Here is a 72089-nt window from a genome sequence, read left to right as displayed (position 1 = left end):
ACAGAGATGATTAATTTGAGTTTTACAATACGAGCTAGTTCAATAGTACAAGAAATTCGTTTCGAATTTTCAACTGTACTTAATAGTTTTAATATTAAAACTACCAAGAGTATCTCCAAAATGATCAGAATAACTGTTTGGACTGTTGAAATTTATATAGATAGAGACTGGTAAGGTGGCAGATGTCGAGGGTCACACCCACATGCGAAAGAGAACTTAGGGAAAAGGGCGAAGCGCATCATACGGACCGGCCTCTATGCAAATATCTACTGCAAGTTGTCGGGGCCGGTGGTAGAAGGCGATCAAAATTTTTGCGGCCACTTGTGGGGGAGTTCCACCACAGGTCACGAACATAAAAGCAGATTATTAGCGACGCTATTTATACCGTAAGATGCCGGAATCAAACTGACACAATAATTAATAAATGACCATGGGAAGGTCTCGAGAATATCATTTACTTAAAGAGTTGCCTGACGTTTAAAATGCAATGGAGGTGAGCGGTCTCTTGGATCAACAGTTAAATCTTAAGGTAAAGAGGAGGTCCGTCCTGTTCGAACCAGAGCCGATCAACAAGGCTGTCGGCGGAGTGCTCTGATCAAGGGAGGGAACAGGATACTTTGAGTGCCTACGTATGATAATGACAACACAAACCAATCGCAAAGATCATAGCACGAGTTCAACGAGATTATAGTGGAACCTTGATTTACGAATGTCCCACAGGTAATTGCGAACACTTGGGGCAGTGGCGGCTCAAAAGGGGGTCACTAGTTAACGTAAAGCCCACGACAACAAAGAGATTAATTAGCACACGAAAATAATAGACAACTAGGACTCATGCAAAGAGATAAATATTTGTAGCGGGACGACAATTTAAAAATTAGGCACTTATTACACAACAATGAATTAAGTTAAAGCTCATACAATATAAACAAGATTATTAACACAATTAATGGACCTCAAATATGTAAGTTCACACCACAGGGTCAGGCTTGGCTATGCTCAATTAATCAAAATAAATATTCGTTCCATTTGAGACTTAGATAATTTAGCCTAGTAACAATTTAATCGATAAAACAATAAAATGGAAGAGATAGTTATCGCTAACAACCTTAGTTGCAGAATCACTTTATAAAAACACAAACATTGAAATCGGATATTGGGTGCACAGAAGTAGACGTGATTCTGAGTCGATGCGAGGAATCGAGATGCACAATTAGGATCACCAAAAACAATTTAAATCCACTCACCTCGCAATTAAACACCTACGGAGACTGAAGAGTTCCAAGTGACCTCTTGAGATGTCATCGAGTCGAGTAGAGTTCAGTTGAGGTTGGCGTGGCAAAGGAGTTGTTCTCTGTAACCAAGAACTCCCAGAATATGTCTGTATTGGTCCGAGCGGTAAACCAACAAGATGCTATCACTTCCCACGGAGAGAGAGGTCCTTTCTCCAATCGGAATTCCCACGGGCGAATGCCGAGATGGAACTGAAGTCGCAGAGCACACAAGATGGTAATGATCCACTCAACTTTTCGAACAAGATAGGAAATACTCAATTTTTGGCAGACGTGACTGGCGTAGTGATTCACGTAGGAACAAGATTACAAGAGAGATGTTCGTAATAATAGACTTCGACTAACGGCTTCTTCGGAGGTTCGTTTATGATAGAACGTTAGAGTAGGTGAGGTAGTAATTTGGGAACTTTAGTCAGGCGTTATAAATGACTGGAACGCCAAATTAGAAGTAGTATGAGTTGTATTGAATGTTGCTTGTGTACAGCACAGATGAGTTGATAAGCAATAAGGTTGTTATACAACAGAGGTAAGTTAGATGACGCCTACGTCTAGTGAAATGCGTGAAATTTGAAGGGTCAGAATATGACCAATGTTAAAAGAGAAATAAAGGCAGTTAAATAAAGAGATAGAAATGTGACTGCCTGCATGTAGTAGTAGCGAACTTGCTACAATCAAAGTTCAGCACGATATCAAAGTTCTTAATGTATTGCACACACACTAAACGAAGATAGAGATGGTCCTTGGTAGGAGAACGGCTATGACGGAGTTCTCCACACAGTGTAATAACACTAGTTAGTACACTCACTTAATAATAAGCGCGAGGTGCGACCAATGCCGGAGAACAGATAACAAAGTTCTTAGAGTAAGAGCGAGTGCGAAAAGTAGTTGCTCACTCTAGTCGCGCTTGACCTCGAGCTCCCATACAATAAGTATGTGTTGGAGCGAAGAGTAGCTGACTCTGCAATCTCGCGCTAAGTCGACGGAGAGGTGCCCCCAAAGGGACGTCGAACTGCAAGACGTCGTCACGACGAAAACACAGTAATTTTCCCCCAGAAAAAAGGCTTGCAGAGCTGTTTTGTATTCAGGAAGTTTTTCCACACGTTACGCACGTGGGCGTAGTATACTGACAAGGTACATTTTTCGACGTGTCCCCTCGGGGTTCGTGTAAAATTGATTCAAATGCAAAGTTCTCCACGGCCCAATGTGTATTGTACTAATTTTAGTGGCCCATACGGGTAATTTGCATATTTATTGGCCTTCATATATCCGGAATTTAGTCAACCACTACCATAAAGCTCGGTCACAAAATTGAGTTTAGTTTCTTCAGGTATAATTGGACATCAATGCGGATATATGCAAAACAAATTAGATCAAGTACTGCTTCCCTGATACGTGTTACCAATCCCGGACACCATCTTGGATCCGCCATATTGGATTCAACTATCGTTTTTTTTTTAATGGGAATAGGTGCATGTGATAGAGCAAATTAATATAAAATTTTCTCGGAAATTCATTGATGTAGTTAATTTTAACGTAGCTTGTACCGTTTGCATGGTATTGCATGTAAATATCGGACACTTTACGAATGTTGAACCAAATAGAAAATTTTGCAGTTCCCCATGTATATATGTAATATTTTAAAAGATTTATTGTTGACGAAATATTCCCTGAATGTAAATGCATACATACACAGACATAAATACGAAAATGGTAGGTCTTCAACCAAATCTGGTCGTATCTGCATTTACATTAGGCATTTTGACCGTAATATGGTATAACATGAAAGAAATAACAATCACTCACAGAAATGTAATAAGATTATACCACCGATGTTGTTTATACCTACAGTCAGTGGCGTATTTATGATTTTGTTTCGGGGGCTTTGCTAACTTTATTTCTGGAAATGTGAAAATTCTGCAATATATTTAATTTACTTTAAGATAGTAAATAAAATTTTGTAGGGCGGCTTAAGCCCGGAAGCCCCCTCTTAAATACGCCACTGCCTACATTTTTTTTTCAGTTAGAAATTGTTTTGATTTGTCAATATCGTTGCCGTAACTGATATTATCCTAAAATCTCTATTCACGAAGTGTCTGGACGGATTTAATATGCAATATCTTCCAAACGGTAAAGACTACGGTGAAACTAACTACACCAATGGGTTTCAAAAAAATGTACATGAATTTGATATATCACTTGCACCTATTCCCATTTGAAAAACCGAAACTTAAATCCAATATGGCAGGCGGGGTGAGTAACATGTGTCAGAGAACCCGTACTTAGTCCATTTTCTTTTGCATATACCCACATTCTTGTCCATTTACATCTAACGAAACTAAAAGCAACTTGTGTCCAAACGTTATAGTAGTGTCTGAATTCCGGATATATGATGGCCCATAAATATGCAAATTACCCGTATGGGCCATATAAGTACAATACACATTGGGCAGCTGATAACTTTGGATTTAAATCAATTTTACACGAATCCCGAGGGGACACTTCGCAAATGTACGTAAGAGGGTGTCTTTCGAAAGGAGAGGACACTCGTGTGCAACAAAATTAGTCATTGTGTTTAGATTGGATGCTGATTTTCTAAACTGCTGTTTAGGGTGTTAACTGGAATAGTCACACATGCGCGTTATTATAAACAGTATAAGGCTTTAGCGTCATCTTGTACATAAAATTCAAATTAAAAGTTAAAGATTAATTTGATAACACAAAGAAAATCAGGCGTTATCAGGATGTTATAAGTTTCATAATAGTTTCATAGTGATACCAAAAATACAAGTGTTCACTAAGCCCTTATTTTATACAGTGTCAAAATAGATATATTTAGTATTTTTGAGTTGTCAATTCGGCACCAAAAAGTTAGTTATATGTCTAGCACATTTTTGAGAACATCTGGGTTTAAACAGAGAACAATGAAAGTATTCAGAAAATAACATCAGACTCTCAGATAAGACACAAGGAATGGGTATTCCCTTGCACATGCAGCGACTCGAAGGTTATAGGTTACCAATTCAGATCTGTTTCTCAAGATGCAAAGAGGGGGGGGGGGAGATATGAGTTTCCTCTTACGAGACAAACAGCTAACTTTAAATATTCGTCTGGCTGAGTTACTCCACAGAAAGAACAAAAATATAAAGGAAGAAATTTAATACTGAATAAGACCTGGATTAATTGGATGACAATAAAGTAATTAAAAGGTTTTTAAATACTAATTATGAATTAATGACAATGAGGAAAGAAAAAAAGACCCACCAAAGGGTGCTACGCGTCGGTACGCTACGAAGTATAAGGTTAAAATTTCACTTATCTTCGACCGATGATTCAAGCTATAGGTCTAGATTTGGACAATCAGTTATTTCTTGGAGAGCTTCATTTTTACTTTTATTATTATTATTATTATTATTATTATTATTAAACTTTGACTTTTTGAGGGGGGCCGCGGTGGCTCTGTGGTAGAGCGTTCACCTCTGGTACGTAGGGTCCCGTTTTCGATCCCAGCCCTTTCCCGGCGGGAGCTCATGTGGTTCGGATTCCACGTTAATCAGTAGGTCCACGTCTCATATAGCCTCGCTGCTGAACGGGACGCTAAATTAAAATCAACTCAACTCGATCCCAGCCCGTGACAAGTGGACTTTGTGGTGGACAAACACCGTGTGCGTGGGTTTTTTCAGGGTTCTCTCGTTTCCTCCCACTTTCTTCATTCCACTATTTCATCCATTATTCAATCATCACCGTTTCCTTTGGCCTAAGCGGCGTGACGTGAGACGTTAAACTCAACGATTTCATTTAGAATGGAGGGTTACGAGAGATGACAACTATTCTTAGATGACTAACCAGTTTCCAAAACCTACTTCTCGCTAGTTCTTACCTTCTTTGCAATACGTATTGAATCCGCAAGTTGTAATGTACTTCTATCATTTCCGATTTCGGATGGTAACTAAAGGTATTTTTGGGATGTTTAATTAATTGCAAAAAAAAAAAAAAAAAAAAACCCTTACCTCTGTTACAGTTTTTACTCTATAGTGATCAACGTTAGAACCAGACGTGGTTGATTTCTGCCATTTTCAGTTTGAATAGAAGGTTAAGAGTGAATGTGAGAACTTTTAGAAAATTAAATCGATTCTTTAAAAAAACACCATCTTTTTTTTATAGTTTTAGATCTATGTAGATCAATACTGAGATTGGAAGTTGTAGTAAAATTATATCACTTCCGATTTTAATACATTGTTAAAGATGGAGTTGAAAGGTCTTCTTGGTACGCTGGATCAATTGCAAGAAACCATGTCTCGCTATATGTTACTGTCTTTCATAAGCGTAACTTGGCCAATATGGTTGGGGGAATAAAACATTCGTGCACACACACACACACATACACACACACACACACACACACACACACACACACACACATATATATATATATATATATATATATATATATCCCAACCTTTGTCGATCCACTGCTGGATGAAGGTCTCTTCAATTCTTTTTCACACGTATCTATTTTCGGCAATTCGTTTCCACGTTACTCCACATTGCTTCGTGATTTCGTCACACCATATTGTATTACAACGTTTTCTGGATCTTTTCGTTCCCTTATGATCCATCACAAATTTCCACTTGAGCAGGTAGTTTTCGACCTTAAATTGTCAGTTTTTGAAACCAATCACATAATTGCTTCTAATTTTTTAACCAAATATTTAGCACCGTAGTAGTTTTGAGAAATCCTCTCTGATTTTGGATCACCATTGTATGGAGTGTGGGAATGATATAAATACAACTCAGGTAGATATCCAGCCTGACTTTATGTCAGTTTTTGCAGCTGAGACCTAAAAGTAAACCTTTGCCTCTGTGCTAAAAATTGTTTTAGTCAATAGCATGAACGCCTTTCCCTAGAATTATTTGGCGGAACACAATGATGCAGAACGAAAAGTTCTAGATTAGTTCTAGTATTGTGCTTTAATAGGATATTAATCTGCTTAAAATATGACGATAATAAACTGAAAACACTACAAATTTGGAGCGAGACAAGTACAGCACAGGAACTGAATTCGGACACCACACTGATTTACTGGAACGCAGAACTGGTGCGTTCCGGCCCATTTTAAGCCCCGCTTAGCTAATCTTTCCCTGACCTTTGCCTAATCCCTCATATTGACCTGAGCCTTAAATGTTGTTGAGGGATTACCTGGAACAACCTATCAGCACAATATCCACGTATTCGTGTTGTCTTAATAGTGTTGTCACAGCTCCAGTACGCGAGCGGAACGTACTTTGTAATTTCAACTTCAGGATTAACAGTATGCGAGCGGTCACACGTGAATAAACAACAAACATATTATGTCTATCTTAAACTTTAGCTCCAGACAGATCCGGGGGTGCAAGTACACTTTGAATAATAGAGACGAATTTAATATCTATGTTTATTTATAAAATGAAGTTCAAAAGAAAAAGTAAAGTTACAGTTGAAGTCCGTCGCTTAATTTGGAGTTACAATTGCCGAAAAAGAGATTGACCGACGGACTCCCGAGCTACACAGTACGGCGTGTGTCTACGAAGTTACAACAGTTTTTGGAGACACATCACCTTTATAGTAAATACTAAAAACGTGACAAGTTTCTGCAACTTACGTCAGATCTTATGACTATTTTGTACTTTGGTCACCAATGTTAACTTTCCATATACACCCTTTTGTGCACCCAACACTATAGCTGCGTGCGCACATAGACTCTAAGTATTTTCCCTTTTCGTACACATTTTTGTTATATTAAAAAAAATTGCCACATTGATATCCAGTGCTTAAGTCCTCATCACGTGTAAGGCCTGGTGACCATTTCTTAACAAACATCTCCAAAAATCTTTTTCATATCCTGTTCTGAATTACCCCTTTGACTTTGTCTCACCCTTGAAGTCTCTCCTATGATATTCAATGTTAACAGGAATTTTCCATTGAGATTTAAGAACACACAAACACACATATTGAACAGAAGAAATAAACGAAACATACATATATATACAATATAAACAATTGGTAACTTCTCAATTAAGAAGGGGAGATCGGCCGTCCTTTTAACATCCCATAGCATAATTAAATATGACTAACCAACAACAACAATCACATAATATTCAACTTTAAAAAAAAAAGAAAAATATAATAATAAGATGTACGGCTGTGACATCTCCCTCCCCCCTTAATTGAGGAAATTTGTTATCTGTACAAATTTCCGTAGACAATATCGTTTTATTCAGGTTTACTCTTTCTTTCATATTTGATAATTTACCTTTTCAGTTTGAAATGGTGCAACATTAATGTTTGAAGCATCTCACTCAGTTATAAGCAGTACTTAACTTTCCACATATGCACTGATATGCCTTAGCTCATTATGGAACTAAATTCACTTATTATGAATGATTTCATACATATATATCTATGGCAATAATCTACAATTTTTCAAACAAGACGTCATGGAGGCAAGAATAATACAATAAAATGAATCAAAATACTCCTAGCCACCAGTAAGTCACCAAAAGTGGAATAATTACACCTGCGTATAATATGTTACACTATTCATCAGTTTAATTTTTCTGTTTGTTACATTTTGGGAACTAGTAAGCTTTACGTCTAAAGCCGGATTACTATATTATGAATATATTTGTCTTTCAGTTATATTAGTATGGAATATTTGGAAACCTTTTGCACAGTAATCATTTCGTAAACTATACGATCCACATCTAATTTCAATATTCCGGTACTAACTACAATCACATAGTACTGTTCATACGCTGTATGAACTACGATTCCTTTTACGACTTTAGAAGTAACATATGACAGTTCATTATATTTCAGAGTAAACAAAATACACTCAGTTAATCGCATTGTGTTACAACTTGGTGGATTGTCAAATTCTTTTGTAATTTAGCTTCGCAATCTGATGTAAACGTGTGACTATAAAAGAAAGATTCAATTTACAATCAAACCGATAATAAGTTGTAGAAACACATTATTGATATTACTTTTAGCCAGCTCAGCAGAAGGTTGCCTTAATTGATTTCAAAACCTCGTATTACTTTGAAGGTAGAATAAACAAAGCAGTTAACGATAGTATAATTATATACAAGAAGCTACTACCTCAAAATGCAATATCTTTAACATTAAAAAATCCGTAATCATATCTGAAGGCAACTGGCAACAATAATTCTACTCTAAATATACTGAAATAGAATTATTCATGGATTGTTTCAATACATCTTTAATGCTAGTTATCTGTTGTTAAATTACTTTTCTTTTACCTTTAGAACCGCTTTTAACAAACTTTGTACTTTAGAAACAATTCTCTCAAATACATTTTGATAGAAAGAATATCTTTAAGTTAGTTTCCAAATTCGATTAATCTGTAATATTCTGTTTCAATTGAAATTAAAGAAATCAGCAACCTTCTCGAAACTATTTTTGTTTCAAAATTTTTTTATTCTGAGCAACATTCGAAAATGATATTTAAGGTAAACAAGATAAGTTTACTAGAACCAATTGTTCTTTACTCAGTTTTTAACAAGCAACTTTTATGTTCCTGCTATTTATTTTACTATTGTATTATTAAATATCTCCTTTATCTAGGATACCAAACAATACCTTATTCACATCTCCATTCAAACTGAACAGTTTTTCTCACTGCAAGTCTGTCGATACTACTGGAATTACCTCATTTTGGCAAATTCCACTTATCCATTTTGCCAACGTAATTACTTACTTGCCAAATAAGTTAATGATTTGTTTAATTAACAAGGCTTATTTCACAAGAACAATAATTTCAGTTTAAGCACCATGTATTGCACCAATTCAAACACTTGATCGAGGGCAGTAAGATTTACATAGGAACATTTTGAATATTTTTCTTACAATCTTAATAAACCTCTGCAAGATTGTCCTAGTTCTGTAGTTGAATTTCCCTCTCAAAATTCCTTTTTGTAGAACACACAAAAATGGCGACTATACGAAATAGAAAGACAGTTTTCATCTACTTAAAGTACTCAAAGTCTCACTAAACCATTATTATTATATCATTTAAGCCTTTTCGTACGCGTTTCGCTGCTTGCCTTCTCGTTGATTTACGCAATTCAAATACTAAGACTGTATACGTACCACGCCAAAAGAACCTGACATTTTTTAAGTACTCCATGTACTATGGCATTAAAAACAATTAAGTTGAAACAGATAAGAATTACATGATCCTTCCATTGGACTGAACCAATGGTTTTCAAGCGTTAGAGTGTATTTCTTATATTTTGCTCCCTAAATCTTGATAAAATTTCCATACGCGCAATGCTCTTAAATAAGAATTATTTGCAATAATCCTGGAATACTTGCAACTCTCGCAAACAACCTTTCGAGTGAATATAGGAAATGGGATTGCGCATAATCACTTCATGCACAAATACGGCATATCTTATTCATTGGTACGCCAATACGCAATGTCAAGAAACTGAACTAAAAAGTCATAACTACATTCAAGAGCACCTTTACTCCCAGACAGGTTATTTCTCCATGTCTAGTAATTTAATACGTTCTAATTTTATTATGGTAATTTGTATTACAATTATTGAATCATTTGCCAAAGATTAATTTACTACATGATTTTCAAACCTCAAGCGACAGTCTTACCGTCCTCTTTAGACAAAGGAGTGACTACTACAAGAGACTACGACAAATGATTTTGCCTGTGAATAAACATGTTTCTATTGACATTGTCGGGAAGAATTCCCATTGTATTTAAGATACACATTTTTTAAAATACCTCGGTGAAGTATCGACTATAACTATTCGCACGTTTACTTATCATCAGTGTTTTTATTTCACTGACGAGAATAAGAGGATCTCTTACTGCTGCAATTTTTCTTTAGTTTGTACCAATAATTCGGGCTATCAAGAATCGTAAATAAACTTATCTAATCTTATTATGATTTGTCTCAAACTAGCGATCATGTAAGGGGTTGATGTGAAATTCATATAAAATAGCTTGTCGTTAATCTACTTCTAATCGGCCACTTTAGTACATATGTTTTAGGGGTGCATCTTATGTATTCCTTACTGTCTTTGTTTACTGGAAACCTTTTATTCCAGACACGTTTATGTATTTATTTATTTAATTATTTAATCTCCTTTAAACACTATAATGTAATCAAGCCTATTTTAAGAAAGACAATTTCAATTTTACTAATTTAGAGAGAATTTTTAATTTGATATAGTTATGTAAGATATCTACAAGTCTCTAACCAACTTGAACGCAATATCATAATAGTGCATAGCCTAGATGTATTCATTGCAAATACAACGGCGATTTTCTTTTTACTGTTATCAGTAGCTTTAATTCACTAGTTAAATACTCTGTTAAAGTAATAAATAGGGAGGTATTTATTATAATTCTCTAGTGATAATATGCCGGTTAAGTAGCATCGGTAATGCCGAACGCTGTCGCGAAACTATATTGCAAACTACAATTGCAATACATACCTTAGCAGTGCAGGCCTTAATAGAAGTCAGTTTTTGCTTTAAGGTAACAAAACTAATTGATGTTTATAGTTTAGATAAATTTTATCTTTTTTTTTCAAAGGGGCTATAATGGTACTGTACTTTTTTTTTTTAATGAGACGACCATAACTATGACACAACTCTTAATATCGTTGCGCTTGTCTCTTCTTTAGGAAAAGGGGTAGTTAGGGATCATTTTAATCAATCGGACATTAGTTTCTCTAATTTTGCTCATTCAATGTCTAAGTAGAACGCACCGTGCTATAGGTCTATAATTTATGTTATTACTATTACTTTATTTACTTTTGAGAGTCTTCCAAATTCATTAATTGAAATGAATCATTCGCATTAATACTAAATGATTTTGCTTCTAACTGCTTCTTTGTTTTACTAGAAAACCACAACTGAAATTTCCGCTAGCGTCTGCCTTGGAAGTTAATACAAACATTTCTACTGTAAAACCTTGTAAGGCATGTACCTAAAAACTGAATCAAACCGGATTCTTTGTCGGTACAACCCAAATGTTACCCTTGCAACATATTATTTTATAATATTACTTTCTCTGTGCATTAAGTAATTAGTTGTCACTGAACTTAAAGGATACAAATTCCATTTATTTTGAACATGTTTAACAATCAAAAATGAATTTAAGAAAGTAAGAACCCGCTTTGAAAACTAACCTTCACTGCAAACAAATAAATATACATATTGGTATTTATTATACCTTAAATTGAAATCTTTTATTGGTCGGTCTGAAGGCACCTTGAAGTCGAACCGCTGACTTTAAGATAATGAACTATTGTAGTCTCCCAACTGTTTAATTACTTTTTACATGTTTACTAATGGGAACCGCATAGGAACTGAAGGTTAGATTACGGTCTAAATTAGAAGATTATACTTATCGACACTTGGCACTCCAGATTCGTATTTACAAAGAAATAAAGAGTATTCGATACACTGGCGTGTAATTTAATTATATATACTGCTTTAATAATTATTGAACTTGTCTTTAAATATTGTTACTGTGAGTATGACAGCCTACATAAACGGTCTACTATTTCGCGTTCGTTTGGATGAAATCTGAACAGCTTGTCTTCTGCGCAAGCTATTAATACAATTTAACTTATCGCCTAGCAGATAGTGAAACTTCAAGTCGTTAAGTTATTACTGGCAATATTTAATTATTTTTCGCTGAGATGTGACTGTTCTAACCTAAGTATTAAGTCTAATAAGGAAGCTTATTTACTTGCTACTGTCAGATTACCTTTGCAAAACTCCAAAATCATTTTGGAGGGACATTATCTCAATCTTCTGAAGGTACTAAGGCCAAGGATTGAAGAATTACTTATTTTTTAAGTGTATCTGTAAATTAGGACAAGGACACTGATAACTATTTGCTCCAGTGACACAATTTCCCAAACTACTCATTTTTTTTAAAAAAAAAGTTTGTTTATTGTTTCTTTCTCTTTTTCTTTTTTTTTAAATACGTAAGTTAATAAATTTCCTGTGACCTATGGGCACTGACTGCCTTCTGGAAACTTGACGATAGTTTCTTTTCTCTCTCTCTCTCTCTCTTTCTTTCTTTCTTCTTCTTCTTCTTCTTTTTAAGACATATAACTCAAGGTTTGTCTACAACACGACCGTGTACGGGCGGAAGATGGGGATGTCAGAGGATATCTGTGACCTCCCCTGAACCCGAATTTTTTTTCCTAACAGTGAGAAGTAGGGATACAAACTACGAACGAAGAAGAAGGATAGAGAAATTTAAAGACACATTGGTACGTAAAAAGGAAGTGTCTCCCTAACAACTTCGAGTTTTCGAATTTACTTTCACCTATCGATACTTTTGAACGTACCCTTACTTATTGATATTTGACATAAGAGCAATCACGTTTCGAATGGTCACTACTGCATTGGCAATTCTACTGAATTCAAAAGTTATTTTTGCTAATTTTATTTTTCTTACGTGACAACAACCCAGACCACCAATGGAGATATTTATACATGCATTTTCTTCACAAGTAATGAAGCATCTATGCATTCATGTATAATGAACCTTTTTTTTTATAACAAAATGCACAAACGTTTTAACTTCTCCTTTGAGCAAACAAATTGTCTGTATGTGTTTTCAACCTTTTTCTTGGCGAGGCCGTCCAGTAATTGAGGTACTCATCTACTGTACCTACACTTTGAAACAATTTTCCGAATTATTTACTAATTTTCCTTTTACTCAAAAATAATTCGGACACTGTCTTTCTCTCCTGCATGGGATCACCAGGCCCCAAGGTGGCAGTAGCCTTTCCACCTCCTTTACTCTACTTGGCAATGGCTTCCCATTTTCAACGGAATCTGGCGCCATTTTTATCTCGAGTCTTCTTCCAGACTCCATAGTACCGGACGACACTATACCTTCGTCCCCACAGATTCCGTTTTTCCAGTGTGTCCTCCTTCCGACTCACTACTCTCGGAGACACTATCTTTGTCCCCTCTCTCTTCTCTAGGTATACCTATCTCTTAACTTACTGAGGGTTCCCTGTTCCCTCCTCCTTAGTTGTCTCTCCCCAAACAACTACCGTAATCACTTCCTACCTGGCTACATTTCATGACGAGATCGTTAAGGGGCTCTTCCCTTCGACTTACGGACCTATCTTTCCGTCTAGTCACAGAAGTGATTACCAAGGGTTTCTACCATTCGACTCGTGAACCTATTCCCGAGTCAACCTGGGATTCATCTACAGAACACAACATGCAACAACGAGCACTTACATTACTGCAACAGCAGGGAGCACTATTTACACACATCTAATGGTTAACATTGTTTGTAGGAAATGAGCATCACAAATTAATTTCTAATGTTACGAGGGCCTTGCCTTTTGCCCGTTCAAATAATGCAAACAATTTAATGTTTTACCTTTGAATTTTACTTTTCCTTGTTTCTCGTTAAATTTAGAAAAGTTATTTCCTTCATGCTCAGTTGGCAACACTTTTGCCTTTCTTCCTACTGCCAAACATAATAGCCGACAGATAGGCTGTAGTGATAAATATTTTAAACTATCTAACTTTTTTCCCCATATCTGTTGCCACACAACTAATATCTTTAACTTAGCTCGGCTCGTTATTCTAATTTTACACATTTAAAGAATTTCAATCTTACTGCTCCTCAATCGTGACTCTACCTTTTTGAACTATTACAAATTGCCCTTTCAATATTGTTCTTTAATCAGAAATAAAACGTTATTTCCCCTATATAAGGCATAAATTGTATGGATTAAAAAACACTCCCAATTTGTACACAATCTGATACAAATTTTTCCTGACCAATTTATACACAATCCGTGATACAAAATGGCTTCTATTGTTTCACCTGTACGTTAATATCCGGGAAGGTGAAATACAGTTCAATCTTACGGGGACACACACAGAGATTTCTTCCTTATAATAAATTGAAAAAGATTGTACTCACATAACTGTCCGCTGTAGAAAGATGTACTATGGTTCTCTCCGTGGCAGGGCGCTGAGATGTTAGTCCTATAAGAATTTCCTTCCACACAAGAGAACTTTGTTGGGAAAATCAGAACACTAACCACTATCCAGAATATTGCTTCGATGCACTGTGAAATAACTCACAAGGTGGGAGTTACTGTCCTGTGCTGCATGTGCCTCCTGCGTCCCATACTTTCCTCCAATTTGTAACAGTTCAGCTTCCGATGTTCAACTAATTCATTGCTATCCTCGTCTCCGTACTTGCTCGGTCCTCCGCTCGGATCTGAACCACTGGACTCCTGCATTTACGCCACAGGACTTCCATCTCGATCTTCTCAGGACTGTCGGAATACTTCACAAACATCTCACGAGTTGTTCTCTGGACTACCACAACAAGCCAGTCCATAAGTGACACCACAGACCACCCCACAAGTGGACCCCACACCTGACACCATTATTGATCTGTCGCAGCTCCAGTACGCGAGCGGAACGTACTTTGTAATTTCAACTTCAGGATTAACAGTATGCGAGCGGTCACACGTGAATAAACAACAAACATATTATGTCTATCTTAAACTTTAGCTCCAGACAGATCCGGGGGTGCAAGTACACTTTGAATAATAGAGACGAATTTAATATCTATGTTTATTTATAAAATGAAGTTCAAAAGAAAAAGTAAAGTTACAGTTGAAGTCCGTCGCTTAATTTGGAGTTACAATTGCCGAAAAAGAGATTGACCGACGGACTCCCGAGCTACACAGTACGGCGTGTGTCTACGAAGTTACAACAGTTTTTGGAGACACATCACCTTTATAGTAAATACTAAAAACGTGACAAGTTTCTGCAACTTACGTCAGATCTTATGACTATTTTGTACTTTGGTCACCAATGTTAACTTTCCATATACACCCTTTTGTGCACCCAACACTATAGCTGCGTGCGCACATAGACTCTAAGTATTTTCCCTTTTCGTACACATTTTTGTTATATTAAAAAAAATTGCCACATTGATATCCAGTGCTTAAGTCCTCATCACGTGTAAGGCCTGGTGACCATTTCTTAACAAACATCTCCAAAAATCTTTTTCATATCCTGTTCTGAATTACCCCTTTGACTTTGTCTCACCCTTGAAGTCTCTCCTATGATATTCAATGTTAACAGGAATTTTCCATTGAGATTTAAGAACACACAAACACACATATTGAACAGAAGAAATAAACGAAACATACATATATATACAATATAAACAATTGGTAACTTCTCAATTAAGAAGGGGAGATCGGCCGTCCTTTTAACATCCCATAGCATAATTAAATATGACTAACCAACAACAACAATCACATAATATTCAACTTTAAAAAAAAAAGAAAAATATAATAATAAGATGTACGGCTGTGACATCTCCCTCCCCCCTTAATTGAGGAAATTTGTTATCTGTACAAATTTCCGTAGACAATATCGTTTTATTCAGGTTTACTCTTTCTTTCATATTTGATAATTTACCTTTTCAGTTTGAAATGGTGCAACATTAATGTTTGAAGCATCTCACTCAGTTATAAGCAGTACTTAACTTTCCACATATGCACTGATATGCCTTAGCTCATTATGGAACTAAATTCACTTATTATGAATGATTTCATACATATATATCTATGGCAATAATCTACAATTTTTCAAACAAGACGTCATGGAGGCAAGAATAATACAATAAAATGAATCAAAATACTCCTAGCCACCAGTAAGTCACCAAAAGTGGAATAATTACACCTGCGTATAATATGTTACACTATTCATCAGTTTAATTTTTCTGTTTGTTACATTTTGGGAACTAGTAAGCTTTACGTCTAAAGCCGGATTACTATATTATGAATATATTTGTCTTTCAGTTATATTAGTATGGAATATTTGGAAACCTTTTGCACAGTAATCATTTCGTAAACTATACGATCCACATCTAATTTCAATATTCCGGTACTAACTACAATCACATAGTACTGTTCATACGCTGTATGAACTACGATTCCTTTTACGACTTTAGAAGTAACATATGACAGTTCATTATATTTCAGAGTAAACAAAATACACTCAGTTAATCGCATTGTGTTACAACTTGGTGGATTGTCAAATTCTTTTGTAATTTAGCTTCGCAATCTGATGTAAACGTGTGACTATAAAAGAAAGATTCAATTTACAATCAAACCGATAATAAGTTGTAGAAACACATTATTGATATTACTTTTAGCCAGCTCAGCAGAAGGTTGCCTTAATTGATTTCAAAACCTCGTATTACTTTGAAGGTAGAATAAACAAAGCAGTTAACGATAGTATAATTATATACAAGAAGCTACTACCTCAAAATGCAATATCTTTAACATTAAAAAATCCGTAATCATATCTGAAGGCAACTGGCAACAATAATTCTACTCTAAATATACTGAAATAGAATTATTCATGGATTGTTTCAATACATCTTTAATGCTAGTTATCTGTTGTTAAATTACTTTTCTTTTACCTTTAGAACCGCTTTTAACAAACTTTGTACTTTAGAAACAATTCTCTCAAATACATTTTGATAGAAAGAATATCTTTAAGTTAGTTTCCAAATTCGATTAATCTGTAATATTCTGTTTCAATTGAAATTAAAGAAATCAGCAACCTTCTCGAAACTATTTTTGTTTCAAAATTTTTTTATTCTGAGCAACATTCGAAAATGATATTTAAGGTAAACAAGATAAGTTTACTAGAACCAATTGTTCTTTACTCAGTTTTTAACAAGCAACTTTTATGTTCCTGCTATTTATTTTACTATTGTATTATTAAATATCTCCTTTATCTAGGATACCAAACAATACCTTATTCACATCTCCATTCAAACTGAACAGTTTTTCTCACTGCAAGTCTGTCGATACTACTGGAATTACCTCATTTTGGCAAATTCCACTTATCCATTTTGCCAACGTAATTACTTACTTGCCAAATAAGTTAATGATTTGTTTAATTAACAAGGCTTATTTCACAAGAACAATAATTTCAGTTTAAGCACCATGTATTGCACCAATTCAAACACTTGATCGAGGGCAGTAAGATTTACATAGGAACATTTTGAATATTTTTCTTACAATCTTAATAAACCTCTGCAAGATTGTCCTAGTTCTGTAGTTGAATTTCCCTCTTAAAATTCCTTTTTGTAGAACACACAAAAATGGCGACTATACGAAATAGAAAGACAGTTTTCATCTACTTAAAGTACTCAAAGTCTCACTAAACCATTATTATTATATCATTTAAGCCTTTTCGTACGCGTTTCGCTGCTTGCCTTCTCGTTGATTTACGCAATTCAAATACTAAGACTGTATACGTACCACGCCAAAAGAACCTGACATTTTTTAAGTACTCCATGTACTATGGCATTAAAAACAATTAAGTTGAAACAGATAAGAATTACATGATCCTTCCATTGGACTGAACCAATGGTTTTCAAGCGTTAGAGTGTATTTCTTATATTTTGCTCCCTAAATCTTGATAAAATTTCCATACGCGCAATGCTCTTAAATAAGAATTATTTGCAATAATCCTGGAATACTTGCAACTCTCGCAAACAACCTTTCGAGTGAATATAGGAAATGGGATTGCGCATAATCACTTCATGCACAAATACGGCATATCTTATTCATTGGTACGCCAATACGCAATGTCAAGAAACTGAACTAAAAAGTCATAACTACATTCAAGAGCACCTTTACTCCCAGACAGGTTATTTCTCCATGTCTAGTAATTTAATACGTTCTAATTTTATTATGGTAATTTGTATTACAATTATTGAATCATTTGCCAAAGATTAATTTACTACATGATTTTCAAACCTCAAGCGACAGTCTTACCGTCCTCTTTAGACAAAGGAGTGACTACTACAAGAGACTACGACAAATGATTTTGCCTGTGAATAAACATGTTTCTATTGACATTGTCGGGAAGAATTCCCATTGTATTTAAGATACACATTTTTTAAAATACCTCGGTGAAGTATCGACTATAATTATTCGCACGTTTACTTATCATCAGTGTTTTTATTTCACTGACGAGAATAAGAGGATCTCTTACTGCTGCAATTTTTCTTTAGTTTGTACCAATAATTCGGGCTATCAAGAATCGTAAATAAACTTATCTAATCTTATTATGATTTGTCTCAAACTAGCGATCATGTAAGGGGTTGATGTGAAATTCATATAAAATAGCTTGTCGTTAATCTACTTCTAATCGGCCACTTTAGTACATATGTTTTAGGGGTGCATCTTATGTATTCCTTACTGTCTTTGTTTACTGGAAACCTTTTATTCCAGACACGTTTATGTATTTATTTATTTAATTATTTAATCTCCTTTAAACACTATAATGTAATCAAGCCTATTTTAAGAAAGACAATTTCAATTTTACTAATTTAGAGAGAATTTTTAATTTGATATAGTTATGTAAGATATCTACAAGTCTCTAACCAACTTGAACGCAATATCATAATAGTGCATAGCCTAGATGTATTCATTGCAAATACAACGGCGATTTTCTTTTTACTGTTATCAGTAGCTTTAATTCACTAGTTAAATACTCTGTTAAAGTAATAAATAGGGATGTATTTATTATAATTCTCTAGTGATAATATGCCGGTTAAGTAGCATCGGTAATGCCGAACGCTGTCGCGAAACTATATTGCAAACTACAATTGCAATACATATCTTAGCAGTGCAGGCCTTAATAGAAGTCAGTTTTTGCTTTAAGGTAACAAAACTAATTGATGTTTATAGTTTAGATAAATTTTATCTTTTTTTTTCAAAGGGGCTATAATGGTACTGTACTTTTTTTTTTTAATGAGACGACCATAACTATGACACAACTCTTAATATCGTTGCGCTTGTCTCTTCTTTAGGAAAAGGGGTAGTTAGGGATCATTTTAATCAATCGGACATTAGTTTCTCTAATTTTGCTCATTCAATGTCTAAGTAGAACGCACCGTGCTATAGGTCTATAATTTATGTTATTACTATTACTTTATTTACTTTTGAGAGTCTTCCAAATTCATTAATTGAAATGAATCATTCGCATTAATACTAAATGATTTTGCTTCTAACTGCTTCTTTGTTTTACTAGAAAACCACAACTGAAATTTCCGCTAGCGTCTGCCTTGGAAGTTAATACAAACATTTCTACTGTAAAACCTTGTAAGGCATGTACCTAAAAACTGAATCAAACCGGATTCTTTGTCGGTACAACCCAAATGTTACCCTTGCAACATATTATTTTATAATATTACTTTCTCTGTGCATTAAGTAATTAGTTGTCACTGAACTTAAAGGATACAAATTCCATTTATTTTGAAGATGCTTAACAATCAAAAATGAATTTAAGAAAGTAAGAACCCGCTTTGAAAACTAACCTTCACTGCAAACAAATAAATATACATATTGGTATTTATTATACCTTAAATTGAAATCTTTTATTGGTCGGTCTGAAGGCACCTTGAAGTCGAACCGCTGGCTTTAAGATAATGAACTATTGTAGTCTCCCAACTGTTTAATTACTTTTTACATGTTTACTAATGGGAACCGCATAGGAACTGAAGGTTAGATTACGGTCTAAATTAGAAGATTATACTTATCGACACTTGGCACTCCAGATTCGTATTTACAAAGAAATAAAGAGTATTCGATACACTGGCGTGTAATTTAATTATATATACTGCTTTAATAATTATTGAACTTGTCTTTAAATATTGTTACTGTGAGTATGACAGCCTACATAAACGGTCTACTATTTCGCGTTCATGTTTGGATGAAATCTGAACAGCTTGTCTTCTGCGCAAGCTATTAATACAATTTAACTTATCGCCTAGCAGATAGTGAAACTTCAAGTCGTTAAGTTATTACTGGCAATATTTAATTATTTTTCGCTGAGATGTGACTGTTCTAACCTAAGTATTAAGTCTAATAAGGAAGCTTATTTACTTGCTACTGTCAGATTACCTTTGCAAAACTCCAAAATCATTTTGGAGGGACATTATCTCAATCTTCTGAAGGTACTAAGGCCAAGGGTTGAAGAATTACTTATTTTTTAAGTGTATCTGTAAATTAGGACAAGGACACTGATAACTATTTGCTCCAGTGACACAATTTCCCAAACTACTCATTTTTTTTTAAAAAAAAAGTTTGTTTATTGTTTCTTTCTCTTTTTCTTTTTTTTTAAATACGTAAGTTAATAAATTTCCTGTGACCTATGGGCACTGACTGCCTTCTGGAAACTTGACGATAGTTTCTTTTCTGTCTCTCTCTCTCTCTCTCTCTCTCTCTTTCTTTCTTTCTTCTTCTTCTTCTTCTTTTTAAGACATATAACTCAACGTTTGTCTACAACACGACCGTGTACGGGCGGAAGATGGGGATGTCAGAGGATATCTGTGACCTCCCCTGAACCCGAATTTTTTTTCCTAACAGTGAGAAGTAGGGATACAAACTACGAACGAAGAAGAAGGATAGAGAAATTTAAAGACACATTGGTACGTAAAAAGGAAGTGTCTCCCTAACAACTTCGAGTTTTCGAATTTACTTTCACCTATCGATACTTTTGAACGTACCCTTACTTATTGATATTTGACATAAGAGCAATCACGTTTCGAATGGTCACTACTGCATTGGCAATTCTACTGGATTCAAAAGTTATTTTTGCTAATTTTATTTTTCTTACGTGACAACAACCCAGACCACCAATGGAGATATTTATACATGCATTTTCTTCACAAGTAATGAAGCATCTATGTATTCATGTATAATGAACCTTTTTTTTATAACAAAATGCACAAACGTTTTAACTTCTCCTTTGAGCAAACAAATTGTCTGTATGTGTTTTCAACCTTTTTCTTGGCGAGGCCGTCCAGTAATTGAGGTACTCATCTACTGTACCTACACTTTGAAACAATTTTCCGAATTATTTACTAATTTTCCTTTTACTCAAAAATAATTCGGACACTGTCTTTCTCTCCTGCATGGGATCACCAGGCCCCAAGGTGGCAGTAGCCTTTCCACCTCCTTTACTCTACTTGGCAATGGCTTCCCATTTTCAACGGAATCTGGCGCCATTTTTATCTCGAGTCTTCTTGCAGACTCCATAGTACCGGACGACACTATACCTTCGTCCCCACAGATTCCGTTTTTCCAGTGAGCCCTCCTTCCGACTCACTACTCTCGGAGACACTATCTTTGTCCCCTCTCTCTTCTCTAGGTATACCTATCTCTTAACTTACTGAGGGTTCCCTGTTCCCTCCTCCTTAGTTGTCTCTCGCCAAACAACTACCGTAATCACTTCCTACCTGGCTACATTTCATGACGAGATCGTTAAGGGGCTCTTCCCTTCGACTTACGGACCTATCTTTCCGTCTAGTCACAGAAGTGATTACCAAGGGTTTCTACCATTCGACTCGTGAACCTATTCCCGAGTCAACCTGGGATTCATCTACAGAACACAACATGCAACAACGAGCACTTACATTACTGCAACAGCAGGGAGCACTATTTACACACATCTAATGGTTAACATTGTTTGTAGGAAATGAGCATCACAAATTAATTTCTAATGTTACGAGGGCCTTGCCTTTTGCCCGTTCAAATAATGCAAACAATTTAATGTTTTACCTTTGAATTTTACTTTTCCTTGTTTCTCGTTAAATTTAGAAAAGTTATTTCCTTCATGCTCAGTTGGCAACACTTTTGCCTTTCTTCCTACTGCCAAACATAATAGCCGACAGATAGGCTGTAGTGATAAATATTTTAAACTATCTAACTTTTTTCCCCATATCTGTTGCCACACAACTAATATCTTTAACTTAGCTCGGCTCGTTATTCTAATTTTACACATTTAAAGAATTTCAATCTTACTGCTCCTCAATCGTGACTCTACCTTTTTGAACTATTACAAATTGCCCTTTCAATATTGTTCTTTAATCAGAAATAAAACGTTATTTCCCCTATATAAGGCATAAATTGTATGGATTAAAAAACACTCCCAATTTGTACACAATCTGATACAAATTTTTCCTGACCAATTTATACACAATCCGTGATACAAAATGGCTTCTATTGTTTCACCTGTACGTTAATATCCGGGAAGGTGAAATACAGTTCAATCTTACGGGGACACACACAGAGATTTCTTCCTAATAATAAATTGAAAAAGATTGTACTCACATAACTGTCCGCTGTAGAAAGATGTACTATGGTTCTCTCCGTGGCAGGGCGCTGAGATGTTAGTCCTATAAGAATTTCCTTCCACACAAGAGAACTTTGTTGGGAAAATCAGAACACTAACCACTATCCAGAATATTGCTTCGATGCACTGTGAAATAACTCACAAGGTGGGAGTTACTGTCCTGTGCTGCATGTGCCTCCTGCGTCCCATACTTTCCTCCAATTTGTAACAGTTCAGCTTCCGATGTTCAACTAATTCATTGCTATCCTCGTCTCCGTACTTGCTCGGTCCTCCGCTCGGATCTGAACCACTGGACTCCTGCATTTACGCCACAGGACTTCCATCTCGATCTTCTCAGGACTGTCGGAATACTTCACAAACATCTCACGAGTTGTTCTCTGGACTACCACAACAAGCCAGTCCATAAGTGACACCACAGACCACCCCACAAGTGGACCCCACACCTGACACCATTATTGATCTGTCGCAGCTCCAGTACGCGAGCGGAACGTACTTTGTAATTTCAACTTCAGGATTAACAGTATGCGAGCGGTCACACGTGAATAAACAACAAACATATTATGTCTATCTTAAACTTTAGCTCCAGACAGATCCGGGGGTGCAAGTACACTTTGAATAATAGAGACGAATTTAATATCTATGTTTATTTATAAAATGAAGTTCAAAAGAAAAAGTAAAGTTACAGTTGAAGTCCGTCGCTTAATTTGGAGTTACAATTGCCGAAAAAGAGATTGACCGACGGACTCCCGAGCTACACAGTACGACGTGTGTCTACGAAGTTACAACAGTTTTTGGAGACACATCACCTTTATAGTAAATACTAAAAACGTGACAAGTTTCTGCAACTTACGTCAGATCTTATGACTATTTTGTACTTTGGTCACCAATGTTAACTTTCCATATACACCCTTTTGTGCACCCAACACTATAGCTGCGTGCGCACATAGACTCTAAGTATTTTCCCTTTTCGTACACATTTTTGTTATATTAAAAAAAATTGCCACATTGATATCCAGTGCTTAAGTCCTCATCACGTGTAAGGCCTGGTGACCATTTCTTAACAAACATCTCCAAAAATCTTTTTCATATCCTGTTCTGAATTACCCCTTTGACTTTGTCTCACCCTTGAAGTCTCTCCTATGATATTCAATGTTAACAGGAATTTTCCATTGAGATTTAAGAACACACAAACACACATATTGAACAGAAGAAATAAACGAAACATACATATATATATACAATATAAACAATTGGTAACTTCTCTATTAAGAAGGGGAGATCGGCCGTCCTTTTAACATCCCATAGCATAATTAAATATGACTAACCAACAACAACAATCACATAATATTCAACTTTAAAAAAAAAAGAAAAATATAATAATAAGATGTACGGCTGTGACATCTCCCTCCCCCCTTAATTGAGGAAATTTGTTATCTGTACAAATTTCCGTAGACAATATCGTTTTATTCAGGTTTACTCTTTCTTTCATATTTGATAATTTACCTTTTCAGTTTGAAATGGTGCAACATTAATGTTTGAAGCATCTCACTCAGTTATAAGCAGTACTTAACTTTCCACATATGCACTGATATGCCTTAGCTCATTATGGAACTAAATTCACTTATTATGAATGATTTCATACATATATATCTATGGCAATAATCTACAATTTTTCAAACAAGACGTCATGGAGGCAAGAATAATACAATAAAATGAATCAAAATACTCCTAGCCACCAGTAAGTCACCAAAAGTGGAATAATTACACCTGCGTATAATATGTTACACTATTCATCAGTTTAATTTTTCTGTTTGTTACATTTTGGGAACTAGTAAGCTTTACGTCTAAAGCCGGATTACTATATTATGAATATATTTGTCTTTCAGTTATATTAGTATGGAATATTTGGAAACCTTTTGCACAGTAATCATTTCGTAAACTATACGATCCACATCTAATTTCAATATTCCGGTACTAACTACAATCACATAGTACTGTTCATACGCTGTATGAACTACGATTCCTTTTACGACTTTAGAAGTAACATATGACAGTTCATTATATTTCAGAGTAAACAAAATACACTCAGTTAATCGCATTGTGTTACAACTTGGTGGATTGTCAAATTCTTTTGTAATTTAGCTTCGCAATCTGATGTAAACGTGTGACTATAAAAGAAAGATTCAATTTACAATCAAACCGATAATAAGTTGTAGAAACACATTATTGATATTACTTTTAGCCAGCTCAGCAGAAGGTTGCCTTAATTGATTTCAAAACCTCGTATTACTTTGAAGGTAGAATAAACAAAGCAGTTAACGATAGTATAATTATATACAAGAAGCTACTACCTCAAAATGCAATATCTTTAACATTAAAAAATCCGTAATCATATCTGAAGGCAACTGGCAACAATAATTCTACTCTAAATATACTGAAATAGAATTATTCATGGATTGTTTCAATACATCTTTAATGCTAGTTATCTGTTGTTAAATTACTTTTCTTTTACCTTTAGAACCGCTTTTAACAAACTTTGTACTTTAGAAACAATTCTCTCAAATACATTTTGATAGAAAGAATATCTTTAAGTTAGTTTCCAAATTCGATTAATCTGTAATATTCTGTTTCAATTGAAATTAAAGAAATCAGCAACCTTCTCGAAACTATTTTTGTTTCAAAATTTTTTTATTCTGAGCAACATTCGAAAATGATATTTAAGGTAAACAAGATAAGTTTACTAGAACCAATTGTTCTTTACTCAGTTTTTAACAAGCAACTTTTATGTTCCTGCTATTTATTTTACTATTGTATTATTAAATATCTCCTTTAACTAGGATACCAAACAATACCTTATTCACATCTCCATTCAAACTGAACAGTTTTTCTCACTGCAAGTCTGTCGATACTACTGGAATTACCTCATTTTGGCAAATTCCACTTATCCACTTTGCCAACGTAATTACTTACTTGCCAAATAAGTTAATGATTTGTTTAATTAACAAGGCTTATTTCACAAGAACAATAATTTCAGTTTAAGCACCATGTATTGCACCAATTCAAACACTTGATCGAGGGCAGTAAGATTTACATAGGAACATTTTGAATATTTTTCTTACAATCTTAATAAACCTCTGCAAGATTGTCCTAGTTCTGTAGTTGAATTTCCCTCTTAAAATTCCTTTTTGTAGAACACACAAAAATGGCGACTATACGAAATAGAAAGACAGTTTTCATCTACTTAAAGTACTCAAAGTCTCACTAAACCATTATTATTATATCATTTAAGCCTTTTCGTACGCGTTTCGCTGCTTGCCTTCTCGTTGATTTACGCAATTCAAATACTAAGACTGTATACGTACCACGCCAAAAGAACCTGACATTTTTTAAGTACTCCATGTACTATGGCATTAAAAACAATTAAGTTGAAACAGATAAGAATTACATGATCCTTCCATTGGACTGAACCAATGGTTTTCAAGCGTTAGAGTGTATTTCTTATATTTTGCTCCCTAAATCTTGATAAAATTTCCATACGCGCAATGCTCTTAAATAAGAATTATTTGCAATAATCCTGGAATACTTGCAACTCTCGCAAACAACCTTTCGAGTGAATATAGGAAATGGGATTGCGCATAATCACTTCATGCACAAATACGGCATATCTTATTCATTGGTACGCCAATACGCAATGTCAAGAAACTGAACTAAAAAGTCATAACTACATTCAAGAGCACCTTTACTCCCAGACAGGTTATTTCTCCATGTCTAGTAATTTAATACGTTCTAATTTTATTATGGTAATTTGTATTACAATTATTGAATCATTTGCCAAAGATTAATTTACTACATGATTTTCAAACCTCAAGCGACAGTCTTACCGTCCTCTTTAGACAAAGGAGTGACTACTACAAGAGACTACGACAAATGATTTTGCCTGTGAATAAACATGTTTCTATTGACATTGTCGGGAAGAATTCCCATTGTATTTAAGATACACATTTTTTAAAATACCTCGGTGAAGTATCGACTATAACTATTCGCACGTTTACTTATCATCAGTGTTTTTATTTCACTGACGAGAATAAGAGGATCTCTTACTGCTGCAATTTTTCTTTAGTTTGTACCAATAATTCGGGCTATCAAGAATCGTAAATAAACTTATCTAATCTTATTATGATTTGTCTCAAACTAGCGATCATGTAAGGGGTTGATGTGAAATTCATATAAAATAGCTTGTCGTTAATCTACTTCTAATCGGCCACTTTAGTACATATGTTTTAGGGGTGCATCTTATGTATTCCTTACTGTCTTTGTTTACTGGAAACCTTTTATTCCAGACACGTTTATGTATTTATTTATTTAATTATTTAATCTCCTTTAAACACTATAATGTAATCAAGCCTATTTTAAGAAAGACAATTTCAATTTTACTAATTTAGAGAGAATTTTTAATTTGATATAGTTATGTAAGATATCTACAAGTCTCTAACCAACTTGAACGCAATATCATAATAGTGCATAGCCTAGATGTATTCATTGCAAATACAACGGCGATTTTCTTTTTACTGTTATCAGTAGCTTTAATTCACTAGTTAAATACTCTGTTAAAGTAATAAATAGGGATGTATTTATTATAATTCTCTAGTGATAATATGCCGGTTAAGTAGCATCGGTAATGCCGAACGCTGTCGCGAAACTATATTGCAAACTACAATTGCAATACATATCTTAGCAGTGCAGGCCTTAATAGAAGTCAGTTTTTGCTTTAAGGTAACAAAACTAATTGATGTTTATAGTTTAGATAAATTTTATCTTTTTTTTTCAAAGGGGCTATAATGGTACTGTACTTTTTTTTTTTAATGAGACGACCATAACTATGACACAACTCTTAATATCGTTGCGCTTGTCTCTTCTTTAGGAAAAGGGGTAGTTAGGGATCATTTTAATCAATCGGACATTAGTTTCTCTAATTTTGCTCATTCAATGTCTAAGTAGAACGCACCGTGCTATAGGTCTATAATTTATGTTATTACTATTACTTTATTTACTTTTGAGAGTCTTCCAAATTCATTAATTGAAATGAATCATTCGCATTAATACTAAATGATTTTGCTTCTAACTGCTTCTTTGTTTTACTAGAAAACCACAACTGAAATTTCCGCTAGCGTCTGCCTTGGAAGTTAATACAAACATTTCTACTGTAAAACCTTCTAAGGCATGTACCTAAAAACTGAATCAAACCGGATTCTTTGTCGGTACAACCCAAATGTTACCCTTGCAACATATTATTTTATAATATTACTTTCTCTGTGCATTAAGTAATTAGTTGTCACTGAACTTAAAGGATACAAATTCCATTTATTTTGAAGATGCTTAACAATCAAAAATGAATTTAAGAAAGTAAGAACCCGCTTTGAAAACTAACCTTCACTGCAAACAAATAAATATACATATTGGTATTTATTATACCTTAAATTGAAATCTTTTATTGGTCGGTCTGAAGGCACCTTGAAGTCGAACCGCTGGCTTTAAGATAATGAACTATTGTAGTCTCCCAACTGTTTAATTACTTTTTACATGTTTACTAATGGGAACCGCATAGGAACTGAAGGTTAGATTACGGTCTAAATTAGAAGATTATACTTATCGACACTTGGCACTCCAGATTCGTATTTACAAAGAAATAAAGAGTATTCGATACACTGGCGTGTAATTTAATTATATATACTGCTTTAATAATTATTGAACTTGTCTTTAAATATTGTTACTGTGAGTATGACAGCCTACATAAACGGTCTACTATTTCGCGTTCATGTTTGGATGAAATCTGAACAGCTTGTCTTCTGCGCAAGCTATTAATACAATTTAACTTATCGCCTAGCAGATAGTGAAACTTCAAGTCGTTAAGTTATTACTGGCAATATTTAATTATTTTTCGCTGAGATGTGACTGTTCTAACCTAAGTATTAAGTCTAATAAGGAAGCTTATTTACTTGCTACTGTCAGATTACCTTTGCAAAACTCCAAAATCATTTTGGAGGGACATTATCTCAATCTTCTGAAGGTACTAAGGCCAAGGGTTGAAGAATTACTTATTTTTTAAGTGTATCTGTAAATTAGGACAAGGACACTGATAACTATTTGCTCCAGTGACACAATTTCCCAAACTACTCATTTTTTTTTAAAAAAAAGTTTGTTTATTGTTTCTTTCTCTTTTTCTTTTTTTTTAAATACGTAAGTTAATAAATTTCCTGTGACCTATGGGCACTGACTGCCTTCTGGAAACTTGACGATAGTTTCTTTTCTCTCTCTCTCTCTCTCTCTCTCTCTCTCTCTCTCTCTCTTTCTTTCTTTCTTTCTTCTTCTTCTTCTTCTTTTTAAGACATATAACTCAACGTTTGTCTACAACACGACCGTGTACGGGCGGAAGATGGGGATGTCAGAGGATATCTGTGACCTCCCCTGAACCCGAATTTTTTTTCCTAACAGTGAGAAGTAGGGATACAAACTACGAACGAAGAAGAAGGATAGAGAAATTTAAAGACACATTGGTACGTAAAAAGGAAGTGTCTCCCTAACAACTTCGAGTTTTCGAATTCACTTTCACCTATCGATACTTTTGAACGTACCCTTACTTATTGATATTTGACATAAGAGCAATCACGTTTCGAATGGTCACTACTGCATTGGCAATTCTACTGGATTCAAAAGTTATTTTTGCTAATTTTATTTTTCTTACGTGACAACAACCCAGACCACCAATGGAGATATTTATACATGCATTTTCTTCACAAGTAATGAAGCATCTATGCATTCATGTATAATGAACCTTTTTTTTTATAACAAAATGCACAAACGTTTTAACTTCTCCTTTGAGCAAACAAATTGTCTGTATGTGTTTTCAACCTTTTTCTTGGCGAGGCCGTCCAGTAATTGAGGTACTCATCTACTGTACCTACACTTTGAAACAATTTTCCGAATTATTTACTAATTTTCCTTTTACTCAAAAATAATTCGGACACTGTCTTTCTCTCCTGCATGGGATCACCAGGCCCCAAGGTGGCAGTAGCCTTTCCACCTCCTTTACTCTACTTGGCAATGGCTTCCCATTTTCAACGGAATCTGGCGCCATTTTTATCTCGAGTCTTCTTCCAGACTCCATAGTACCGGACGACACTATACCTTCGTCCCCACAGATTCCGTTTTTCCAGTGAGTCCTCCTTCCGACTCACTACTCTCGGAGACACTATCTTTGTTCCCTCTCTCTTCTCTAGGTATACCTATCTCTTAACTTACTGAGGGTTCCCTGTTCCCTCCTCCTTAGTTGTCTCTCGCCAAACAACTACCGTAATCACTTCCTACCTGGCTACATTTCATGACGAGATCGTTAAGGGGCTCTTCCCTTCGACTTACGGACCTATCTTTCCGTCTAGTCACAGAAGTGATTAACAAGGGTTTCTACCCTTCGACTCGTGAACCTATTCCCGAGTCAACCTGGGATTCATCTACAGAACACAACATGCAACAACGAGCACTTACATTACTGCAACAGCAGCGAGCACTATTTACACACATCTAATGGTTAACATTGTTTGTAGGAAATGAGCATCACAAATTAATTTCTAATGTTACGAGGGCCTTGCCTTTTGCCCGTTCAAATAATGCAAACAATTTAATGTTTTACCTTTGAATTTTACTTTTCCTTGTTTCTCGTTAAATTTAGAAAAGTTATTTCCTTCATGCTCAGTTGGCAACACTTTTGCCTTTCTTCCTACTGCCAAACATAATAGCCGACAGATAGGCTGTAGTGATAAATATTTTAAACTATCTAACTTTTTTCCCCATATCTGTTGCCACACAACTAATATCTTTAACTTAGCTCGGCTCGTTATTCTAATTTTACACATTTAAAGAATTTCAATCTTACTGCTCCTCAATCGTGACTCTACCTTTTTAAACTATTACAAATTGCCCTTTCAATATTGTTCTTTAATCAGAAATAAAACGTTATTTCCCCTATATAAGGCATAAATTGTATGGATTAAAAAACACTCCCAATTTGTACACAATCTGATACAAATTTTTCCTGACCAATTTATACACAATCCGTGATACAAAATGGCTTCTATTGTTTCACCTGTACGTTAATATCCGGGAAGGTGAAATACAGTTCAATCTTACGGGGACACACACAGAGATTTCTTCCTAATAATAAATTGAAAAAGATTGTACTCACATAACTGTCCGCTGTAGAAAGATGTACTATGGTTCTCTCCGTGGCAGGGCGCTGAGATGTTAGTCCTATAAGAATTTCCTTCCACACAAGAGAACTTTGTTGGGAAAATCAGAACACTAACCACTATCCAGAATATTGCTTCGATGCACTGTGAAATAACTCACAAGGTGGGAGTTACTGTCCTGTGCTGCATGTGCCTCCTGCGTCCCATACTTTCCTCCAATTTGTAACAGTTCAGCTTCCGATGTTCAACTAATTCATTGCTATCCTCGTCTCCGTACTTGCTCGGTCCTCCGCTCGGATCTGAACCACTGGACTCCTGCATTTACGCCACAGGACTTCCATCTCGATCTTCTCAGGACTGTCGGAATACTTCACAAACATCTCACGAGTTGTTCTCTGGACTACCACAACAAGCCAGTCCATAAGTGACACCACAGACCACCCCACAAGTGGACCCCACACCTGACACCATTATTGATCTGTCGCAGCTCCAGTACGCGAGCGGAACGTACTTTGTAATTTCAACTTCAGGATTAACAGTATGCGAGCGGTCACACGTGAATAAACAACAAACATATTATGTCTATCTTAAACTTTAGCTCCAGACAGATCCGGGGGTGCAAGTACACTTTGAATAATAGAGACGAATTTAATATCTATGTTTATTTATAAAATGAAGTTCAAAAGAAAAAGTAAAGTTACAGTTGAAGTCCGTCGCTTAATTTGGAGTTACAATTGCCGAAAAAGAGATTGACCGACGGACTCCCGAGCTACACAGTACGACGTGTGTCTACGAAGTTACAACAGTTTTTGGAGACACATCACCTTTATAGTAAATACTAAAAACGTGACAAGTTTCTGCAACTTACGTCAGATCTTATGACTATTTTGTACTTTGGTCACCAATGTTAACTTTCCATATACACCCTTTTGTGCACCCAACACTATAGCTGCGTGCGCACATAGACTCTAAGTATTTTCCCTTTTCGTACACATTTTTGTTATATTAAAAAAAATTGCCACATTGATATCCAGTGCTTAAGTCCTCATCACGTGTAAGGCCTGGTGACCATTTCTTAACAAACATCTCCAAAAATCTTTTTCATATCCTGTTCTGAATTACCCCTTTGACTTTGTCTCACCCTTGAAGTCTCTCCTATGATATTCAATGTTAACAGGAATTTTCCATTGAGATTTAAGAACACACAAACACACATATTGAACAGAAGAAATAAACGAAACATACATATATATATATACAATATAAACAATTGGTAACTTCTCAATTAAGAAGGGGAGATCGGCCGTCCTTTTAACATCCCATAGCATAATTAAATATGACTAACCAACAACAACAATCACATAATATTCAACTTAAAAAAAAAGAAAAATATAATAATAAGATGTACGGCTGTGACAGTGTTTTTTCAGAAAAAAATTCCAAAGAGGATATTTTAAAAGTAAACATATGTTTCTTGATATCCTGAGTTTCTATGAAAATTTGCCTGTAGGGTATTTTGCATTTGAGTGTGTGTATGTGTGGGGTGAGAAGCCCCGGCTCAGCCTCTGAAAGAAATACTGCTTACTAATAACACAAGGAAATCACAATTTAGGAAATCCAAATATCAGCCTGTAAATATCACGTTTATAATTGTGATTTAGTAAGTTAATATTCACGTACCGCTAGAGCTCAGCATGAAACGAAATGTAATGGTATGGAAACTGGAGTTGAATTGTTAATGGAGCTGCAGCCGCCTTCCTCAAAGTGCTGCTTTTGAATCAAATTTGTCGATAATCTGGGAAACGTTAATGTCGTAAGGCCTCTCTATGCACAATACAGCTAAACTACGAAGTCTTTCTTGACCAATAATGCTACGAACGTATGTTTTTAGCCGTCTCAGGCACGAAAAGGAACGTTCACTGGTTGCAGAACTTACAGGCACAGTTAGAAAAATCTTATAAACTTGGTTCAAGTTTGGGAAGCATTCGTAAAGGTTCAATTCTGAAAACACATTTAGACGCGATGAAAAATCATTTTAAGTCTGTCTCCCTGCACGCTGCAAATTCGAGAAAACTGTTAACTCTGATGTCAGCTCAACGTTGGTGGATTTTGTAGGTGTTGCTGACAATTGTGATACTTTCTGCTGGTGGCTTGTGTTGATTCAACACGTCGTGGAGTGAATGAAGAACCTGCATATCATTTTCTTTGAACTTATTGCTATCTGCCATAATGATACAATAACTTAATAGTACACTTTGCGTCTGTAATATTCAGCTGCTGTCTCACACTCGAAGAAGTATCACCACCACTCAATGTTCGTGGGATTCGTCTTCTTCGTGGAACGTTCGGTGCACTGCATCCATGGCTTCTGCAATTTCTTCTGTTTCTGTCCAAAGTGTATTGAAACTTTCCTCACTCCGTAAGAACTGAAGGCTGCAGACAGTGCTTGGGACAAATTTTTCACAGTAGAAAAATTGGCACGTGTGTTCTGTAAGTGCATGGACAGTTGATTCATGTATTCAAGAACACGTCTCATCAGTTTAAGGCAAAACAGAAATAAAAATTCATGAACATTTTTTAACAGTAAATGCGCATCTGGGCCGTAAATTTGATCGTGATCTGCTATTTCCTCCAAAGTTTCAACTACTAGTCCAAACTTTTCTAAAACTGCACGAATAGCTTCCAATCTAGAGTTCCATCTATAGTCGCTCAAAGATTTTAATGTTATCAAATGCTGTAAGTTTTCTCCTTGACGTTGAATATTTTTAAAAAAAATAGCGTGCCTTTTTGACGACGCTTCTATGAAGGAATGCAAACTACTCAGAACACCAAACATATTTCGAACCACAGACACTTCTCCGCACACATCAACAATGCATAAGTTCAAAATGTGAGCGTAACAATGAAAATAAATGGCTAAATCGTTCACGTCCCTGATCCTCTTTGCAACACCAGAGTACTGACCACGCATAGCGGCTGTATCACCGTAACATTGTCCTCGGGTGTTATCTACGGTCAGACCTAGTAATATTAACACATTTGTTAACAGTTTGAACAAACTTTCGCCATCTGTTTTTTCTGTCTTGTAAAACCCGATAAAACTTTAGTGAACGTTTAATGTTTCATCACAATATCGCAAAACAATTGATACTTGTTCATGTCGCTTCAAATCTTGAGTTTCATCCATGATGACACTATATATACCTGCAGTCTTCACACGATCAATTATTTTTCCCAGCACAAACTCACATATTAGATCTAGAAATTGATTTTGGTATTCGGGACTAACGTATCTAAAAGTTTTCTCGTTGTTAACATAATACCGAAAAATCACGTCATTGTATTTGGATCTTAGCGATAAGTGTTCTAGTAAATTACCTTCATTTTCACTTACGTCATTTTCCCTATTGCCTTTAAGAGGAACACATTGGCGAGCACAATACAAAATACTGTCTAGAAGTGCTTCCAAATATAATTTATTGTTGTTAACTATTTGGTTCGTCTGCGAATCTAATTTACGAGCAACTGATCCGTGCAATAGTACGTTTCGGAATTCCGCAGCCTTAGAAATACAAGTGTTATGAGCGTTACTTGCCTCGTGAATACCGAATTTATCTACGGCCTTCTTCCAGTTACGGAAACCCTCCTTAGTAAAGATGTCTTCAGACTTCGGAATATTTTCGGAGAATGCGCGACAATAAAAGCAAAAGGCACTATCTCGAGCAACGCTAAATTCTAACCAACTAAATTGCCTGTACCACTTAGATCGAAACCGGCGGCCACTTTTATTGGGGTACGTTTTCAATTGCGGTTGAAAGAAACCTAGACTTACTGCCAGAAATGTCTTTGCCTTTTCACAACCTTTGACTGCATCACGATCTTCTGAAACTTCATCTTGTGACACTGTTTCCATAGTAGTACCGGTACTTGAATTCTTATCTTCTGAAACGCAAGAAGTAGATTGTTTAGTCACTATTTCATTATCTTCGCTGGCACTGTCAATATTACTAAGTTTCGGCTCTTACTAAAATATTCCAACAAAGTTTTCGATTTTAATTTTTTGGAGCAACAACTTCCTGTGAAACGTAAGAAATGTTGAAATACCACAGATAAAATATAAAAAATGAAACCACTATACACCAACACACGTGAAGGCTATATATACAGAAAAAAACTTCAAACGAACTGCTCACTGCAAACAAAAGCTTCAGAATAAGTCAAGTACAGTAGAGCGTCGATTATCCGAACGTCGGTCAACCGAACGACCGCTTAACCGAACTGTATACTCGCTCGCACCTGTTACTCTCCCACCCTACTGTCCATCATCCCCTCTCACTCCCAAACCAAGTTTCCCACAGTAGTCGCCGCACTGAGCCACCGCTGGCGGAACATTGCTTCTAATGGGGCCTTCATAAGGCGCTGCTGACTGGCCAAGCCGCCAGTCGCTGTGTTTCAACAATCAGCACACTTCTTTTTATGAATAAGTTTACTGTACAGTTCTTTCTTTTTGGCAAATAAACATGTACAGTTCGATTATCCGAACAAACCAGTTTTCCGAACACCCATGTCCCCCAATTACTTCGGATAATCGACGCTCTACTGTACATTATATTTAGTTTGGAAGCCAGGGTGACTATTAGTAACAATAACTCGTTGTTTTAACCGTACAGTTCTCCCTTTCCACTTTACAACAATACCAGATGCTGCTATGTTTGTGACTTACGCGGAAGGCAATAAAATTTCTTTTGTATTTAGGACAAGATTTCCGACAAAGAGCCGAGTTGTGTATGTCTCTGCTTACCCTTATAAAACACATCCTGTATCCCAGACAACAGACCGACCTGTACTTCTTTTTACCATCAACGTACACCGCATCCCCTTTCTCCAGCACGCTCAAAGTTCACTGACATTTATTTAGCTAAACATTTATTGTAAGACATTACCAGATGCGGTTAAAATCAGAGTTCCATTTCCGTTGTTATTCTAGAACAGCCCTGGCCACGGCGAGCAGATAGTGGAAACTCTCCTCGTGAACGCTCACGAGCATTGTACGGGCAAATACCGTTGTTCGTGCTTCGTGAATCTTCGGGTTTTGTCCTTAGAGGAGCGGAAGTGTTGTCAACCTTGGCGGTAATCACTAGCTTACCAAATAAAAAAAATTATGTATGGTAACTGATTGCCATTTAGTGTATAGTGTTTTTTACAATGTGGTAACCGTTAACTATAGACAACACAAACTGGTAACAGCAATCAAATGATAAACTATGTACGTTCCTTTTCTTCTTTTTTCTTTCCTTTTGTTAAAGAAGGATGTGGTGGAACCAAACCATCGCTTACATTTATAAAAATTTGCCAGTTTGCCCAATGGAAAACCAGTTTTCAATATATATATATATATATATATATATATATATATATATATATATATATATATATATATATATATATATATATATATATATATATATATATATATATATATATATATATATATATATATTATCAAGTTCAAGTTCTTAATCCGAGTGTGGGTATGTTGTTTCGCTTTTTAGGAAAAGAGATAATCTGTTGATACGAAATAAAAGTACTGTAGCACTTGTTTGTAATTATCTAAGTATTATCTCCAGAAAATTAGCTTATGCATGTATGTGTGTAAGAATAGGCTTAGCAAGGGGTTGGTTGTGGAGATTAGAAGCAACTATTACACTATCAATAGGAAGAATAGTATTTCTTACTCCACTTTTAAAGTGTGGCCGCGGTGGCTCAGTGCTAGAACGTTCACATCTGGTGCTTGGGGTCCCGGGTTCGATCTCAGCCCCCGCCAAGTAAACTTTGAGGTGGACAAACACCGTGTGCGTGGGTTTTCTCGGGGTTCTCCCATTTCCTCCCACTTTCTTCATTCTATCATTTCATTCATTACTCATCATCACCGTCTCCTTTAGCCTAACCGGTATAATCGTGGGACGTAAAACCCATAGATTTTATTTCATTTTTTCCACTTTTAATGTTGCTTTGATCGCAAAGAATCAAACAAAATATTAAGAGAGCCAAAGAGATTTTCCATTTTTAAGAGTGACCATTAGTGGGTACCATTAGTTTTTTTTTTTTTAACAAGGAGTGTCTTTTTAATAAGGAAAAATATATTGTCCCTGGCTGGTTGCTTGCCGGTAGCTTGTTAAGAGTGAAAAAGAATGTTAAATCATATCAACGACTGAAGCTACACGCTTGTCTTTCTTCGATAGTTACTGACTGGTTTTGAAAGTCACGATGTTGTAGGCCTACTGTAACAGCGTAAACTTGGAAGGGAACGTTCGAACAATTATTCCCAATGTCTTGAACATGAAACGTGGATTGCACGGATAACGCTTAAAGTGGGCTGGACTGCACTGGAATTTCCTTCCGGCAAATTAGTGTTTGGTCGGAACTCAGTTCTTCTGTGTAATTGTCTCTTAACAACATTTGAACATTTCTTTTAGATAATAATATCTAACTAACTCTATGGCCTATGGAACCCGTAGGTTCAATGCGGCGTTTACAACATATTTCCACTAACTTCTGTCCTTAGCCAACTGGATCCAGTTTCTACTCTGTACTCTTATTTCTGCAAGATCCATCTTAATATCGTATCAATCTAGCAACGTCTACGTCTAGGTCTTCCTAGTGGTCTTCTTCCAATTGGGTTTTCAGTTAAAATTATGAAAGCGTTTCTAATTTCTTCCATTCTGCCTACACGGAATGGCCACCTGAGCCTTCTACACTTAATGACCCTAACAATGTTAAGTGAGCGGTATAAACTATGCAATTCCTCGTTATGAATTTCCTCCAATCCCCATTTTCATCCGTCTTTGGTCCGAATACTACTACTACTACTACTACTACTACTACTACTACTACTAATAATAATAATAATAATAATAATAAGCATTATTATTATTATTATTATTATTATTATTATTATTATTATTATTATTATTATTATTATTATTATTATTATTATTATTATTATTTTCAACCTCCCGTCGTTCTGCTATCAATCTAGCAACGAAAGGCGTTCACAACTTAGCAAACGTGAAGCGAGTGACAAGTTACAGACCGAGTGCTAATGTAATACAATGTCACGAATTGTGTAAGCAAGCTAAAAAAGGCCTGAAACAATTCGTTTCCGATTTTTGCAGTCGTTTTTACGTCTGTAAGCTGACATGTTTAATATTAGTTTCTTTCTTTCTTTCTTTCTTTTTCATTTGTTAGTTACTTCAACGCAAACTGTAACCTCTATCATGCGTCTTCCTCGATCAAAAAACGTACCAATTTTATTTCCTGCAGTGTTTTCGCGTCACTGCTTTCGAAGTGGGGAGGGGGAGAGCACACCTGCACATTTCACGCTTGCGTCTGCTCAATGCTTCAACATCGTGCGAATTTGTGACCAGGCTTGGCCGTAGGTTTTTTTACCATCATGTGTGGTTGGCAACACTTATCGGATGCAGTGGAAGGGGCGGAGCTACCAACACCTGTGCTCACCTGTTTTTATCTCCGCTCGTTGTCGCTCACGCTTCGGCTCCGGGAGCGAATTCATGGGCAGGCCTGTTCTAGAACTTCTTTCAGACTTAAAGACAATTTACAGTCAAACGTTATATAATATTAGCATAGGTAAGACAAAATTTTTAATAACTGTCCATTGTCTAAGAAACAGTCGGAATCAGTAAGAGAGAAGTTATATGAACACCTCTGAACATGAGCAAATTATTTTTAGATATAGTTCAATCACAATTTTACACTGGATCTGTGACCCTCCGAAAAAAAAAATGCTCAGAATAAGTCCTGTCTTTATTCAAATTACGAGCATTTCTGATGTAACAGAAAATAAATTCTGAATTTGACACTACACTTTATAATTTATCACCATCGTAAAGGAACATGTAATGTCTGAAAACGAAAAAAACAGCAGTACAGTGAGGTGTGAACCAATTCAGATCACATGCATAGAAAGTGAGTGACAATTACCCACCTAGTAGTAGAGAGGCAGTGTCAGGGCTTAAAGTGAGCCGGAACGCGCCAGCACTGCATACCGGCAAATCAGACTCCTGTCGGAATTTAGTCCGTGTGCAACACTTGTCACTTTACAAACTTTGTGCATTAATTTTTAATTAATATTTGGTTCGGTCTATGAAACGACTATTAATATGATTTATCGAAACACATCAGGAACATGGATCAGGGATTATTTACTTTCATTATTGACTGCTTTCTGGCAAATCACTGTGGATAAACATTCTGTCGAGGCGGCTATTCTCTGAAGCCACTTTAAGCCCTGGGAAGTGTGTATGCCTAGCGAACAGCATTGGAAAGGTGGAGCATGGGCACGAACTCTGTTCCGACCGGCCATCCTGATTGAGTGACTGAGGTTTTACCTGGTACCTTTTGTCAGGCCAGAGTCGCTGTCTTTTCACTTCCTTGCCCCTCTTTTCTCTTGGCCTGGTTAGTGGCCTAAAGTCCTCAATACAGTGAAACTAAAACATAAAATTAAGCAAAACACTGTCGTATTCGCTGCAGCTAAGTTCACAGATAACATTAGATGACTATCCTAATAAGCTTCAGAAAATTTGGGGAGGCAGTTGCCCCCTTACCCCCCTAAGTTACGCCTATGTTGTCTTTGTTCTATAGTAATCAATGTTAAACCGAAAATGGCTAATTTCTACCTATACCCGTGGGTAAATCATCTTCATTAACAAACTTTTCGAAATAAGTATTTTAGCTATCGATCCCAGGAGATGGAATTCAATATTTTTTCACTTGCATTTAGTAGTTCGCGTGTGAAGCAAGTCATATAGGCGTACGAACTAATATTACAATATTGTAAATCCCACTTGAGTGATCCTGATAAATCGACGTGTGTTCGTCACATTTAGTTGTATTAGGTAGTAATCCTGTGGAACAGAGAAGGTTGAAGTATTGAAAGTCTAGGTCGTGCTATATGAATAGTTTTCGTTATGTTGAGAAAGTAGTATCGGTATACCTTGATATTGAAAAAAAGAAAACGTCGAAAAGTATAAAAATACTGAAGACTATCGAAAGATCTCGATATTTCAAACTATCGATCGATATATCGAAATATCGCAAATCCTACCCACGACACTGTGCACCGAAGCTGCGTGTGCTTGCCAATAGGCTAGCGGGAAGAGCTGTGCCCAAACTCACGAAATCGGCGCTCACTAGTTCGGAACTCACGCTCGTTCGACCTCAACCTCACAAAGTGAGCGTGAGGTTGAGTTAGTGTGAGGTCAGACTAGTGAGGTGACACTGGTGATGTGAGCGTGAGGTCAGGCTGGTGATGGAAGCGTGAGGTAAGACTGTTGATGTGAGCGTGAGGTCGACTTCGCGTAAGGTCAGACTGGTGGTGTGAGCGTGAGGTCGACTGAGTGTGAGCTCGAAATAAGTTTCTGAGCGTGAGGTTGAGTGAGGTTAGATCAAAGTGCCCTCTGATCGCAGTGGGCTGGCATATGAATTACCGTGACAAATTGTTTTCAAGGATACGAAGCTGTTAGTGAATATTAATGTGCAGGCAGGGATGTAATGGGACGTACACGGGGTTCACCTAAAATTTTTATAGTCTAGCGCAGCGTTTCCCAACGTTTTTCAACTTGCAGCACACTTCAGGGTAACTTGAATTCTCACGGCACACATATTATTATTATTATTATTTTAAGAAGGAGGATCACTAAATAACGAACGAACCAACAAATCTCTTTTACTTTTAAAACACAAATGTAGGTAATTCGTATGCATGTTTACTTTGCCGGAAGGATTGAATAATATTTTAAAATTTTAGGTTACGAAATAATCTCCAACAATAAAAAGCAATAATGGTCGTAACAATGATAACAAATATTTTTTAAAACAAATTAGAATGTACAGAAAAATGTTCTACAGAAAATTAAAAATGTTCTACAGAAAAGTAACACAGTCTGAAACTTTAAATTTTAGATTCATAGTAGTAATGTGAAATACAAATATACCTTTTTCTCTTTGTCTTGCAATTTGATTGCTATAGAATTAATAATTTTGTTTCAATTTCCTCGCGGCACACCAGCGACCCATTCGCGGCACACCGGTTGGGAAACGCTGGTCTAGCCTATATTCATCTTAAATTTACGAAAGAATGAGCGTATATTGGGGTGTGTATACGCCAAGTAGTATTGCATAAACGATCGAGCGTATACCTACCAAAAATTCTAGCACTACACCATTGTGTGCAGCCACGTAGTTGCAGACATTCATAGGATGCTACATATATATATATATATATATATATATATATATATATATATATATATATATATATATATATATATATATATATATTCATATTCCTGAAATTAGTCCTGAATTTTCACTTCACTTTCAAGCCAGCATAGCCACTTTATTTCTGTTATAACTCATTCTGGTTCGTAGCACAAACGAAAATTTCTACGGTGCAATGCAGCACAAACATAGCAAAGTTGTTTCGAAACGGTTTTGTAACTTTTGAAATAGCCTACATTTTGCGTAATGCTGATTTTTCACTTGACGGCAAATCAGCACCACCATTATTTTTTCATTAGCACTCTGATTACTGGTAAGAGAGAAAGAAATTTCAACAGCACAACCTAACACAAACGTATCATAACTGATTAAACTTGAAATTAGTTTGGAGATATTTTGATTGTGGCGATTTTCACTTGACTATCGAGTCGGCATCGCTACTTTATTTTCTTTAGTCATTGCAGATAATAGCATAGACAAAAATTTGGACAGCAAAATCCAGCCCAAACGATTGAGAATATTTTCGATAATAATTGTTGGAGTGGTAATTTTGTTTTGAAGTACATAAACATCGTTACGGAATGCGTCGCGTGAAAACGTGTAGGGCCTACCATAATTTCACGACTAATAACATTTCCGAAGAGAAAGGAAGTGAAACACTTGGATAGAAGAAAAGAAAGAAGAAGTATGTGAATTTTGCAATAAACTATGAAGTTGATTGACTTTTCGCTCTACGGCAACGAAATTAACAAATATCAATAAAAGTGAGTAGCAAATATTTGTGTGGTAGGTAGTTTTCTTTGTACCATTTATTACTACTAATAATAAATACTAGAGTGAATTTGCAGTATATAGTAATGAATACTGCTTGCTTCCCTGTTTGTTAATTCAAATGCCGATGAAATTTTAAACAATAATTACGGCGTTTGCTTGCAATGTATCTGAAAATCCAGTAGTACAATGAACCTAACTAATAAATGCCTTCGGTAAGTAAATATTATTGTAGGTCGAATTTTGGTATATTAGCAGACAGTTTAATTTTCATTCTATTTGTCGTTTATTGCAAACGCGCTTCATGTTCCGATGCATTCAGATGACAAATGTTATACGAATATGAAACATGAAACATACCGTATATTTAAATACATGTTATTGACACCTGCTGAAATTACATCATTCTACACATACAGAAGTGATATTCAGGATTAACAGAGTTGAAATACGGAACATATAGCCTACTTTCTTTAAGAGTGTACCATAGTAATACGCGCCAAAACTACACCAGCACCAGATTATGCATTCCAAAGCACGCACCAGCCTCTGCTATGTATCTAGTCCTATTCCAGTTCGGTGGAGTGCGAAGCTGGTGTTACGATAAGAGGGTGTGTCCATAGGAAATAGGTTCTAAGCGATCATTGGTATGCGGGAAAACGATTATTCGTGGAGTTGAGTTGATTTTAGTTTAGCGTCCCGTTCAGCAGCGAGGCTATATGAGACGTGGACCTACTGATTAACGTGGAATCCGAACCACATGAGCTCCCGCCGGGAATCGAACCCGGGTTTCCCACGCCAAAGGCGCGTACGCTAACCGCTTAGCCACGAGGGAGCTCGGATTATTCGTGGAAAAGACACGTATTAACATGTGCTAGGTGGTCACTACAAACAAGAATTGCGTGAACATTGTACATACTTACGTTGTTGGTGGGGTAAGTCTTTACTTTGACTCCAACTGTGACTTTAATCGGTTCTTATAGGTTCAGTTACTTCCTGGAACTGTATGTGCGTGAGTCACTTGTTGGAAGTGTTCGTGCCTTTGGTGTGACGTCTTAGTTCATATTTTTCCCACTAGGTGTCTGTGTAGTCATATGGTAGTTTGTTAGTGTGATGTCACATGCTATGTGATCTGTGGTCACATGTTCTGTGTGCATGTATGTGTGTGCTGCATGCGGGAAGCGCGTAATTGAATTGGTTGAATTGAGTTAGAGAAAACCTATCATAGTTGTGGTGTAAAGCTGAAGATATTTTCGAACTATTGTAAAAGTGGACGTTTATTGGTTTCTTGTTTGTAATAATAGCAAGTGTGCTCGGTTTAATAAAACGACGTGTGTGCGGAAAGGAACATTTTTGAGTAATGTTGAGTATTGCCCATGTGTTCTTGGTATCTTATTTTTTCGTGTGTGGAATCAGCAGTTATGAGTTCATTATTCATGAGTGTTCTCCTATGGCGAAATGGTGAGTGTTTTCTTTTTTTAATTCATATTATTTTTATTCTTGATTTGTTTTGCATTTGAGTATTAGGCAAAGTATTTGGCTTGCTGCTGCTTGTCCTATTGTCTTGTTGAGATGTATTTTTTTTTTCTTTGTCATGCACTGATTTATGATTAGAGACGAGTGTTTTTTTTTTAATTTTTCCCTTCTTATCTTAGCTTTATAGTAGTGGTGTGATTATTTATTATTATTTTGGATGTTTTTATGGTACTTGAGCGGGGGGGTTGGGGGCCGGTGGCCCCCCCATTTAGATCTGAAAATTCATAGCCACCGCTTCACCTGAATTGATGTTTAGTAACATTGTGGCCCTTGTACTTATAGTATAATTCTTAACATCGTATAGTAACATTGTGGCCCTTGTACTTATAGTATAATTCTTAACATTGTATAGTAACATTGTGGCCCTTGTACTTATAGTATAATTCTTAACATCGTACATTACTTTCACTGGGTTAGTAATCGTAATCGATTCATGTGATCCGGTTCCGGGAGCAGTTTAGGAATGATTTCTAAACTGCTCCCGGAATCGGATCACATGAATCGGTTGAAGTCACTGTTTGGCTCAAAGTAAAAATTTGCCGTTGGTGGAGAGTTACCAGTTCTATCCTCAAAGGTTCCGACAGATATCTGACACTGTGTATTGTAGAACACTGCTATAAAGGTGACGTTTGGTGTACTACATGCATTGTTGTTTTCTGATCTGTTTGTTTTTGTGTTTTAGTGTGTTTTTTTGAATGTATATGAAAGATAATTGATTAATTTCCTTTAATTCCATGATAAAAAGAGGACGAAAAGGTCATTTTGGGCAGCAAAAATTAATGTAGGTGCTCATACCTACCGTATGAAGAGTAATACGATTTGGTATAATACTAGTAATGTATCCTTAAAATTCTAGAGATAAACGCTGCTTTCGTACATTGTGCAGATACATCGCCGGTGGAAATTGTCTTTTACACCCGTCTTTCGTGTAGTCATTCATTTGAATCATTGAATTATAAAATTTCCTTTTTATTTTATGATATCTCTTAACACTGCATCATCATTTTCTCTAAAGCAGGGATGCAAATACGTGAGTTACGGGCGAGTATTTAATACGGAAGGTAAATAAATGATTTCTATTGTTTGATGTGGGCTAGTAGCTTTTCTCTTGGGCGAGTAAAATTTTGTTGCTTATTTGCATCCCTGCACTAAAATATATTGATTAAAATGAAGAATCTATTGCGTCCATGGTTCGCTCTTTTCCGTTCCTCTGGTATAACCAGTTTCATTTGATTATTGACATAATATTTCAGAACACAGTAATTATTATTTTGCAGTAAAAAATGGAAAGAATACAGAGTTAACTGTTCTTCATTGAAATTTAAATGTTGAATAAGGTCAAAATTTCCAAGATATGAAGCCATGGGAAAAAAGGTCATTATTATTATTATTATTCAAGTAACCTTTTGTATTCGTAATTGGAAAGAAGCCTATATGGTACAAGGTTTTTCATCAGCCTCCTATATCATCAAGGATATATCAATGTATATTCACATACCTGGAGACATATAATGGCATAGTTAAAAAATCCTCTATTAGAATTGAACATACGGACATCTTAAAAATTGCTTGTCTCCATGCAGGGTGGCTTGATTTAAATAAATCTGATTTAAATCAAGATTTAAAATAACTTGATTTTTTAAATAAAAATCGTTGATTTAAATCGAATTCCTAAATATGTTAATTTAAAGTGAAAATAAGTAAAATCCCGTTTCTGTTCTGTTATTTCGATTATGAAAGTTAATAATCATAATACAGTGAGACTCAAATGTACAGTATAGTATGAAAACAAGTGTCATGCACAGGATGATTAGGGAAAGTCCCGTTTTGAACAGGTAACGGAGCAATCCTGCTTTATTTTCGTAACATTGGGTTTGGGTTTTGGGTAACATTGGGTAACATTGGCATTAACTATTCCAAAGGGGAAATTACCATCGACGTTTAAGACAAAAATTCTTTTTTGTGCGTGTCTGTTTGTTCTCAGATAATAGGGCATATTTAGAGGGGTCCTATCCCGTCTCGATTTTTTTTTTTTTTTGTTTGTTAATTTTATAAATTTAGGCGAAATTTATGTAATTCATACCCCAAGCTAGTTCTGAGTTTTTAAAAATAGGCATCTGCCAAATATCAGTAACTTTTGTGAAAAAGAGTGTCTTTTTGATAAACGTTGATGTCCTTTTTCCTTAATGGTTCACCTTTTAAATTATATCACCTATTTTTAGGTGATAGGGTAGAATCTTCATTATTCGAGTAAAAAAGTACCAATAAGGCCTTTTACTTCGTTTTCTTCAAGACTGGAGTATTTTAAAACACGTTACATATGCTTTTACGCCTTTCTGCATTGATGCTTAGTGTGTGATGACGTCATAAATTTAAAAATATATTTTTTGTTATGCATATTATTATTATTTTTTTGCGGGTTACATTTTGCATTCAGAAGACTGAAATTATGCACACTCGTTCAGTGCACCCCTTAATAATTTTCAGATGTTTTCATATCTCTGCGTGGAAACAGCGGAGTTCAGAGGGGCAAAAATGTTAAAAAAAAAAAAAAAATATTTTTCTCGTGATTTTTCCGCCTCAGGTGGAGACATATGAATAGTACCGTTTGAAAGGCTTTTCTATTCTGAAGAAAATGATGTACATACTATGCTCCTAGGATAAATAGGGATATCTCAGGAAACTGTTACCTGAGATCCTGTTTTATACGGGAATCTGGGGTATTTGGGGAATATTTTTCGCGAGCTTACTTTTGCACCTACAAGATTGAAATTTTGCACATTTACTCAATGTACCTCTCAGTATTTTTCATATTTGTTTCAGATCTCTGCCTTAAAACGGGGGGAGGGGTCTACAGAGGTAAAAATAAAAAAAAAAGAAAGATATTTTTAACAGAAAATTCATTTTTTCGTGATTTACCCGCCCAGATACATGATGGAGACATTTGAAGGGTACCGTTTGAAAATTTGTTTTATTCTGAAGAGAATAATGTACAAATCATGATCCTAGGATAAATAGGGATGTCTGAGGAAATTTTTATATTACATCCGGGTCATCTGGGGCATGGTGGGAATGTTCTTAGCTCATTGTTAAATAGTTTCCTCACCCTTACTACTCAAGATAGAAGCTTGAAATTTTGTACACACATTTAGTACACCCCTTAGTATTTCCCAGTTGATTTTGAGACATGTGCGGTAACACAGGGGAATCCAGAGAGGATCAAAATTAAAAAAAAAAAAGTAAAAAAAAAAAGCCGATTACTCTCAAAATTTCCCGCTTTAGGGACATGATAAGGAAAATGTGAATGTTACCGTTTCAAAAGGTGTTCTATTCTAAAGAGAGTGGTGTATGTACCATGATCCTAGGATAAAAAAGGTATGGTGCTGTAGCTGCTTGACTGAAAGTCTATAATTTACCTTTAAAAAAGAGCCATAATTTAAAAGGGTTAAGAAACATTGTTTGGGATTGATATAGGTTAACGATTGGGGATAATTCAAAATTCAACCCCAGTACTTTCACTTAAATGGCATAATTAGCATTTTAATACTAATTCCTAATGCTTTTTCTAAAGTTCGCGACTTGTATTATACGAGGAGAAAGTTTGATTTAAATTTAAAAAATCATGATTTTTTTTCCCACCCTGTCTCCATGGTCCATGAAGACAAATAATTAAAATATAATTTCTGGATATTTCGAAATAAAAACTGCGTATCTTTTTTCAACAGTCAACACTCCTTTTAATCAGGCTTTTTTTTTTTTTTTTTAGTTGTATGAGATAAACTTACCCAGAGAATAAAATTTTATAAGAAAGTTTACACACACGCAAAACTCATGAGTATAAAAATTCACCTGAAACGCAATAATTTGCAAACTTCTGAGGTTGCAATATTGATTTATTAAAATAATAATAATCAGGGTTGGCTGTTTTTTTTTTAAAAAAAAAAGTTTAAACAAAAAGAAAGAACGAAAAAGGCTTTAAATCGTATGAACTTCATGGTGATGTTGCCACATATCAAACCATCTGCATTGGTTTTATCTCCTTTTTACCTTTTAATCGAGGCGTCCCATGTTCAATTCTCAATCGAACCACAACCCTTCTTTCAAGTGTAAACCAAGTAAGCGGTTCGGATGTCACTTTAAGTGAAAATTTTCTTACCTCGGTATTACATAAGGATGTAAAGCCTAAACATACCAAACGAAACCAAATTGTATGCCTAACTGCCTGTTGTTTTATAAAGAAGTCAAGGTTGCTTAAATATATTGATAGAAATTGGCAAAATTTAGCGACTGCCTATGTAGCTTCCAATATTAGCTTGGATTGGACTTTTAATTTAATTGAATGATATCTACATACTAAATTTGTAATTTAATATCTCAGTTTTAGCATACTGATTACGATACGTTGACCATAAAATTTTACATGCTAAGCAATAAAGGAATTTTTCGTTATTACTTTGCATTTAAAATAATAACAGGATTTTCCCAATAGATAAGGCGGGAGTTTCCCGATAATTTTGTGTAATGGTTTCATTAGTGCAACTGTTTATCTTTTTGTCCTTCTGAAGTGACTCTTGACAATCATATTAACAAGTATGTAAAGATCAATACAAAGTGTTTTTATCAGGAGTCCTTTGTGAGTGAGTCGGCAGACTCATCACATTTGTGGCCAATTAGTTCCGGTTTCGAGTCCAAATGGAGAACAATTTCTCTCGTATGTAAGTTGAGAAGCGGTTTGGATTCCGCTTTAAGCTTTTGTGATCCCTTCCAGCATAACTCCGTTGTTGCATAATAACACCAAGGCGAAAATAAAATATTTCTGTCCATATGTAATATAAATGCACGGAGCAAATTATTTAAACAAAAGAAAAGTTTTTTTTTTGTTTTTTCAATAAAAAAAACATGGATTTTGCCAACCCTAATAATAATAATAATAATAATAATGGTAATGGCAGACCAAAAAATTGAGTGAATGTAGTCGTACTGGTGGTTATGGAAATTGGTGTGCTCTGTGGGAAGAATTAAAAATAACAGTGCAGAGGCATTGCTTTCTTTCATGGAGTAATGTTGCATGATGATGGATATAGGTACACGGCGATGGTGATGGAGGTGAGGTGTCAGCCGCCCAAATTGTTGATTAACACGGATTATTGGGCCCATTAGTGTATTTTTTTTACCTCAACGGATTTGATCGATGAGAGGAAGGCAATTATTATTACCCCCGCTGGGAGAGAGCAATGTGTGCCTCTTAAAGGGGAATATCTGTCAGCCCCATAGCAGAACATGCCGCGATCTGCGATGTGATCGCAGAAAATTTGGCGCGCCTATGCAGAAAAACTGCCAGAGGAAAAATAAATATAGCCAGACGACTTGCATAAATATATTTTGAACTGTTTCTTACTCCGCGTACAGCCTGGTTTGGATTGAATTGGCAGGCTGTGGTCATACCACGGAATTGGGTAACTTTGGAGATCTTGTGCTCCAAGGCAGAAGTGAACTCGCCTTATAACGCTGCATATGATGTGGACTTCTACTTGCTAGGGAGATACCCTCTATTAGTAGGTAGAACAGGGGGCAGGCCCAGTCTAAAGTCTAAAAATTGACATACTAGGACTGACGATTTTGATGGACTTAATCCATTACCATGCAGGTGCAAACGATTTAGGATAGGGACATGAAATGTACGCATCATGTTGCAGGGAGGAAAATTAGAAAATGAGACAAAATAATCCACATTTGGTAAAGTTTGTAAAGTTAGATGGAAAGGTAATGGGTGTTGAACGGCGAAGATTATAGAATGTTTTACTTAGATAATGAGAAGGGCGGTCATAATGGTGTAGGAATAATTCTTGGTAAGCGCTTAAAAAGAAGGTAGTGAAAGTAGAATATGTTAGTGATATTAAGACTTAAAGGGAAAAAGAAAGATCTAGTAGTGATACAGACATATACACCGACGACTTCGCATACATTTGAAGAAGTAGAGGAAAAATATGAGAAAATAGAAGAAATTATAAACAGGGAGAAGAGGGCTACATGTAATTGTAATGGCGGATTTCAGTGCAGTTGTGGGAGACACGCAGGAAGGTAGTGTTGCAAGCAAATATAGTTTATGCGAAAGAATTTGAAAGGGGAGAGGAACTGGTCAATTTCTGTAGACAGAATTCACTAGTAATTGGAAACACGTGGTTCAATCAGCACAAGAGAAGAAAATATGCATGGATATCCCCAAGAGACGGCGGAAGATATCAGATGGACTATGTTATGGTTCAGGAGAGGTATTGGAATAGCTTGAAGAACGCGCGAAGACCCTTTCTGGAGCTGACACTTTCTTTGATCATAACCTTGTGCTGGCTGAAGTAGGTATTCAGCTGAAAATTGAGGAACTAAGAAATCTTTTCGTTGAGAAATTTGAAGAAAAATACTCAAACGAGGAAAGGATAGATGTAGGTAGTAATAGACGTTGGGGGCATATTAAACTTTGCATACAGCAGACCGTAGAAGTAGTAGGTTACCGCGAACACAAAACGGCTAAGAAACCATGGGTTACAGAAAATGAGGAAAAGGAGGAGTGGAAACGGGTTGATACGGAAGAGGGCAGAAAGATGTAAGGAAGTTGCGAAAGGAAACAGACAAAGCTAGGGAAGAGTTTTACAAAAGAAAATGCGAGGACAGAAGAAGTAGGAAATATGAGGAAATGTACAAGGAGGTGAAATCTGTGGAACTGGAGACAAGGGGGTATTACGATGGCAATAGAAAATAAGAATGGGAAAGTAGTCAGTGAGAGAAGTGAAGTCTTAGGAAGATGGAAGGAATTATATGAGAGTAGGGATAGACTATGTGGTCTAGATGTTGAAGTAGAAGACGAAGTAGGTGAGGATGATAAAGGGTTTAGTGTTCTTCGGGATGAGTTTGAAACAGCTATATTTGAGATTAGGAATGGGAAGGCAGCCGGGATAGATTATACCAATCTAATTCATTAAGAATGTGGGAGAGAAGGGCAAGAAAGAATTGTTACGACTCTGCAATGAAATATATGAAACAGGAGAGTGGCCAAAAGACTTCCTGAAAATGATTATAATACCGATGGCTAAGAAATCGAACCCAAAGAGATGGGAGGATTATAGAACTATTAGTCTTATAACTCATGCAGCAAAAATTTTGCTTCCAATTGCACGAACAGAGGGTTATATGGAAGAACAAATGAAAAAGTTGAGGAGGAACAGTTTGGGTTCAGGAGAGGTAAGGGCACAAGAGATGCAATTGGATTATTAAGAATGATTGGTGAAAGGTTTATAGAAAGAGGGAAAGACATGTATGTGGCATTTATTGATCTATAAAAAGCACTTTTGACCGCGTGAATTGGGAATTGCTGTTGTAAGTTCTAAAGAAAGTTGGGTTAGAATGGAAAGATCGAAGACTCATAAGAAGCTTATATATAAACCAACAAGTAACTATTAGAATAGGTGAGGAAATGACAGAGGAGAGTGCAATTACAAGGGGAGTTCGACAGGGATGCTGTCTCTCGCCAACATTATTTAATATCTATCTAGAAGAAATAGTGAAAAAGAGAGTACATAATGAAGGCGGCATTTCAGTAGCAGGTAGGATGATTACGTGAATACGGTTTGAAGATGATATGGTGCTTGTTGCAGGATTTGAAGAGAAAATCAATAAGATGTTAGGAAACTTGAGGAAGGACTGTGAAGAATATGGGATAAAAATAAATGTTAGAAAGAGAAAAGCCGTGGTGATTGGAACGAAGGGATCGGCGTGAAATATAGAAGTAGGAGGGGAGAAAATAGAACAGGTGACTAGTTTTCGATACCTGAGTAATATTGTTAGAGCCTTTCTATTTCAACTGTGCCTCTTCTGGCGCTGCTGCCGATGTGTGTTTTTCCATACCTCTCGAAAGAGGAGGAACAAGTTGTTGCGGCCGGGATCTTTCAATTGTTAGACGCGGAAGCGTTGTCAAAATGAATTATTTTATGGACTTCGCTGTCCTCTGCCCTGTTAACCATTCTAAGCAGCCAACGATCTTCACTCATCAAGACCAAATGATTGAATGACAAATTGACAACACAGCTGAAGTCATTCACTTCTTTTCCCTAAGCAAAAGAAGGATTTCCTCTGTCAGAGGGCGGCGGGGGTGGGGCCTAAGTATATTTCGCATATTTTCTGAGGGCACAGATGAGTAGAAAGGCTTTAGTAATGATATGAAATGTAAATGTAAAATAAAAACAAGGATAGGAATTACGAAAGAAGCCTTTAGGAGGAGGAAAGTACTGTTTTGTGGGACCTTGAATAAAGAGTTGAGAAAAAGGACATAAAATGCTTCGTGTGGAATATTGTACTGTATGGGTCAGAATATGGACACTACGCAAAAATGATGGGAAACGACTGAAAGCTTTCAAAATGTGGGTGTGGAGAAGAATGAAAAAAAATTAGCTGGGTCGAGCGGAAAACAAATGAGAGGGTGTTAGAAATGGTAGGGAAGAAAAGAACAGTGTTAGATATTATTAAGAAGAGGAAGAGAAACTGATACATTGGATAAAAAGGAATGGTATTATGAGGACATTTTAGAAGGTATGGTAGCAGGGAAGAGAGGGAGGGGGCGAAGGAGACTACATCTAATGGACGATATCAAAACAGAAAAATTGTACGTTAAAACGAAGAGATTAGCGGAAGACCCTGCAGGGCCGGCGCGAGGGGGGGGGGGATACGCTGTGCCACCGCCCAGAGCGGCAAGTCTGATGGGCGGCAAAATTTGAAAAAGAAAAGAATACAGAGGCAGCAAAAACTGAGAAAGAAAATAACGAAGGGGCAGCATGTGAAAGTACCGCCCAGAGCGGCAAAACTTCTAGCGCCGGCTCTGAGACCGTGGAACATGGAAGCTTTTCAGTAGTAGCAAGTGACCTGCCAATAATGGCAGAATACCAATGATGATGATGATGAGTACGTTTCCCTTTTCCCCATCTGGAGGATTTACTGTGTAAGGCTCAGGAAGGAGCCGAATTATTTCTAAGCACTCTGGCATTGTTATGAGACTCTGTGCTATGCAGATCGGCCATAAGTAGTAGGGCTGGTCTATAAGGATAGGAGAGAGTACTACGGGCAAACACGAATGCAGGTGGACACTCGAAGTACTTACGTGTTTATGAGTATAAGGAATTACATACAAGCACCTAGAATAAGATAATTTATTGCTAGTATTTTCTAGCTAGTTACATTATCAAGTGGTTATTTTCAAGTTACTTACTATTTCATGATCAACTTATAAAGAAAAAATCTCTGGCTATATTTATTTCATATGCGGCTAAAAATATGTAAATAATTACCGATATATGAGCAAGTAGAAGCCTTGTCTGTTGGAAAAAGAAAAACTTGTGTTTTTCGAAATACTCAAAAAAAACTTCAATCCATCTAGCTGACTTCAAGGAGCATAGAAGTAAGTTAGTTTACGGTTTTTAAATAATTTTTGATGTATTCATTATAGTGAAGATGCTCTGCATCACTAAAAGGCACTAGCCAACAGGCCTGTTTCATTATGTCTGCCCTATACAGTCAGCCTCCGACAGAAAGAGATTTATTTAAAAACACAGTTGATACATTGGCCGTTGTGACGCCAATATACGCAAACTCATAGTAGGAAAATATTCCAATGGCACTCTTACGTTCTCTGTCTAATTTTGCGTTCTTTAACATGAAAACTTCTAATATACAAAACGCCAGGTTGTGTGATAAAATTGTCATTTGTTATGTAGATACAGTAATTGACACATTTTTAATAAGGAAATAAGTGAAACACGTCGTTGATTGCGTTTCAACTTTTCTGTACAGTTAGTTACTAACAAACTACCGAGGTATAAGGCACATATTATTAAAAGTAAAATCTTGCTTTGTACCCGAATCTGTCTCCACCACTTTAGAGGATATTACTTTTCAGTATATTTCGGCCCTGTCGTTGGTTGAATACGTGTGCGTATAAAGTGTAAGCCAGAATATCACCGTATTGTTACACTTTGTTCTTGTGCTCCTAGTTCTGCAAAGGAAAAATTGTTTATGTAAACTGTGAACAAGGCCACAGAGTAAGTGCTTGAAACTTTAACAGACGCAGTCAATGAAATAAGTGTTTCACTTATCTCCATAAGAATTTGATTACCTGTATTGTTTTTGACTGATGGATAAAATCAAATATAAATTTTTATTTTTTTTTCTGACAAAATTTACAGGCTTAATATGAAGTTAACGTGTGCATGGTGGTGTTCGTGGCAAAACCGATGTGAGAACTTGATGGAAGTTGTTTCATCTAAGAGTTACGGTTAAGGTATTGTATCATCATCATTACATTATAAATGTCATTTAAAAGAAAGAAAAAAATATATTTAAGTAGGATTGAGATATCTTAGAGATTCATTTGATTTTGATATAAACCCCTTATATTAAAATTTATTTCAGTCTCTAGCACAAATAGGTATACATTCCGAAACATGTTTAGGGGCCGCGGTGGCTCAGTGCAGGGTGTCTACTGGTCATGAAAGTCATGAAAAAGTCATATATTTTGCTTAGTGGTCATGAAAGCCATGAAAAAGTCCTTTATTTACCCAACTGGTCATGAAAATCTGAAATCTCAGAGTATATTTTTATACTTCATACTTTTATACCTCATACTGCATGTACTGAAACAGTTGTATCAGGTCAGTAATTGTGAGAATTTCCCCCACCCGTTAGTGCTGGCTAACTGGTACTTTACTGTCTTCCTAGCTGCTCCCCATTTCATCTTCTAGTCTCTGTAATATAGTAACAACTTTTTATTGTCCAACTTTCTGATCTGCTATTTTTTTACTTCTAAGAAATGTAAATTGTGTATTTTTGGGCCTTTAGACTTTGGGCTAGGATAAATACATGCTGAGATATTCTAAACAACGTAAACGCCTGAAATAGAGAAAACGCAAAATGGCGGCAGGCGCTGCGTCGCTACGAGATGTTTTGAAAAAAAATTAATCGTGGTTTTGAAGTACCTTGATATAGTATAAACATTCATGAAAAAAATTAGATTTTTTTTTTTTAAAAAAAAGATCGAGCGGCAATTTCCTTTTTTCTCGATCACTTGGCATGGATTGACCCTACCTGTATAATCCTGAAAAAAATCAGCAAATGAATGATAAAATGAGCGACAATGCCTGTTAGCAGGTGCGGGCAAAACCTAGCAACTGATTATCGACTACAGCACCATCAAAAAATAAATAGCACCTCCAGGAAACAGTGGCGTGCGGCAACGCGGTAAATTTGATAATGTAGGGTGTCTATCGATCACGAAAGTCATGAAAAATCACGAAATTAGAAAATGGTCATAAAATTCAAGAAAAAGTCACGAAATTTAGCTTTTGGTTACGATTTTTTTTTATCTGTACAAATATAAGCACAAACTAGAAAATTTTGTTCAATAAAACGTCAAAATTCACCACCAAAAATGTCTATGGTGGGCTTCAGACGCTACTAAATCGTAAGCAAAGCATTCTTCTATCGCATGCATGAAAATTCGTCCTAATTTGCACCCAAATTCGCTCTTGAGAATGTTAGGAAATTTTATGGTTTGGTAAAGAAAAGGTCACGAAATTTCATTTTGGAATTTAAGTAGACACCTTGTAATGTACTCTGAAGTCTATACGGGAAATCTCAAGGAACCGTATTATTGATGCCATACTTTTGAATGTCAACCTACCTCTCTCTCGCTTTGCTGAATTACTGAACTATATGTAGCTGAAATGCTGTTGTAAAACGTAAGGAAAGAAGGAAGAGATCAAGCAAAACAGAATCCGGAATACTTAATGAATTTGGAGTCAAAATCTCTTGTGTTGGGATGTAAATCATATTGTATTTTCTAGGTTTATTCTCAATTGAAACAATTGTGTCTTATACGCTGGTAATTGTAATACTTTTCTAGGTTATGTTCGTTGTGCAAGTTTCACTCTGACACACAATCATAGTCATACATCTTGCAAATAAAATCAGAAAAATAAACACACTGCTGAACAAGACTGCACTTTTTAAATATAAAAACACATTTACACGTGACGTTTCGATGTTCTAGCCAAGATCCTCATCAGACGTACACTCTGTCTGATGAGGATTGCCTGATGACGAGTGATGAGTGTACGTCTGATGAGGATCTTGGCTAGAACATCGAAACGTCACGTGTAAATGTGTTTTTATTAAATAAATGCAGTCTTGTTCAGCAGTATGTTTATTTTTCTAAGTTTCACTCGTGAATATGAATTTTAGGGGTAAGTAGATATAGAGTACAATGGGTATATTAGGTATATTAAAAATTTTACTTTTAACAGTACCTTTGTGAGGAAGTTATGCAGTATTATTCAATGACTATTCCGAGTAATAGCCCGTCTTCTTGTTCAGGCCAATATGCAGAGACTGTCTTTACTAATAGAACCCATGAAATACATTTTACAAAATAAAAATTATACTAACATTTTTTGTATTTCTAGTAACTGAAACAATTTCGTTATTTTTTATTTTTTTCATTTTCATTTACCACAGAAGCTTTAAATCATTAAGATCTTTACATGCTTTTAGCTTGTGCATGAGTCGAAATTTTTAAATATATATACGAAGTAACATATTTTGAAAAAAGTATTATATGGGGGCTTCCCCCATTAATTAATTTTAATGTGAAAAGTGCACTTAACAAAATAATTAATGCCCAGTTCTAAATTTATTATTTTTATCTTGCAGGTATTCGAGATTATTAATGTCTATGTGAAATTCCTCTTGACATTGTCTTCTACGCCCATCAACCAACATTTCTGAAACTAATTTGAAGTTTAGTCTAGCAATATATTAATGCTTTTGTAATTTTTCATAAATGACCCTTTTTTAAAATTGTTTTTCATTTTTAAAACTTAAGCATGTTTTTATCAATCTTCCATTGTAAGCCTACTATAATCATTAGTAAGACCTAAATTAGTTATGTGTACAATTTCATAATTTAGATCAGCCGGTTCCAAATTGATTTCCTTCCCGTTATTCCGTAACTTAGGGTCACCAGACGTCCGTTTTAAAACTGGATTGTCCCATTTTCATTCAGCAAGTTGCCCGGTGTCCCGAGAAAAGTACAAACAGGACGCAAAATGTCGCTTTTTAAAGTTAAGTTTCCCGTTTTTGGCTCCTAGTTACGTAGTGCAATCACAAAGTGCCAGTTGAAACATACTTCTGTATGGACTTCTACAGGGTTTAAAGGAAAGATCAGTTCCCCTACAAGGAATACAGTCACCATGAAATATGGTATTTAAGAGACAATCGATGGCTCTGTTTCGGTGGTTGTGTCAGAAGCAGGGTGGATTTATTTAAATCAAGATTTAAATCACTTGATTTTTAAAATAAAAATCGTTGATTTAAATCGAATTCCGAAATAAATTAAAGTGAAAATAAGTAAAATCTCGTTTCTGTTCTGTTATTTCGATTATGGAAGTTAATAATCATAATACAATGAGACTCAAATGTACAGTATAGTATGAAAACAAGTGTCATGCAGAGGATGATTAGGGAAAATCCCATTTTGAACAGGTAACAGAGCAATCCTGCTTTCTTCTTTTCGTAACATTGGGTTTGGGTTTTAAAATCGTTAACTGTCAATGAGGAAATCACCATCGACATTTAAGACGAAAATTCTTTTTTGTGCGTGTCTGTTTGTTTGTTCCCAGATAATAGGGCGTATTTAGAGGGGTGCTATCCCCTCCATTTTTTTTTTTTTTTTTTTAAATTTTATAACTTTAGGTGAAATTTATGTATTGCATGCCGCAAGCTAGTTCTGAGTTTTTAAAAATTGGCCCCTGCCAAATATCAGTAACTTTTGTGAAATAAAGTGTCATTTTGATAAACGTTGCTGTACTTTTTCCTTAATGATTCACCTTTTAAATTATATCACCTGTTTTTAGATGATAGGGTAGAATCTGCATTATTCGATTAAAAAAGTACCAATAAGGCCTTTTACTTCGTTTTCTTCAAGACTGGAGGTATTTTAGAACACGTTACATATGCTTTTACGCCTTTCTGCGTTGAGGCACAATGTGAGATGACGTCACAAATTTAAAAAGATATTTTTTGTCAGGCCTATTATTATTATTTTTTGCGGGTTACATTTTGCATTCAAAAGACTGAAATTTTGCACACTCGTTCAGTGCACCCCTTAATAATTTTCAGATGTTTTCATATCTCTGCGGGGTCCAGAGGGGCAAAAATGTTTTTTTTTTTAAATGATATTTTTAACAAAAAATAGCTTTTTTCGTGATTTTCCCGCCTCAGATGGAGACATATGAATGGTATCGTTTGAAAGGCTTTTCTATTCTGAAGAAAATGATACACGTACTATGCTCCTAGGATACATAGGATGTCTTAGGAAACTGTCACCTGAGATCTTGTTTTATACAGGAATCGGGTATTTGGGGAATATTATTTTTCGCGGGCTTACTTTTGCACCTACAAGATTGAAATTTTGCACATTTACTCAGTGGATCCCTCAGTATTTTTCAGATCTCTGCCTTAAAACAGGGGAGGGGTCCACAGAGGTAAAAATTTAAAAAAAAAAGATATTTTTAACAGAAAATTCCTCTTTTTGTGATTTACCCGCCCCAGATACATGATGGAGACATTTGAAGGGTACCGTTTGAAAATTTGTTTTATTCTGAAGAGAATAATGTACAAATCATGATTTTAGGATAAATACGGATGTCTGAGAAAATTTTAATATTACATTCGGGTCATCTGGGGAATTGTGAGAATGTTCTTAGCTCATTGTTAAATAGTTTCCTCACCCTTACTACTCAAGATAGAAGCTTGAAATTTTGTACACACATTTAGTACACCCCTTAGTATTTCCCAGTTGATTTTGAGATCTGTGCGTTAACACAGGGGAATCCAGAGGGGATCAATATTTAAAAAAAAGTTTAAAAAATATGCCGATTACTCTAAAAATTTCCCGCTTCAGGGACGTGATAGGGAAATGTGAATGTTACCGTTTCAAAAGCTGTTCTATTCTAAAGAGAGTGATGTATGTACCATGATCCTAGGATAGATGCTGTAGCTGCTTGACTGAAAGTCTATAATTTACCTTTAAAAAGAGCCATAATTTAAAAGGGTTAAGAAACATTGTTTGGGATTGATATAGGTTAACGATTGGGGATAATTCAAAATTCAACCCCAATACTTTCACTTAAATGGCATAATTAGCGTTTAATACTAATTCCTAACGCTTTAATACTAATTCGATGTCAGTTCGCGACTTGTATTATACGAGGAGAAAGATTTGATTTAAATTTTTAAAAATCAACAAAAATGATTAAAAAAAAAAAAAAAAACATGATTTTTTCCACTCTGGTCAGAAGTTAATGTAAAAATTAAAATTAGAAGGTTGAATAAATAGAAATGTGGTATTTTGAGAAACTAGAGACTTCTTAGTCGCTTTCATGAGTAACAGCATAACAATGATTATACGTATGCGGATTGCCAAAATTACGCGTGTTTCCGAATGTCCCCCCCTGTTTTTTCCCCCCTAAATCTGTTAATCCTGCCGTAGCTTGTTGTTTAAACTACGAAAAATAGCAATGAAACATAATTTTAGAAGTCAGGTTTTTAACCACGTAGAAATTTGGAAGGGTTTCTTGAGAAAATACAAAAGCTGTTTCATGGATAAAAACTCATGAAATCCACACAATTTCTTGCATTTTTTCTCTTAAATGCATTCGTTTCTTTATTTTGGCTTAAACCATCCAACACTGTTAAAAAGTAACTTTGAAAGAATACTTAACGGAGTCACGAGATGATAAAGGAGCTATCTAAGCATTTACAAAATACTAAGCATACTGTGCAAGATATCCAAGTTTTTGGATCGTGCTACATCACTTAACTAAAAGGAACGTTTTTGAGGTATATTTCATTAGGACGAAGAATCCAAAACTGAAGAGCGAAAAAGGAATTTAGACAGAGAATGGGATAACATTATTACTAATTTCATAAACATGAATTGGGTCATTTATTCATGTAAGCATGTATGATCATTAGCCCGAGATTACGGCAAGTAGGAATTTCGTTGTAAGTAAATATGACAAGGAAAGATTACTATATATATATATAATTCTATAGGCCCATTGTTCTTACGGATTGTGTAAGCTTTTTGAGCGAATGGTGAACGTACATGTCGTTTGATATTTAGAATCAGACTATCTGGTGAGCAAGTTTCAATCTGGTTTTCACTTCTTTCGATTCACTACAAACAATCTTGCTGAACTCGAAAGCCAGATTCGGGAAGCCTTCCATTGTGAGCACATTTGTGCTATATATATATCAAATAAGCAACACATTTTTACAACTTGTCCAGGGCGAGTGATTATTTGCATCCCTGATATATATGTAATTATTATTATTTTGAGAAGGCTTATAACTGCCAGACGCTACGGGATTTATATATATATATATATATATATATATATATATATATATATATATATATATATATATATATATATATATATGAAAGCAACTAGATGACTGTGGTCTTCGTCGCCACATGGCGGCATTCATAAAGAACTTCCTGGAAGAAGGTTAGTTTAAGGTGCATGTGGGCGCTAGTCTCTCAGAGCTTTCCTGCAGATAAACTGTGTCCCCCATAGACTCAGAGTCACACTGAGAAAAGCAAAAAGGCTAATACTCACCGCAAAAGATATATAGTAGAGTTTTCTTCTACATATAACAAGTAGCGCTTTCGGAAATAACCTCTTCCTTCTTTAGCTTGTTTAAAATTCAAAAAGGATTTAACACATGAAGGAAAATTTGGAAGGGTAAAAGAAAATTAAGAAATGTAAAAACAAATCTTCTGTCAAAAAATTAAACACATGGGAATGGCACTCACTGTTATTGCACACTGCTGTACACTGTTTTCTTTCCTTGCTTTCCAGATGGCGAAAGTATGTAGTGAAAAGATTACTCCAAATAATATTTATTTCTCCTCTATCTAAATTATTATATCTATAGATCTCTTTATGGATGTAATATGATTCTTTGATGTTTCGTTCCATTGCTGATTTTGCTTTTTCAGTTAAACATAACTCCGCGGTGTGATAGTTATAATCTCTAAAATGCGTTGCTAGACCAGATTCGAAAGCGCTACCTGTTGCATGTAGAAGAAAACTCTACTATATATCTTTTGCGGTGAGTATTAGCCTTTCTTGCTTTTCTCATTAAATATCATCACCGCTCGCAATACTATGATATCAGAATCACACTGTTTGCTGTCACTGTCAAAAGTGTTGTGTCGCAGTTCCAGGCTCCTGTATGTTGACAGTCTTGTTATTTATTCCGATCCAGATACCTTCAGGATATTACTGGAGACATTCAAATAACATCAAATTGTCTTGTTCGCTGGTTGAACGGGAAAGGCTTTGGATTTTCTGACCAAAAAACTCAGTGTGTACACTTCTCCCACCAACGAGCTTGCCTTGTTGATACAGACGAACACCTTGGTGGCATTTATCTCTCGTTTGTTAATGCATTCCATTTTTTGGGTGCGTCTTTGGATCACTGCTTAACGTGAGCACCATACTTTCGAAATGTTAAGTACTCTTGTCTCCGAGCTCTGGATTTGCCGATCGTATTGTTCTATTGTGGTTATATCATGATGCAATTCAGCCAAGTTAGACTATGGTTGTATTGTTTGTTCGTCTGCTCGTTTCTCTCTACTAACGAAACAACTTGACACTGTTCATCATCTCGGTATTAGACTAGTTACAGGTCATTCTCTACTAGGTCTGTTGTAAATTTTTATGCAAAGCAGACGAACAACCAACCGTTAGAGCCTGTCTTCGTGAGAGACTTCTCGGAAATTACACTGCCCATGTACACTCATGTCCAAAATTATTGTCACATGTGTATAAATATGTTGTTGTAAGAATATAATTTGATAACGAATTCGCCAGGTATTTCTTATAATGTTAGTATGTGTATAATCGGCAAAGACATGTATGTGGCAAATTTCATGTCAAAAGAGCAGTAAATAAGAACAATAAAACGAAAACTAAAACTTTATTGTACATTTAGCAACATTTTGTTTTACTCATTCTAATTTTCGTATTTATAATTCTTTTCCTATGACATTTACCACAAATATACATTTTCCAATTATACACATAGTATCAGTATTAAAAGTACCTGCAAAATCATCATCAAATTATATTCTTACACAAAGATAGTTATAGATATGAGACAATCATTTTGTACATGAGTGTACATTGTAATTCTGACCACTTCTGCAGCTTTTCGTTGCTTGGTGGTCAGATTTATGACGGGTATGCAGCACGTCCTTGGACACTGAGTTCATGTACGTTCGTGTTTACGAGAGTCATTGAAGACAAATTTGTATGGCCATCTTTGTTTGCTATATGTTTGTATCTTTCCACCATGGGTACTCACGATACCAAGGCTCGACTTTCGATTGTCATTGCATACCAAACAACAAACAAGTACCTAGGAATACCATCAAGAGTTCGGAGTGTTGCTGGAACAGTATCCCAGTTTTAATGTGTTTATGCGGATAGTTGAACAGATAGAATGAAGTTGAACAGATGGTTGAAGAATTCTGTTGTTTGTGTCGTCGTCACAGAGAGGACAGTTCTGAATTTAGTCTGCATTGCTTGTATTCAATATTTACTGCAATTAACAGTAGTTAAGCTTGCTCTCGATCAGACGCTTTAGCTTTTGCTCTGTCGTGTGCTTGTCTGCACTAACTCACAAAGCGTTATTGAAAACCTGCAGAATGTCTTTACAAAACACTGCGTAGTGAAAGACATTCTTCAGATATGCAATCAGCTACAGTAATAAAACTGTGTCGTTGTCTACTAGGTGCCGGCACACGTCAGCATTCGGGGAAACGAATGTGCCTACATAGCAGCTAAGAGTGCTGCATTGACAGAGGTTCGACTGAAGCATTTGTATGCTGATCTCTAGCTACTCCATCCAGCGAGTGCGCTCTCGCTTACAAGCGGATTAAAATTAGGCCAACGAAAATACACTTCACTCAGTAGAACCTACTTTCGGCAATGGCAGACTTCGTTGCGTACTAGTCTCCGAGATTAAGTGAATTTTACACGTTCGAGTATTGGACGTTCCCAATAATAAATCAATCAACTCATACCATATTATAAATTCAGTATTTTGATTTACTCGAGTTTTCTTTATACGAGTTTTGGTCATTTATGAAAAAACTGCAAAAGCATTAGTATGTATAAAGTATGATCTAGCTACACTGAACTTCGTATTGGTTTCATATACGTTGTTTGATGGATGTAGAGGACCACGTCAAGAGGAGTTTCGAGAAGATATTAATACTCTCGAGTACCTGTAGCATAAAAGCAACAAATTTAGAATTGGATAATATTTTTTTAAGTGCACTTTCTACACTAACATAATTTTATGAAGAAGCGAATAGGAGTGTGAAGCCCTACATTTTTTTTTTTTTCAAAATACGTTACTTAGTATATAAATTTAAAAATTTCGACTGATGTTGAAGCTGAAAGCATGTGAAGATCTTACTGCATAATGTGATTTAATCCCCTGTTATCCTTCAAAATGGATACTCGCTGAAATAACCAAAATAACGGGGGACTCTAGTGGTTCAGTGGTAGAGCGTTCACCTCTGATGCATGGCGTCCTTGGTTCGATCTCAGCTCGCGCCAAGTGAGCTTTGTGGCGGACAAACACCGTTTGCATGGGTTTTCTCGAAGTTCTCCAACTTACTTCATTCCACCATTTCATTCAGTTCTCCTCTTCATCGTCTCCTTTAGCCTAGCCGGCATAACCTTGGGATGTAAAACTTTCATTTCATTTCTTTTCCCTGAAATATCGGAAATTATTTCAACTAATAGGAATATAAAGAATTAGTACATTTTTTTTAGCTTAGAAGTGTGTGTTTTCTCTTAATACATTATGTCGATGTTCGACTTAGTCCGCAGCCGAAACTATTTAGAAAATTATACACACAAAGTCCCTGTTAATCAAAACTGAAGTAGGGTACACTAAAGACCCTTCGCTAATCTCACTCCGATTAAAAAAAAATAAATAAATAAATAAAAATAAAAAAAACGTACAGACAACGGATATAAAAAAGTACCTACAAGTTGGTATTAAAGAAACTAATATTTTTCCCGAGTTTTTATTATAGATCAGAAATTTGGGTGTGCAGCTTATGATGTGATAATTGTTGAGCATTCAGATTAATACAATACACGAAAAATCGTGTAAACAATTGCAAGTTCATGTAATTGCATTTTGTACATAATCTCTGGCTCACTTTTTTAAAATTGATGTTCTTCATTGTCTTTAACCCTTTCAGTACCATTTTTTTTTTCGAATCGAAAGACATTAATGTATGGTTATTCTAATTAATATTGTTGTCAAAAGTAACAATATAAAAAATATTTCCGGTCGTTCCGTTTCTCAACATGGGGAGGGGACACATGTGTTCCAATGGTATTTTTACGTATGACCTATATGTCTCAGTGAGAGTGAAATGAATGGTCATCATGTATTTTCAGTTTTGATATATATTGTCAGAATAGCACTTGTATCGTATTTATGATTAGAAATATTTTACATTTCGGTAGCTTGTTCCAAATGACAACCTCTTTACCATGTATGCATATTCGAGTGTCTCATGTGACTGTCGACCCTCCTACTCGTGACGCTGTGTGAAACAGATTTTGCACAAAACAAAATGGTACATGATACATAAGGTCTTTATTCTAGTTCCTCGTAGCACACCTTGTTTTACCTTCAGTTAGCAGATTGTTCCCAACATTCATCATTGATTTTTACGCAGCACTTGGGCGTCCAGCAGCTCAAAATTCATTTTTCTAATAACTACGGCGCTCACGTCTACTGGGATAAATAAATCCCACTCAGAAATACCAGTGGGACACAATTGTCCTGGATGAAAGAGGTAGCTTTAAAAAAAAGTCTTATGTCCCTTGCGAGTACATGATTTATTTACAAATTAAACAATTTCACAAAATTCAAATGGAAAAACACTAAAAATACATGAAATAAAATGTGAAACAATTACCATCTTGAATAATAAACAGCCAGACATCTAGCGAGCAGAGGGTTAACCATGAAACTTAACAACTCGATCTGCAAGTGCAATTTGTAATTATAAGAATTCTGTAGACCATTACAGGCTTCTATTTACCAGTTGGGCGTTTATAGATACCAATAACATGCGTTAAATTACCACTGGTTCTCTGAGAACCTATTGGCACATACATGTCAATGGTAGTGAAAGTTTTAAGTTAAACACCAAAATTTCAAAAAGGTAGCGCGATAAGCTTATCGAAAAGCGTTGAAGGTGAGATTTTAATTTAGGAGAAAGTTTTGTGACTGCTTCTAATTTTATAAGTGAATATGAACCTGTGTTGAAAATTTAAAATTATATTTAATTTCATGTACCATTTCTTTTATTTTTTCAGATTGGAAAAGGCGCATTGGAAGCATCAATTTTTGTTTAAGCTCAATAGTAGATTAGATTCCGCGTGAAAAGTAAGTGTGTTTGGAATGATGTGGAGAGTGCGTGGACGAACCCAAGCGCTTGTAATTACTATGAGTGTGGGTACTTTAATATTCATTTTGTATCGCATGGCAGCTGGAGATGTGCACAATATAGGTTCTCGAGATAGTCAGAAACTGCCGCGACCACCCAGTGACAACAGCCGTGTGGTTATAGAAGATATTAATGAAATCTCATCGTTAACCCAAAATCCGAAACATTTGTTAAGGCAAAAATTGAAGGAATCTAATATGTTGGCAAACATTAGAAGAATCTCCGAACAGAAGGTGATGCGTGTTCCAGTGAATCCAGAATTTCAGGGAGAATCGAATAGGTTTGGAATTTTAAATGGAATGTCCGGTGCTCAACATGTGGGTGAATATAAAGGCAACGCCATGCTTGAAAGTGATAAATTCCAATTACCTCACCGTATTGTTCACATTGATCTCAAAGGTGCTCCGCCGAAAATTTCGTATTACGAAGAATTTTTACCTCTTCTGAAAGAATTGGGCGCCACTGGGATATTATTAGAATATGAAGACATGTTCCCGTATTCTGGTACCATAGGTAATATAGCAGCGTATAACGCTTATTCAAAGTCTGACATAAAAGAGATTCTAAATATAGCGGCTAAGCATAAGTTGGAAGTAATACCATTAGTGCAAACCTTTGGTCATGTGGAATTTATTTTGAAGCTGAAACAATATAAAAATCTTCGGGAAGTCCCGATGTATCCGCAAGTAGTATGTCCAACCCATAATGAGACGTATCCACTCATTACTCAAATGATAGACCAAGTGTTGGATCTTCACCCAAATATTAATTATATTCATATTGGCTCTGATGAAGTTTACTACATTGGGGAATGTTCGCGCTGTATGCAGAAAATGATGAAAGAGAAATGGGATAAACATCAACTTTTCCTATGGCACGTGAAAAGAGTAGCTCAGTATATCAAGAAATCGTATGACATTCAGCCACTTATGTGGGATGACGAATTTCGAAAAGTCCCCGAGAGTGATTTGCGAGAGAGCGAAATAGCTAAGTATGTTGAAATTGTAGTGTGGAAATACGGTGCAGACATCAGCTCGTATATTACAAATGATATATGGGATAAATTCGGTAATGTCTTTGGATCCGTGTGGATAGCAAGTGCTTTCAAAGGAGCAACAGGGTCCAATCAGTATATCACTGATGTGAACTATCATTTGGATAATCATAAAGCTTGGATGGACATTGTAGACCAGTATAGAAATCATATTAACTTCAAAGGAATTATTATTACGGGATGGCAGCGTTACGATCATTTCTCCGTGTTGTGTGAACTCTTACCGGTAGGCATTCCATCATTGGCTGTTGGTCTTGCGTATGTACAAAAAAGAAGCACTAGCTCAGAAGTACTAAAAAGTGTTCTGGACGCCTTAAAATGTGAATCTTCATTTCCTATGACTTTGACTGAAACAGTGCCCGGATTGAAGTGTGGATTTCCTGGCTTTGGTGTATACGATACCGTTGAAAGATTATATGTCCTCAAGCATGAAATTGAGCGAATGTTTTCAGATTCAACAGTGAAAGGTTGGATTTCGTCGTATAACATTGATCATGACTTCTCTAGTCCAGCTCATGTTGAGCATGGAACGTCAGAGCTCAATAGATGTAAAATGGAACTGTCGTATATTGAGAAATACATGAGAAATTACATGATGGACGTCTTTAATAAGTATACGACTGAAGAATGGATTGAAACGTTTATTAAACCACTCCATGTACAACTGCAGAACTTATGGGATGCTAAAGAGAAACTACTAAACAAGACTGAATGGCCTAGAAGGCCATTAGAGATACAAAATAAGGATAGGGAATTATAGTGTATTTCTTTCTTTTTTTTTTTCTGTTGATATCAGGTTGTGGTAATGACATGTTTGGATAGACAGCAAAACAAATTTTGTATTGCAGGTGACGTAAGATATTTATCTATACATACATAAGATTCTATGTATGTGAATGATTTTAATTGGTAGAATATTTCTACTGTTTTTTCTTTCTCAGTTTCTAAGTTTGAATTTACTTTTTATTTATTTTTGAAGTAAGCAACTTAAATGTGTGTGTGTGTCATCTATGGCTACTCTGTAGAATTCCAGCTGATTATTTGAAGGGCCCATGTTAAATGCTTATGATTAATTCAAGGATTGTTTTCTTGTACGTGGTTTCTGACACAACAGTTTACTTCTGCTGATAAGTTCTTTAAAAAAGAAAGTTTGTATGGACATTACTCTAGAATTAAGTAAATCGTAAACATTAAGAACAATGATCAGATTGTGGTTCATTTGATAGAACACGTTGTAAAGCTGTAAATCTAGCTTTTTAAGTGCATTCAGAAATGAAATTAAAGGAACTCAAGAGTTAGCGTTTTAAACTAGATAGTATTGTTTTGTATTTTTACTTGTTGTGACTTCTGTTTTGTAAGAAAATATTGGCGACTACACATTTGTTGTTTTTGTCAATCCAAGTGAGATCTGACCAAGAGAGAGAGTTGTTGTTTGTGTTGTTATTTAGAGCAGATGCCTCAGTTCTCCTTCCCGTACTTCATCTATGTAATTACCGTCGTATTATAGCAGGAATATGCCTAGAATGTTATATGTTAGATTGTGGTATGCATTTGGTATTTCTCAACATATGATCTGTAATAACCAAGAGTGATGTAAAATGGGATACAAAGAAATCCAATAACATTCTTGTAGGTAAAATACGGACTACGTACTTTGTATGAACTATGTTAAAAATTACGAGAAATCGCCAGATTTTGTCTTATTCCTGAATTTATATATACTTCCTAGTCTAGTCTAGTCAAAAATAAACATTATATAAATTAGCAAAACTTTTTAGGTCAACGGTAATCAATCATTTTACGCTTCTGAAGTGTTCATGTGACCCCAATTTAGCAACAGTTGGATGCAAATCAACGAAACTAGAAAACGATATAGCTGAAAAGAAAAAAAGATCTGATTAATAAGATTTCAATGTTTAAAATTTGTATTGATTTTCGAAGATGGTAATATTTGAATGTCCGCTGCACATGTTGAAGCTGCAGCAGCAAGCCTCAATCGTATTGCAGCGCAGGGGAAATCCGTGACAATATGTAGGATCTCAAAAAAGGCGCAGTATACAGGTAAAAAAAAAAAAAAAAAAAAAAGACATTTGTTTTGTGATAGGTAACACTAGAAATGTTGACATTTATGTCAAGAACTTTTTATTGATTGCTTGACAATTTACTGTGAAATGTAACAAACAGAGTGAACTTTAATGAACAAAGCGCTCTGCGCAAAAAGATTTTTTGTTTTTAAATATGCGTGAAATTAATTTCACTTAGTTGTACATTATTGCAGAATAGTGATAAAAGGTATACCATTGGGGAAAGGGCGAGGGCTATAATTGACATGTACATATGAAGTATGCAGCCATTCTTAGCTTCGTTTATTATATAAAGTATGATACCTTACCATAGAAATTTAACATCTTCAACAGTTTCTAAAAATCTTGAATATAAGATTCGATCATTGTAGCTATCAGGATGATTTCATAGTTATGTTTCGGCAACTGCAACACAAATATTTACACTTTGACATGAACGTTACTGTATACATAAATTACTTAACAAAATGGTCGGTGAAAATATATTCACACACCCTTAAAAGGATGCACACTGTAAGCATTTCTGCTAAATGTTTTATCCCTGCTCCCGCCAAGTGAACTTTGTGGTGGACAAACACCGTGTGCGTGGGTTTTCTCGGGGTTCTCCCGTTTCCTCCCACTTTCTTCATTCCACCATTTCATTCATTACTCACCATCACCGTCTCCTTTAGCCTAACCGGCATAACCGTGTGACGTAAAACTCAAAACTTTCATTTCATTTCATAAATGTTTTATCGGATAGAGAAATGAGCGGTACGGAGAAACGAAAGCTAAAACTCAGGTGGGCCCCATATTGGCCCAAGGCATTCCAAAGGACTACCCACCTGGGACTTATTTCCCAAAGCTTGTAATATGTTTTTACAAGTCGTTAACTATCATGAAATAGAAATACTAGAATAATAGTAAAAACTATTTGTAAATACTTATGTTCAATGTTTATACCTCTGATTTGTCATGCAATAGTAAAGTGTTTGATTTTGAAAAGTTTTCACACTAACATTAGAAAACTAGTAGTTTTGTGAAAAAGAAAGCTACTGGACTCTCCACAGTTCCCTTTTTTCCATATTTCTTTCCCCATCAGATGAAGGATTTAGCGAAAAATCTTATAGTGTACTTTGTTTTAGTGTATGATTAAAAAAAGAATCTGGTACTTCATTGTACAATTAAAAAAAGCTCTCGATAAATGTAGGTGTATGATGTAGCTAGTCATTGAACAGTATCCCATTTTACTCCATTTCCACTTATTATTTACTTCTTTGTTGGGTGATAGTAAGTATAAACGTACTAAAGCAACATATTTACTTCTTTGTTGGGTGATATAATAAGTATAAACGTACTAAAGCAACATGTTTGATGAATCTGCTGTAATTAAGATTGTGGCGTGTGATATAATGTGAAGTATTTGTAATAAGACAACCTGTATGTGTATGTATGTTCTGTTAAACTTTGGTCGTTAGAATGTGCAAACCGTTGAATTATGTAATATACTCTGTGAAACAAGGAAACATGGCAATTGGACTTTTCTAAAAAAGCATAGTTTCGCTGTTAATTGTTCTTAGTACCTTTAAAATATAGATCTCGAGAAAGAAATTGTGGTGATTGTAAGGAGTGTAAGAAAGCATTGCACCACAGAAAACAGATAAAGTAATCGAATGTATTGGTATTGTTTGAGATATGCATTATTAATATCGTTATTTTGAAATAAATCATTGTAAGTTCTCGTGTTCGTTATATCCATTATCCACTTTCTAAAGATATGCGCGTTTAATGAATATAGTTTTCGAGATAATAACCTGGTGAATTGCATGGGATCTGAGAAAATCGGGATTAGCAGAGCATATTACGAGGTGCGTTCATGTTCTAAGATCTTTTTTTAGATTCTCTTGGCAGATGAAGTGATACAGTTCATCTTAATGTACGCAGACACACTTAGTAAATTTGTGATGTAGAAGCCAGCATCCTGCAGCATTCGTAGTCCATATAGTCGCAGCTAGAGCAAACAGCGCTCTTTATACTACAAATGGCTATGTTCAGTATATAAGAATAACTTCTGATGATCCGTTTTCTTCACCTAGCGATATTTATCGACAATGCAATGAGGTTTGTTATGAAGGTGTAATGCATGTGAAAAATTTGTGTTCATGGGTGCGGATTTAAAGAAGGTCAAACGCCGTCAACTAACTCAAGTTGCCTCTAGCACGAACAAGCTGGACCGACATGATTTGGCGGGACTGGAGGAAGTTGCAGAGGTCTGCCGATTAGGTGATATCGCCTAATAAACCATCTTGCGTGTTAACATTTTCGTAGGATCTGTTGAGATATTCTGCATGAAGATCTGAAAATGCGAAAGGTTCCCTGAATGCTGACTTCCCCACAATGATCCACCTGTAGCAGTGTTAACAGGTGATGACTCAATGAATGACTCTTCTTTCGCTAATTGCCACAATGAAATAGACTCCCCGCCATGAAGGAAAATTCGAGATACAGCCAATTTTGTGAAAGTGATGGAAGCCATGTTTCGGGATATTGAAAATTTTATCCTCGCTCATTGTGTTCCAGAGGACAGAGTGACGGCTGCATATTATAAACATGTTTCGAAGACTAAGCATTGAGTGCATTGACAATTCTCATGCTCACCGGGCACTCCTAACCGAGAATTTTCTCCACGAACGTTGCAAAAAATGTGTGTCTAAAGGAATATTACATTGTGAAGTAACGCGTTTGAGCTTCCTAAGATAAGTAGTTTATGGAATAGAAAATAGGAGACCTTAGAACTGAAACGTACCTTGTATAACACATGGACACTCATCGAACGTGTTAACCACCTTGCTGTCAAGTGTTCAGGTTACTAGGTGAGAAAGAGCAAGGAAGCAATAGCAGCATCCTTTCTTTCTTTCTTTCAAAATGTCTTTCAAAAGATGGGTTTCCCTCATTGGAAAGAAAAAAGTAAAAAGCCATTTAGGGTCAGCCTACAAATTCAGCACCGAGAATGAAGCTGCAGGCTAACAGCTGATTGGATGATTCTTATCACCAATCATATTCCGTCTGCTCCGTGTTAGTATGTATATAAAAAACTATTATGTTTAATTCTTAATTTTTAGTTCTCATTGGACGAAAGTAAGACAACCACCACCACTTCCAACAGTTACTTGTCAATAAGCAAGTTTATCAAGTAAGACCAACATTCAAAAATGGCTGAAACAAGGGAATAACAATGGTCAGCCTCCGGCGAAGCAAAATAAGGAGCAAGTTCTTAAGTCAGAAGACGTTTTCTATCAAACGAAAGATCTCTCTTCTCGCTCCCAGCAACGCGAACCTGATACTAAACCCGTCCACTCTTCCGGAGGATCCCTCTACCAAAGAACTGACATTTCACTTCACGCAACATAATTCTTTGACCACCACAGCTCAGCTCAGCTCAGCACCGAGTCAATAGACTACAGTTTCTGCAGTATTCAATCAATAAGTTGCACCCAAGTCTTCAGCACTGATTCAAGAAATCTTCTTCTATTACTACTGAGGAACTGCCTAGATTAGCATAGTAATTAACGAAGAGCTCTTGTTATTTCATCGAAACCTCCCCGAGAAAAGTTCCCTCTATCCAAGACGTCCAATACGGTGGAGGATCAAATGAAAACCTTAAAAAAATGCAATCAAATGCCGTAAAGTTGGACGATTACTTTGATACATGGCAGTAATATGCCTTGAGTTGCACTTAACAGACAGGTAGCAGAGTGTTGCTGGAGGAACGACGAAAGCAGCATCGTCAGTATCAAGCTTGCTCCCTACAGTCCACATGCGCCGCTAGAACGGCGTTCGGCGATCCAGTTTTTGAGTAGTAAAGCGGTGAAACGAAATTCATCGTAGAATGGCAACAAAGTATGGTGATT

General features: G+C 35.8%; 2 protein-coding genes across 3 annotated transcripts; one reads left to right on the top strand and one right to left on the bottom strand.

Moving 5' to 3' along the window:
- Positions 1 to 33903: 33903 nt before the first annotated feature.
- Positions 33904 to 34713, bottom strand: LOC145666228 (zinc finger MYM-type protein 1-like). Its single transcript, XM_081733294.1, has one exon. It carries the CDS (start codon positions 34711 to 34713, stop codon positions 33904 to 33906), a length of 810 nt encoding a protein of 269 aa, XP_081589420.1.
- A 6994-nt stretch (positions 34714 to 41707) lies between these two features.
- LOC145666920 (hexosaminidase D-like) lies at positions 41708 to 69919 on the top strand. 2 transcript variants are annotated; one of them, XM_081734519.1, is made up of 3 exons: positions 41708 to 41863; positions 53633 to 53727; positions 64931 to 69919. In XM_081734519.1, exon 3 carries the CDS (start codon positions 65016 to 65018, stop codon positions 66873 to 66875), a length of 1860 nt encoding a protein of 619 aa, XP_081590645.1. In that variant the 5' UTR covers positions 41708 to 41863; positions 53633 to 53727; positions 64931 to 65015; the 3' UTR covers positions 66876 to 69919. The 2 variants fall into 2 exon arrangements, with proteins under 2 accessions (XP_081590645.1, XP_081590646.1); XM_081734520.1 differs by having other exon boundaries at positions 41771 to 41885.
- The last annotated feature ends 2170 nt before the right edge of the window (positions 69920 to 72089 follow it).

The sequence above is a fragment of the Thermobia domestica genome, chromosome 12, assembly GCF_964235325.1.
Source record: "Thermobia domestica chromosome 12, izTheDome1.hap1.1, whole genome shotgun sequence".
Lineage (NCBI taxonomy): Eukaryota > Metazoa > Arthropoda > Insecta > Zygentoma > Lepismatidae > Thermobia > Thermobia domestica.
Note: the sequence above shows the minus strand (reverse complement) of the source record. Positions and strands in the feature narration are given on the sequence as shown.

What these genes read in the sequence shown, in the direction of transcription:
- LOC145666228 (XM_081733294.1), bottom strand. Translation starts at nt 34,713, where the DNA reads ATGGAAACAGTGTCACAAGATGAAGTTTCAGAAGATCGTGATGCAGTC.
- LOC145666920 (XM_081734519.1), top strand. Translation starts at nt 65,016, where the DNA reads ATGATGTGGAGAGTGCGTGGACGAACCCAAGCGCTTGTAATTACTATG.